The sequence below is a fragment of the Chamaea fasciata genome, unplaced genomic scaffold, assembly GCF_029207755.1.
Source record: "Chamaea fasciata isolate MVZ Bird 193981 ecotype frontalis unplaced genomic scaffold, bChaFas1.0.hap1 SCAF_17, whole genome shotgun sequence".
NCBI lineage: Eukaryota > Metazoa > Chordata > Aves > Passeriformes > Sylviidae > Chamaea > Chamaea fasciata.
Genome location: NW_027094102.1, coordinates 15610998 through 15661628, shown reverse-complemented (window position 1 = coordinate 15661628; position 50631 = coordinate 15610998). Strand labels below are relative to the sequence as shown.

General features: G+C 42.1%; 3 protein-coding genes across 5 annotated transcripts; all 3 read right to left on the bottom strand.

The window, feature by feature from the left end:
- Positions 1-5539: 5539 nt before the first annotated feature.
- On the bottom strand, positions 5540-18955 carry CPNE1 (copine 1). Its single transcript, XM_066198882.1, is given in 8 exon segments — positions 5540-5666; positions 11057-11111; positions 12007-12140; positions 12561-12620; positions 12787-12906; positions 13840-13938; positions 17945-18024; positions 18767-18955. Coding segments are annotated over 7 exon segments (549 nt in total). The 5' UTR covers positions 18011-18024; positions 18767-18955; the 3' UTR covers positions 5540-5651.
- A 1080-nt stretch (positions 18956-20035) lies between these two features.
- On the bottom strand, positions 20036-41891 carry LOC136298253 (copine-1-like). 2 transcript variants are annotated; one of them, XM_066198880.1, is made up of 4 exons: positions 41813-41891; positions 21803-21930; positions 21127-21329; positions 20036-20396 (listed from the first exon to the last, which is right to left on the bottom strand). In XM_066198880.1, the coding sequence occupies exons 2-4, from the start codon at positions 21928-21930 to the stop codon at positions 20167-20169; spliced, it is 561 nt and encodes a 186-aa protein (XP_066054977.1). In that variant the 5' UTR covers positions 41813-41891; the 3' UTR covers positions 20036-20166. The 2 variants fall into 2 exon arrangements, with proteins under 2 accessions (XP_066054977.1, XP_066054978.1); XM_066198881.1 differs by lacking the exon at positions 41813-41891 and adding an exon at positions 34712-34794.
- Positions 37409-49356, bottom strand: RBM12 (RNA binding motif protein 12). 2 transcript variants are annotated; one of them, XM_066198878.1, is made up of 3 exons: positions 49280-49356; positions 46421-46504; positions 37409-41955 (listed from the first exon to the last, which is right to left on the bottom strand). In XM_066198878.1, exon 3 carries the CDS (start codon positions 41931-41933, stop codon positions 39294-39296), a length of 2640 nt encoding a protein of 879 aa, XP_066054975.1. In that variant the 5' UTR covers positions 41934-41955; positions 46421-46504; positions 49280-49356; the 3' UTR covers positions 37409-39293. The 2 variants fall into 2 exon arrangements, with proteins under 2 accessions (XP_066054975.1, XP_066054976.1); XM_066198879.1 differs by having other exon boundaries at positions 46421-46472; positions 49280-49298.
- Positions 49357-50631: the final 1275 nt, after the last annotated feature.

Sequence of the window (50631 nt, the reverse complement as noted above, 5' to 3'; positions counted from 1 at the left end):
GTCTCTTCCTCCCCAAAACAGGAAAGGTCTCTTCTACAATAAATGCGTTTGATACCTGGAGATACCTCAGCTCGCTGCAGAACAGCAAGTCCACCCCTTACAGGGCAGACACAGAGGAGTCACTCCCTTTTGGATGGGAGCTGGCAGAGGTTTAAAAAGGAAAGGCAAAATGGGCTTCAAAATACACACACAAAAAACCCAGCCTTAGGTTTCTCGTATGTGTAACAGAGGAGAGCTCTGTCTACAGGCTGTAAGCAGCTGAAAACACAAGCGACGGATGTTCTCAACCACAAGAAGTTTCTCAGAGGTGACTTGGCAGTTTTCCTCCCTCTCTTCCACACCTGTAACACATTTCAGTTTAGAAATCCACTCGAAGAGAGGTTGCTTAGTTTCCTTCAAGACTAAGTCTTGAAGTGTAAGACTTACAAGTCTTACAAGTGCAAGAAGTGCAAGAAAATGGGGTATTGCAGGCTAGGTGTCAAGAAAGACAATCCAGCTTTCTCTAGAGGAAGCTGGATGCTGTTTATGTAACCTGAGAGAACATATCATGGTCAATATAGGTTTGAATAAAAAACTAGAATAGATTCATCTTGGCTCAGCAGTGGTCCTGACCCTAGAGCTGCTCAAGCACAAGCTACATAACGGTAGTTTGGCGGCAGAGTCCACCCAGAACAATTAGTCTAGGTGAGGATGTGAATTCAACCCCAACTTTTGCCTTCACTCAAGCTTGTAACTTAACCAGTTTCAGGGCCTGGATCACAGATGCAGTCTCCCAAAGGATTCTCACCGTTTTCTGTTTATAGGGTAGAACACACAAATTCTTTTGTAACTTCACAGTAAAGGAACATCTCATCTTGCTGCAGGAAAGGGCTGTGGGATTCAGCAGTCTTAGTGATTAAAGGGGAACAATATTAACACTGATGGGCAACTGGCTGTGCTTTTTTCTTGGATCTCACTGAACCTAGGCTCACTCAGATACTGAAACACCACTATCCACATTGCTGGAAAACAAAAGGAAAATCCAGGAAGGAAATAAAGAGTCCAGACATGCTATCGAAGTCAAAGTAGAATATTTATTTATGCAACTGAAAGTGATGACACTTCTAGGGCAATGACAAGCCCAAGTTTCTTTATCACTACTCGGAAATGAACCATCTTGCTCAAAACATTTGTGCTTTGCTATCATGCACCTGTTCTACAGTCCCAAGATAATGTAATGCACACTTCACACTACTGAGGATAAGGAAGCACCTTCTTGGAGTTCCACAGGTAAGTTACTTCTTCATTTTGTAAGTTGTGTGATATAAAGAATTCACTCAAAGCATCTTCATTTCAGTGTTTCCAACTGCTGGATTTTTAAAGTCACATTAATGTGACTCATTAATCTCATCCCAATCCCATTAATTAATGATTAATCCTCATTTACCCCCCTTAAATAAGCAAAGTGCAATGTTCTTGAACTATAACAATGGCTTCAAGCAGGAGTTCATCACAGAAAGAATTTTTGCTAATAGAAAAATGTGATCAAAAAGAATACAGAAAGGTATGGTCACTGAAACATAAAAAAAAATATATTGGTACTTTATGACGGCACAACAGGAACTATCTCAGGCATCCAACCAACAGTCTTTGGTCACATCCAGAAAAGAAGGGTCCCCATTTCAAAGGCAGCTTGATAGGAGACACCTATCAAGAACATTGTAAGTGTCGTTACAACACACACAGGTGCAACACTTCACTCACCAGGCTCAGCACTAGAGCAGCTCAGTTCAGAAGCCCACCCCAACAGCAAGGAGCAGATGGGCTGTGTCAAGCAACTATGTGTGGTGTGATGTGTCACAATGTGTTGCTGTTGCAAGGTAGAAAACCAACAAGGTCGATCTTTCTGTGACAAAAACTTCCAGCACTTGGAGGTTTTTCTGTATTTACATTTCTTCAATAGAAATAGGGAATATCAAAGACTGCGCAAGCAGGTGAAAGAAGTGGTGTAACTGGTGCAATCTCAAGGCACTGAGCACCCACAGTGTGCGAGGGAGAGCATGGCTGCAGGCAGCTCTCCTTCACCCCAGGGCTACAGGTAGCCAGGGCTAGCCTGAATCTACATCGCCTTGATTTCTGGCAGTTTCAGGGGGACTACCACTGCCATTTATAGTATGACACTAGCTGCTTGGGCACTTCAGCCGAACCATCTGGGAAAGTGCTTCCTGGGGAGCCTGGAGAGAGAATGGGGAGAATAAATCAGAAATACCACGAAGAACAGATTGGGTAGCCTAGTGAAACACTCTCAGAGAATTCAGAACACCTGCCTCGCTCATTCTGTTTCATGAATTGCTTGTTACAGCTTTAGGAGCACTTCCAGTCAGTCTCAGGTGAGCACTGCTGATGAAGACTGCTTGTTCTCACCTCAACTTCAGACTCACACAGCCTCTACATGGCCCTAGTCTGAGTGAAAAACTGCCCTAGCCACTAACAATGTCTCTTATCTTGGGTTTTCATTTGAATTACTCAACCCAGTGGACCATGCAAAGTGCAGGAATGCAAATGCCAACAGTGGAAGTCAAGGAGCTGGTGAGTGACTGGACTGCTTTCAATAGCAAGGAAGACTGATCTCAACTTCAATCACTCACAGGCCTCAACATCAGAGACTGACAATATGATCTCAGTTCTTTGCCTAAATGTTCACATGCCAGGTCAGAGAACATCCCCTTTAACCCTGTATAGAGGTTTAAGGCAGATTTGGGAGGAAACCTCCTAAGGGGTCCTCACTCCCTCCCCAGCACAATAAATTGGACAATACCCGATGACAAGAACTTCGTGCCGCTCTGGAGAGATGACAGATTTAGAAAAGAAGTCCTTCCTGGAGGTGGTTGCTCTGTCTCAGTCCCTCCGGCGCTGGGAAATGTTGCTGTGCAGGATGGATCTTGGTGGGTTCCAGGTGCAAGCCCCCAGTGGTGCTCCCCCAGGTCCTCAGTCCAGAGTTATTTTAACAGTTCCAAGGGAAGGCAAAAAAAAAGGAGAAAAAAAAAACAGAAAAGAAAAAAAGGAAAAAAAAAAAAAAACAGGAGGAGAAGAAAAAAGGCAAAGCTTTCCCCCCTCTGCTAGCTACTCCTTAACTAACTAACTAGCTTCTGAAAAAAAAAAAAAAAAAAAAAAAAAACCACAAAGAAAAAAAAGACCTCTCCATCCCTCGCCATTTGTTGCTGAATCCGACTCTCAAGGCCAGCCAGTGGAGCAAAGTTTCTGAAAACAAACCGCGCACCTCTCCCTTCCCCCTGCTCCCAGACCCAACACTAAAGGCACAGAGGTCCATACCCAACAGAGACCAAACAGATGATTGGGAATATAAACCTCACAACGTCACCCCAGGACACCCTGCAATAGCCAAGAGACAGTATGCAAAACCAGTTATACAATAAGGGCTCCCAAGAACTGCAAGACAGCAAGACACAGCTTTGAAAACAGAAGCCAACATCTCAACTCTCACTGGAAACAAGGAGCACAGGCATGCCCTCTGACCATGCAGCTTGCTGCCTTGTCACGGCCACGGTCATTTTTAGAATTCATACATCCTGGCATTGGGACTCTTCTGAATTTAAAAACAACATACATTTTTGAACTGTTGGAAAGGCACAAACTGGATGATGTCCCATGCAGCTGGCTCTCCTGACACAGATATCAGAATACTGCTGTCTCCATCAAGGAACTCCACTGCTTTAAAACCGGCTTCACCAACACCAACAATGATAATGGACATGGGCAGCTTAGAGGCATTAACAATGGCTTGCTAGTTTGGTCTAGGTCGGTGATCTCCCCATCTGTAATGATCAGCAAGATAAAGTATTGCTGAAAAACATGAGAAAGCATCCATGTAGGTATACATGGCTAATAGCTAGGTATTTTGACACTAGAGCTCACATAACTGAAGGCAGATAGAGCATTCCCTTACGCTAAGAAAGAAATAAGATGTTGCTGTGCCTGAGACAAAACCAGAACATTAAAGAAACTTATGTTCATTTGCATTTTCTCCTATGCCTAATGATTTTCATTGTGCACTTCCAATATTCTCTGTACTAGAAAAAAGAGAAAGGATTAAGTTCATTTTATAAAGAACAGTTACATCAATTGGCAAAAAGTACTAGAGACAAAAAGTACAACTAAATTAACACAGTGCATACAAAATTCACTGATAGGTGCTGTTTTACTGACTGGCGTTCAGAAAGGCTACAGATATTTAATATCCCTGCAGTATAACAGAAAAAAACTTGGTTATTTTGTTATCAATAATTTAAATTAGAAGCATTAGAAGTTTTAGAAATCTCAAAACACAGCAGTGATAAATAACATGAGATGTTCTAGAGATAACAGGAGAGGAAGAATGCAGGAGTTTTTCCAGAAAGAAAGGAGTATCTCAAACCAATGCCTTAGCGTGGTGAAGTGTTTATATTTCTATAGTTTCCCAGAAGCTGAAGTTTAGTACCTGGTTCTGAAACCAGCAACTGCTGTTTTATAGCAACTGTTTACAGACTTAAAAGGAGGCAAACACAATGAAAATGAGAGAAAACTGAATTTCCAATTCCAAAGCAAAATTAACACAAATTGCTGTACCAAATTGCTGATGGGTTCTTTATTTAAATAGTTAGGTTTAAGTCTGAAAGAAGAAGTAGAGATATTTAACATATTATGAGAATTAGGAAGATTTCCCTTAAGTGCTGTGAAGGTTAAAAAATACCCTCAGAAATCCAAGAAATGGATCTCCTTAGCCCAAGTGCCTCGCAGCATGGGAAATGTATTCAATATACACACAAATGTAAGTAGCACCAAAAATACTGACACAGGTGATAAAACAGGTAGCACAGTATATGTCAAAATTCTTTCTGATTGGTCAGTCAAAATGAAATCAGCTAAAATCTATCGGGACATTCAAATCCTTCATCCTTAAACAAAATGAGTGAAGTTTAAAGAAATGAAAAAAAATTTTAACAGTAGCCATGGCCACAGCAGCACACAAACAAACCCATGACCATAGAGAAGCACAGATGCTCTGCAATCAGCACACTGATTGAACAGTTCTCAGACTCCAAGCCATTACAGTGGGACGGATAGTCAAGCCCTCTGGTAGTTTCTTAGAAGCTTTTTCTCAACATTCTGGAGAGCAAAATTGTTTGGCACAAAACTCTATTCCATGTGCATGCCGTACAGGTGACAGAGCTTGGTAAGAGAGATTAGAGCAAGGCAACTGCTGTCGCAGTCCCACTGGTGGAAAAGCCAACACAGCAATGCTGTACAATGCAAAAGTAAGTATAGTGCCAGCAAACTTGCAATGAAACTAATGTGTCTACCCAGTATAGGCTCATATCAGTATGTACCGAAAGAGCATCAACATGCTCCCTGTAGGCTGACAACAGAAGACCAAACTTGGAATTCTAAGGAAGAAAGATAATATCAATTTACTATTCTGTTCTATTCAGTCATAAACATGGAAAACAGAAACATCAGCCCAAAGAAGATCCACAGTAAAGGCCTTGCACTCGCTGCAGCAGTTCCTTGTTGCAGTGAGTGTGCTGCAAACCTTGCCACGTGGTTTATAATAGGAGAGAAGTTTGTTGGCCTGTAGAGTTGCATCTGAGGCAGAATCTGGCAGTAGGAATTCACTATTCCTTGGATCCCTGCAACACAATGAAAGGAAAGCTGCCACAGGAGCCCACAATTCCTCCAGTCATTATTTTATAAACATTACTAAACAGCACAGCCAGAAGACAACTCACACAGCTGTGAACTCCTGAAGGGCAAATAAGCAGCAGCATAACAGGAAATACAAGAAGCACAGAGATGAAAACACTGGACAGCTGCAGAGATTGGATTTGCACATTTCTTCCCCATTCTACAATTCCTCACATCAGTCTTGGTGCCTTTAACACCACAAAGCTCAGGATTCCAGCTTTTGAGCTGTCAAGACTGATTGAGAAGGCTTTAAACTACATTTGAAGGGGGAAGGCAATAAGACCAGGCTTGGCAGACATGAGCCAAGGGCTGGCATGCCAGCATTGGGGGTGAAATCAAAAGCCCAGCTGAAATGCATCTACGCCCTGCTGACTTTGAAGTGTGTATCACCGGAACACACTTGCACACTCACAAAGCCAGGGACTCCTATGCTAATAAAAGCCAAAAGGGAAACAGCAGAAAATTATCTCAAAGGAATTATGAGTGTTCCTCCAGGAAGGCGACACAGCCAACAGCCCAGCTGAGTGCTTTACACCAATGCCCAGCACACAGGCAACAAACAGGAGGACCTGGAAGCCATTGGTGCTGCTAGAAAGCTAAAACTTTGTGCTGTTATTGAAACTTGGTGGGAACCCATGGAAATCCCATCACTGGAGTACAGCTATTGATGGCTAAAGGCTGTGAGGAAGGAACAGATGGGTAAGGAGAGGTGGAGGGGTTGCCCTCTATGCCAAGAGGTGGACTGAGTGTGAAGAGCTGTCTCTAAAGAATAGGCATGTGGGTAAAAATCAGTGACCAAGGCAACAAAGGGAACTTCACGGCTGGAGGTCTACTACAGGCTGGCTGATCAAGGGGAGCCTGTTGATGAAGCCTTTCTGCTCCAGCTACAGGAGCCAACTGTCCTGACATCTCCTGGGAAAATAGCACAATGAGCTGTAAGCAATCCAGGAGACTCCTGGAATGCAAGGAGGATAACTTCTTGACCCAGGTAATCAACAGCCCTGCCAGAGAGGATGGATTACTGGATCTGTTGGTTACCAGTGCAAAGCAGCTCATTGGGAACATCATGATCAGAGGCAACCTGCACTGCAGCAATCATGCATTGATGGAATTGGCAGTCCTGAGAAATATGGGTCAGGTAAGTGTATAGTTAGGCCCCTGAAGGTTAGGAAAGCAGACTTCCAGCTCTTCAGGGAGATAGATAGTGGGATCCCCTAGAACACTGCCCTCAGGAACAAGGGAGAAGAACAGAGCTTGACAGATTTTTAAGGAAGTCTTCCACAGAATACAAGAGCTAGCAATCCCAGGAGCAAGAAATCAGGCAAGGAAGGCAAGAGACCAGTACAGCCGAGTAGGGTACTGCTGGTCAAACTAAAAGGAAAGAAACAAATGCATAGACAGTTGAAGCTAAGGTGGATCACCCAGGAAGATAATTAAGTTTGATTGTATAGAGATGGCCAAGGTGGAGCTGGAACTGAACTTTGCAAGGTAGGCAAAGAGCAAAAGGAAGGGCTTCTACAGGGCCATTAACCACAAAAGAAAATTAAAGGTGTTAGCCCCTGATCAACAATGCTGGAAAACTGGTAACAACAGATGAGGAGGCAGGGTACCCAATAGCTCTTTTGCCTCCATCTTCAATGGCAAACTCTCCACACCTCTTGAATGGATGGACACCAGGATGAGGACTGGAGGAACAAAGTCCCTCCCACTGTAAGTAAAGATCAAGTGTGTGATCACCTGAGGTATCTGAATGTATTTAAGTCTATAGGACCCATAGATACATCCCAGAGCCCTGAGTGAATTGGCTGACGGAGTTGCCAAGCCACTCTCCATGATATTTGAAAACTCACAGCAGTCAGACAAAATCCCAGGTGACTGGAAAAGGGGAAACACTGTCCCCATATTTTAGAAGGGTAGAAAGGAGGACCCTGGGAACTACCAGCCTGTCAGCTTCACCCCTGTGCGTGGGAAGATCGTGGAACAGATCCTCCTGGAAGCACTGCTAAGGACATAGAGGTGATTCAGGACAGCCAGCATGGCTTCACCAAGGGCAAGTCCTCCCTGACCAACCCAGGGGCCTTCTACAATGGACTAGCTCAGTAGACAAAGGAGGGGACACAGATGACATTTATCTGGACTTGACACAGATCCCCAAAACATCCTTCTCTCTAAATTGGAAAGAGATGGATTAGATGAGCGGACTGTTAGATGGACAGAAAAGTGGTTGGACAGTCACGTCCAGAGGGTAGGGCTCAACAGCTCAGAGTCCCAATGGGCATCAGCAACAAGTGGGGTCCCTCAGGGGTTCAGACTGGGACCAGTGTTATCTAATATCTTCATTAGTACATGAAGGGAACAAGCGTACCCTCAGCAGGTTTGCAGATGACACACCTGAAGGACAGGGCCATCCAAAGGCAGCTGGACAAGCTTGAGACATGGCCCATGGCAATCTCATGAGGTTTAACAAGGCCAGGTGCTGCACCTGAGTTGGGTATCAATCCCTGTAATTGATCCAGACTGGGGCCGGAACAGATCAAGAGCAGCCCTGTGTGTGCTGGCATCCAGAAACCAACCGTGTCCTGGGCTGCATCAAAACAAGAGTGGGCAGCAGGTCAAGGGAGGGGATTCTGCCCCTCTACTCCCCTCAGGTGAGGCCCCACCTGCAGTGCTGCATCCAGCTCTGGAGTCCCCAGCACCAGACACAGAGCTGGTGGAGCCAGTCCAGAGGAGGCCACCAAGTCCATCAGAGGGATGGAGCACCTCCCTTAGGAGGAAAGGCTCAGAGAATTGGGTTTGTTCAGCCTGGAAAGGAGGAGGCTTAGGGGCGACATAATTGCAGCCTTCCAGTTCCTAAAGGGGGCTTACAAGAAAGATGGACAGGGACTTTTTACAAGAGCATGCAGTGACAGGACAAAGAGGAATGGATTTAAACTGAGAGTAGGTTTAGACTAGATATTAGGAGGAAATGCTTTGCTGTGAGCATGGTGAGGCACTGGAAGAAGCTTCCCAGAGTAGTTGCGGCTGCCCCCTGCTTGGAAGTGCTCAAGGTCACGCTGGATAGAACTTTGAGCAACCCTGGGCTAGAGAAAGGTCTCCCTGCCCATGGCAGGGGTTTGAAACTAGATGATCTTTAATGTCCTTTCCAATCCAAACCATTCTATGATTCCATGAAGTTGCAGGAAAAATAACCTAGCCAAGATATGCTGAAGACTGTCTACCTTGTCAATTTACCTTGTTTAATTGGTTATGTTCTAATTAGACAAGGTCAGAAGCTCTTGGGAACACCTAACTTTTCATTTTCTTTGTGCAGAAGTTAGAAAACCATCCCCGATTGAAGATTCAACCATTTCTGCAACAGAAATAGCAATCTTAAGTGGGTTTTTTAATACAAAAAGCTTTTCTCGGGTTAACTAAACAAACCTTTTTTTTTTAAGTCCTATTTTTAATGGTACATACTGTTCTATTAATCCATCTAAATTGGCCTATTCCAGGCTTGTATCAATGCAGCTTCCTTTGCCACTGCTGTTTACATTGTCCACCATCAGGTTTTAGCATGGTACCACTCACAACTGCTACATAAGGACCCTAAAAGACTACAGACCCAGCTCCCAGTGAGGCAGACAAGGCTGAACTAAGAAATGCTTGGATTTTAGCACTGAATCTCTAGGCCTAAGACCAGAGAGAAAAACTAAGTGAAAAATGCTTGTTCAAGAACAATTCTGTGTGACAGCATGCTGATAGGGATCTCAGCCCTTAAAGGTTATGATCTAGCATTGGAAGCAGCCCTTAAATACAGCAGTGTGCTGGGGTGACCCTGGCTGGATATGAGATGACCATCACAGCCATTTATCACCCCACTCTTCAGCTGGACATGGGAGAGAAAATACAGTAGGGCTCATGGGTCAAGATAAGGACAGGGAGATTGCTCAGCACACACTGTCATGGTCAAACCGGATCTGATGTGGGGAAATAAGTTGAATTTGTTGCCAATCAAATCAGAATAGGATAAAGAAAAGTAAAAACTAAATCTTAAAAATATCTTCGCCTCACCTCCTCTCTTCTGAGGCTCAAATTCACTCCCAAATTCTCTCTCTCCTCCTCCCTCAGTGGCACAGTGAACAGGGGCTGTGGTCAGTTCACATGTCATCTCTGCTATTCCTCCCTCATCCAAAGGAAAGTCTCTCCTCACTCTTCCCCTGCCCCAGCATAGGGTCACTCCCACAGGAAACAATCCTCAGTAAACTGCTCCCATGTGAGTCCTTCCCACAAGCTGTAGATCTTACTGAACTGCCTGTGTAGGACCCTCCCACAAGATGCAGGAACAGGCTGCTCCAGGGTGGGGCGTCCATGGTATTTGCTCCCCCATGGACTCCATGGGCTGCTGAGGCACAGCTGTCTCACCATGGTCTTCATCAAAGGCTGCAAGGCAATCCCTGCTTGAGTGCTTGGAACACTTCCTTCTCCTTCTTCTTTATCAGCCTTGGCGTCTCCAGTATCAATCCTCTCATATATTCTCACTCCTTCCCTCTGATTTCTGCCACACAGGTTTTTTCTTCCCCTCTTCTCAAATCTGTTATCCCACCATCACTGATGGACTTGGCCTTTGCCAGTGATGAGTCTGTCTTGGAGCTGGCTGGCATTGGCTCCATCAGACAATGGGGAAGCCTCTGGCAGCTTGTCAGAGAAACCATCCCTGTAGCCTCCACTACCAAAACCTTGCCTTACAAACCCAGCATAACCTGAAACGACCTCCACCAAAGAAGATGACTATGAAAGAAAGCAAGCTTTTAAGACAAACTTTAAAAGAGAGTGGTCAAACATATCCACATGTACCCACACTTCTCATGAAGTAACCCTAGTTTCTAACAGCCTCAGCAGATGGTGGGTCTGGAATCTTAACAAGCACAGGCACAGGGCTGAGCTGAATCCACTGCCATCTGTAATCCAGCAGAAGTAACCAAGTTGAAGCAACAAAAATTTTAGTACAGACTGTCGATCAAATCCAGACCCCTTCACTGAAGCTTATGGAGCTTGCACAGAAATCTGCATCAACACACATCTGCTTTTGTCAGCATCAAGGTGAGAGTAAAGCTATATTGGCCTCATGTCTAGGTGCTCCATTTGATTTTCACCAGTTGTGAAATAAACACAGCACTTCAAACATCTCTCCCCCTCAGTGACATTATTAATAAAGAGGTGTCCTCACTTCGGAAATAAGGGTTCCTGGAGTTGAAGTTCAAAGCAAACTCATGAGATACTTTGGTAAATGGGACATTACAAAGTTAGGGAATGCAGACATGGACAGAGCAAGGACCCAGCATTGTGAAGCCCCTACCTGCCAGCTAGGAGGAACCTGAGCTCCAAACCCAAATGCAGGAAACAGCTTGTCCCTGGAAAGAAAGGGCAACATCAAAAAATAAGAAAGAGCAATGTCGCTAGACAGACATGAAAATTACACTCACACAGTCAGGTTGTCAGAGTATAAAAAGAGAGCTTTATTATTTCTACTTCGATATATATAGTTTTTGGAGTTTGATCAGGGATTGGGCAATGAGGTTGACACTTCTTTGACACTTCTTTGACCCCACTGGTCAAACTAGAAGTCCATCAATTGTCCTTCTTCTAGAAAGGAATGCAAAAACAACCACTTTGTTTGTTACAATTAGTGAGAACTCCAGTACAAAAATGTAAACATCAGAAGGCTGAAAAGATCAAAGCAACAGAGCAATTCTGTAATAAGTCACTCTTCAGTTTTATTCATCAAAAGTAGCTGGAGATCAAGGCAGAATTCCTGCCACAATGAATCAGTAAATCATCTAGCTGCCCATGGCTTGGCACCAGGTATCCAATGGTTTCAGGCTTGGTCTTGAGAGTTAGATAATTTCTTTCAGTGCAGCACTCCACAGGACTCTCAGGAAATTTCAAAGTAGCAGGAGAAAAGCCAGACCAATCCCAGCCTGACTACAGAACAAAGCAGACAAGCATGTTCCCATTCCCACTGAACTAAATAGGACATTCATGTTTGCAATGCATCATCTGCAACAAGGATCAGTGCCCAGCTGAAGCACCAAGGGAATCAGAAGGGACCAGCCAAGCAAATATGCCAAATTATGAAGGGCTGCCATTGCCCCACCTAGCACTGACAGAAGCAAGAGGAAACAGCAGTAGCTCCTAAAGGGATCTCCCAATGAAAGGCAGCCTCTCGATCATTAGAAAGTGCAGGTCTAGAACAAGCTATGACACATTTTTGACATGATGACTAGATCAGTCAAGATCATTACATACATGTCATAATCCTGGACTACACTTCCCCCGCTCCAGATGGCCATCAAGTACTCATTCATCTCCTCTAGGCTGATGTAGTAAAGAGAATTTGGTGACTTGGGATCTCCATTGGAGGCAGTGAAGTCTACAGCCACCTGATCAGGCAACATGATGGCAGCATCATGACAGCATCAGCACAACAAATTAGAAGAATTAGCTATATCGAGAAACAGGGTTAGCTCAGGCCCACACAGTTCCTCTCCTCCCAGGCACACAGCAGTTGTACACAGGGACACGCACACAAGCCTGCACCCCCTTTCCCTTGGTACTTCCACGCTATAGCAAGCCTTTCCACTGACAGACTGAACCTGTTTCTCAAAAGAAGCCCTAGCTCCATTAAAGTGCTACTGGACCACAAAAAGCAAAAATACAGTATCCTTAAGTGTTTTGCAGACTTTATCACTGCAAATTCACACTGCATTTGCAGTCACTCATGCTGCCAGTAAAAGTACTGAACACAACCTCACTGCTTTTGTCCTGTCATCTACCAATACAAGCAGTGGGGAACAACTCACCGTAAAGTTAATCTGGCAGCCTCCCATCACATAGTCCAGAAATTAATATTCTTTCTCAATCTAGAGGAACAGACACATGGTTACACGTACTAATGTCACTACAGTAAGAAAACAAAAAAGAAACAAAAAAGAAACAAAAAAAAAAAAAAAAAAAAAAAAAAAAAAAAAAAAAAAAAAAAAAAAAAAAGAAAAAAACCCACAACAACAGCAACAAAAATCTTCCTACCTTGCAGGACTTTATCCTAATAATGCCAGAGTTTTTGTAGTTGTTTTTCTTTTGTTTTTTTTTTCTCAGGATGAATGCATTCATATTCCACCAAGAGAAACCAAGTTCCAGAATATGTGCCTTTAAAGGAGAGCAAATTATTGAAACAGACAGTGTCACACATTCCACAATTTCAGAGTTACCAAAATACCCAGCAGAATTAAGAAATTTAAATTTTAAAGGTCTGCAACTAGTTTGGCCACTATCTGACAAGCTAAACAGGGTGCTTTTGCCATCAGCACTGGGCAAAGGAGGCAAAAATCTCAGGGTAGGGAAGCCAAAAAAGCCTAGGCCATTGGTTCCCAGTGTCAGTGTTTCCCTGCTTGGATTCAATTCACAAGGGCTAGAAAAAAGGCAAGAACCTTCCACCCACTTTCAGATTATGACCAATCAAGCTGGCTAGCAACTGGAATAGTCCTGGGATACATCCTATGTGCCAATACATCTACCTCAATTCAGGTGGGACATCTCTAGGAGAATGAGACGTCAAGTTTTCACTACAGACAACAAACAAAAAACAGCACCACCAGCATGTGACTCAACTTACTCTAGACTGGATGACCAAGACAAGTGCCCCTTGGAAGGACTGCTGCTCTCTGTTAGCTGACAAGGTGCTCAGGAGGGTGACCAGCTCCAGCACAAACATTATCTGAGACAGGCTGTGCTTCTGGACTCATCTGTTACAGCACCAACAAACACTTCTATTTTCACTTGACTCAGCAGAGGCCAAAGCAAGCTGAACTGCTGGGGAAAGTAGCTCAGCAGACAACAGGGCCAGCAGATAACAGGCTCAAGGGTATTTTTAGAAATATTTTTGGAATGGTAACAGAACGCAAAGAAAACAAAGAAATCCAATTCCCACAACAGTTTTTATTCTTTCTGAATGTTGACTTATTACCGAAACACAAAAATACACATTTGGAGGCAACAACTAAAAGTGCATGTCTCAAGTCAGTATTAGAGGGTTTGAAAGCCTGAATTCTAACTAAGTTAGCAGGGGCTGAGGAAGCTTACCAGAGAGCTGGCATCAGCTGTCTGCATCTTTGCCAGGGTCGTTTCCAAAGCGCCTTTCAAGTCACGTGGGCCATCACTGTCATGATCTGCACGCTCCCCCTGGAAGGAGAAGGGAGTTGGCAATAGGCAGATGCCCTGCATTAGGGGGACTGGCCATGGCTCACTGTCCCATCTTTCTGACAGCTCTGCATCGATGCTGGTGAATTCCCCCATGCCATCAGGACTGGAGATGTTGGCCACATCATAAACTGAAACCCAGGAGCAAAGACACATAGCCAGAGTGAGTCTCAGGAGAGGAACATGTTCACTTCCTCTCCGCTTTAAGTATGCAAGGTTAAAATTAAAAAAAAAAACAAACCAGCTTTCCCTGGTTTAAACGTAAGAGATTAAATAAATAAATAAAAAAATTAAAAGAAACATTAAAACCCCCCACAGCCCAGATGTGTAAATATGAGGTCATTCAGGACAAAACAGGCAACTAGGGTAATGGAAACAAAGAATTAAAACTTTGTTATCTAAACTATGCTCTTTTTTTTCTGTCCAACAATAGCATCAATTTACAAGGAAATTCTAATTTCAATGGAACAGTAAGTCTCTCTCTTTCTGCATCTTATACAAACCAAATTATAAATACTTTATTAGTAAACAGTCAGTTTTATATCAGCATGAAGGCTTCAGAACTAGATAACGTGCAAAAGATGCGAAAGAGCAATGTATTTACAAATAAAAATATACTAATAACTATGGCTTACTGCAACATGGTGTCATAGCTCTCAACAAAATCACCAGTGAAGAGCATTTCTAACAAGTTCAGTGCATATGACTGCAGAACACAAGTAATTCCAGAAGCAGCCAACTAAGGGGCAGTTGTAAGCAGCCCCCTTCTCTTCCTCTGAAGCTCACATGCCACACAGATTCAGGAACTCTCTTTCCGAGATCTACCTTTAGTAATCAAGAAATTGATGTAACTCCAGAATAAACCAGTGACAGTTTTTTCCTAAGGACAATGGGACAAGATGAACTCATGGGTAACACCCAAATAAGGATGTCAAATTCAATGGCTAGATATCTGAATTTGACACAAGGTTCTTTAAAGGGCTATTCAGATCTACTGGGGACCTTGCACTGGTACCAGTGGAAAACACGTACAAACAGCCAGGTCAGTTCATAGCCTAATTACGGCCTAATGTAGTCACCTAAATGGGAAGCATCATGGCATCCTTCAGTGTCTTAATGGCAAAAACACCCACAGAGACTGCTTCCCCTTCTCCTCCTCCATCCTTCCCACCCCACTTCCGCTCTTCTCTTCTAGACACTCCACCATGAAGCAACTCCCACCCCTCCTGCCTGAACTTTTCTCAGCTTCTCCCAACAATTCTGATGTTTTACATCACCCAAAAGCAACTGGATCATGCCAGGGAGGCCTTCTCTTGTGCAGAAGGCAGGGTGCAGATTCCCAGTGAAGGGTCTCCTTTACGCCAACACACCTGGAGAGCTGCAGAGAATCCAGCAGCTGCCATCTCCATACACCTCCTCTTCCCTCCTTCCTGCTCCCACTCCCCTCCATCGCCATGCCAAGGATAAGTTTTGTTATTGGTTCACAACATGGTGTGGCTTAAAACAAACCTCTTTTCACAAGGGTTTTTTCTAAGACTGGCCAAGATTCACTGCAGGCAGTCCACAGAGTGGTGTTGCTGCAGGTAAAACCCTCCAATACTGCAGGACACTGTATAGAGTTACTTATTAATTATTTCTTCACAAATGAACGGTCCAACTCATTACAAGCTGTGGAATACAGTCAACTAGGAAAAGGCCCCTTTCATCTATGGGAGGAACTTTAAAAATCCACAGAAAAATATTTTGTCTTTGTGTATATATCATGAAACCTGTGAATACCAACAGCCACTAATTCCTATTTTGCAACTTCTATTTGCTATATTTGCCATTTCCATTTAAGTAACTATGCGGGTGAGCCTCTGCTTTCACTTATTTTTCACAAAACTGTCACAAAGATTAGCTATGTCATAAATATGAGTTGTTCTTAATATGGAAGAAGGAGAACATCACTCTGCATCACAATGAAGAAAGAATTACCATATTGCTAGGTAGCATTTGATCAAAAGATTTATGTTCACACATATTTAGCATGTAATCCTCATATACAGCTGGCAAAGTTTGTTTAGAGGATACACCAAAATGGCTGTTTCTGCTGTGCTGAAAGTTCAAGTTCTCCCTTCACTGACTACTAGTATTTAATGCATAATTGCTCCTGGGTAAATTTTTGGAAGCCTCAAACAAGAGGTTTCAAGGAACAAATTCCAAATGAAAAATAAAACAGTAGCGCAATATTATATACTTCAATGTCACTAGTGAAACTCTTGCCTGTCAGTCTTGACTCCCCTGATTAACTTCCCCAGCCTGTTAAAGACAAGAACAGTTTAGCCCTTTTTCACAGCTGCATTGGGAAACTTCACAGATTACGTGCCCGTGCATCAAGAATTTTGGCTTAAATTAACTAACAGCAAAAAGCTATCCTTTTTAAGAAGCAGGTCACTCTGAAGTGGATTCCAAACACAGAAAGCTTCTAGAAAACAAACAAAACAAAGTAACAACACAAATATATTGGGCTATAGCAAATATAGCCCCACAAAACAGCATGTATAAACCATGTCACTTTAGTTCTAACAAATGTCAATATGCACCGCTTTGACACCTCCTCTACATGCTTGCTGCACACTTTTTAACCAAGATGACTTATTTCTGACCTAAGACTGTTGATTCCCCACCAATAAGAGCTCACAAACACCACTTAAAACACTGCCACCTATCAACAAGCCCAGCACAGCTGTTGGAGGTTAGGATTTTTCCTTTATTTCCCTCTCACGGAATTTTTATCCCATTTGTTGCCTAAGAGGTGAGAATGACAGTACTTAAGAGAGACAAAAGATGTGGCCAAAATGTGGAGGAGGAGGCAAGGAGTGTAGTTGGCTGCAGTCTCTTAGCTGGGGAGTGAGCTTGGTAGCTGGGGGTTATTTTCTCTTTCGAAGTGCAGAGATACCAAGACTTAGCTGGGGATCAGGGCCTGGGCTCAGCCGTCTCTTGCACTCTCCCTCTTGGGATCAGAGGTCAGATGGTTGTGGTTTTGGTGCTGGACTGCTGCTGCCCAGAGGATTCACCACTGTGGAATTCTGTCCTTCACTGCTTCTCCTTACTGTGGGTCAGCCTCTGTTCATACGAGCAGCCGTTGAATTGTGACATTTTCAACACCTGACCCACTGGAAGAGACCCTCATCAACTGCTTGGGTGCCTCAGGGGAAATCCAGAACCCCCCTTCATCTCTGGAGGGAGCACCTCGCTGTGGCTTGTGGGAGCCTGGCTGCCACTGCCCAGCCCAGCTGTTTTCTGCTGCTGATTCAGGGTTTTTGCTACTCCACACCCTGGGTCAGCCAGGACCCCCCACTGCTCCTGCCACAGCTTCGGGTTTTTTGCCACGCTTTGTCTGCCACTCGAGGTCTGCTTGCCTCTGCTGTTTTGAGGTTCCTGTTACAGTCCAACTTGTCACCCAGAGTGGCAGACACCCACTGGGACTAGCTGCTTCCCCTGACAAGGAAGCCCCTTTTTCTCTCTCTCCCAACAACAGAGTCACCATTACTGTGTGGAGAGAGCGGCCGAGCTCGCGGCACAGCGCCCCCTGCAGCCGCGGGGGAATCATCGCACCCGCCCTGCCCGGCCGGGAGCCACCAGCGCCCCTGCCGGCCGTGCCCGGAACTGCACCAAAGGGGAAGGTGCCTGCGGCCGGGAGACGGCTGGCACTGGGTCTCTGGGTCTGTTTGTTGTTGCTGCCGGGGCTGTTGGTTGTTTGTCTTGTTACACACACGCATGTAACTGCTATTCCTTTTCCCATATCTTTGCCTGAAAGCCCCATAATTTCAGAGTTACAGTAATTTGGAGGGAAGGGGGTCATATTTTCCCATCCCAGGAAGGTTCTCACCTTCCTTGTCAGACACTTGTCTTTTAAACCAAGACAACACCTGAACACCTATTTCCCAGTTAATAATCTCAGTAACTCCTAGGAACTGCCATACTGCACAAAGAACAACATTACCATGCATGCTTTTCGATAAATCTTCCATATCAAGCTTTCGGCACGAGATTTCTTCAGAGAGAGCATGAAGCAGTAAAATTCTGCAAATGTAAAGCATTTAGGTGTTAGAAAACTAGAGAGAAATTATTCTCACACAGAACTATCTATGGATTTAAATGCCTTTAAATTATTAACGCATTGCATAGAAGAAAAATTAACGTATTTGCTATCAGATTTTCTTTTGTAGATACATATTAAAAGATGCAGTTCTACACCTCCTCAAGCCAGACCACAGAGAATTAATTACCATATACAAGACCACAGGGCAATGAAATCCTGACTCAAAACTAAATTTCTAATTTAAACAGATAGAAAAAGAGTTGAGAAAAGCTTCCAGTCTCATGGATGGATAAATGTGACAGATAACTCAAAGTCAGTATCCAAGGCACTCAAGTTTGTCCAACATGTGCAAGTTTCTCAGTTAACTTAGAAACAGTGCTAGAATTAGCACTGAACAATTAAAAAAATCCAAAACAACCACCCATCCAACCAAACAAGACACCACCACCAAAGCCAAACTTGAAACCATGACCAGAATAGTGAAAAAAAACCAGTTACAATTTTTCTTATGACTATTGGAAATTGTATCTCTTCTGAATTTCTTGACTTCTCAGTTTGACAACTCATGTTTTAAAACAGACATAATCATTTATCTGCCACACTACAATTCTAGAAAGGCAATCCAATAACTTAAATATGACTAGACAACCTGATAACTCACAGTTAGCATCAACAGAGAATAGATGACTTGGAACAACAAAGAGAATTTCTTAAAGACTGTACCTTGATATGTCAATTAAAATCTCCACCACAAAGTTTGCAAGGGAACACTGAACTTCCTCCAGCATCGATTTAAGTTGTTCTTGATGACCTTATGATGTTCTTAATGTCACATGAAGAATACAGCATGCAACTCACTAGGCATGATGACATGAGGGCTCTTCATGGCAAATTAAGAGTCACCTCAGACAGTTCAACCCTGGCATGTATCAATGGCCAAGCAACAACTCTGTAAGAAAGAAAAGCTTGATGATCTTGGTAAAGTTAAATTTTACAGCCAGGCTCAACACCACTGAAAAGGAAGAGACTCTCTTCTAACTTGCTGCCCATGGTCAGACTCCCCACACAGGTAGCTCCATCCAGCCACCAGGCAGCAAATAAAAAATTTGCTGCAGCCATAGTAAGCAGAATGTCTTTTTATAGGATACTTTCTCTGAAAAACTGGTGCAAAGCGTGACCAGGAGTGGAACTCTCACTTTTAGTAAGAGTAAACTGTCTGATTAACTCAAGGAAAACGATATGTGGAAATTCTACCTCTGATCTGTACACAAGCTGCCATGTTCCAGCATCACTCTGCTTGTAAAACTCCAGAAATGGATTTGATTTACCTAAGAAATCCTGCACACAAAAACCCAGAAGTAATGAGCTTCCTCTATATTTTACCAAAATGAGTAAAGGATTAACTAATTAGTAGACAACACTTCAAACAAAGAACCAAGGCAAACAAACTATACGTTAATTTTCTTTCCTCGCTTTTATTTTCCTTTTTAAAACTGCTGCACTCTGTAAGTCATCAGCATTTATCAGCTCCAATTCCAAGACCTCCATCTCAGACCACTTTTGTCCCTATAAATCACATCATTTTGCTAACTGAGAGTTAGGTCACTAAATCCCTGTATTGGTCTTTGGCTTAAAATAACATTGAGCAGAGGACCTAAATTTCCACCTTTTCTTCTTTAACAAAAAATACAGAACTATCAGTTCACTAGAGACAATTATGTACCTGATTTATATTCATATACAGAATGTTCCAAAGCCAAAATAATACCTCAAAACCTAAACCTGGGAGTTGAGTTTCTAGTTTTACATTGTGGACTTCAACAGGCAATTGTATCTCCAATTTACCCCACTATAAATAACAGAAAAAACAGCGAGCCTTTGCTCACACATGGATTATGGGCTTAGCTGAATGTCTGCAAACACAGAGATTCCTGGCCAAAAGGCACAAAATGGAACTACTAGAGAAGAATGTAATTTATTTTTTTTTTTAAATCAATGCCTTTTCTTCAAATTCTAGGCTTCAATTTCCAAGTACACAACCCTGGTATCCTTAATCTCCTCTGCTGAAATCTGTGTCATGGAAATTTAGGGGGGAAAATGTTAACAAGAAATCACAGTTTTGCTTATATTTTGTCCATAAAATAAACTGTAGTTTCATTTAAATATCTCTCTCCTGTATACATGCAGGATTTGAAGACAGACTGACAGGAAACCAGAAAAGCCACTTTATCCCAAACAACATATTGAGAGGGTTTTTTCAAACAAAAACCTTTTCTACTGTAATAGCGCCCTCTCCTGCTGGCCTTCCCTGCTTCAATTCCAGCGGCTGGGTGAACACTAAGCCGGAGACAACCTAAGGTTAGAAGACAGATAATAAAAATATCATGTTAGACAAAGAGGAAAGAATTAATCTTCAGGTGCACAGTTTTCAAACTCTCCTAAAAGTTCTAAAAATATTTAAATGTGTTTTTAACGGTGACAACCAACAGCCTGTGATCCTGAACAGTCAGAAAATCATCTTCTCTCACTATCCAGGAAACAGTGCCCACAAACACGTCTCCAAACTTAACTTTAGCTGCCTATTTTTGCTGCCTCTTAGACACAAGAGGCATTGTCATCACAAGCAGTCAAAAAGCTACTAAAACTTAAAATACGATTTATCGAGTCTTTCTTTAATAATATTAATCCCACTTTTCTTCTCCTACCTAGCTACACAAACCCCTTCTCAGGAAATGAACATAGAATCTCAAACAGCCTTATTTACCCCGATTTACCACCTGATGGTTACCTTGTAAAAAGGAAAACTCCATGAGAGCCCTCCAAGCACCATGCTTCCTTACTCCCAGACTGCCTTTAGTGCTACAAGTGCCTCCTAAGTTAAGTGTGTATTTCTAACCTTTGCTTTGTGATCGACAAAATGATTTTTCTAACCACATTCAATGGTAACACAGACAAACATGTTTAACAGTGTTTCAAATTTGAATATGTTGAAGCTTCTGAGAAAGCAGATTTTCACTTAATTTTTTATAATAAAGCCAACTCTCGCTGCTATTTTGTACATCACTTTACATGTCTATACATACCTTGTCCCACTGTGCACTCAATCCCTCCCAGGTAGTCATCATTGTTCAAATCAAAGGACTTGTTATCAGTATCATACACGCTGAATTTCAGCTTCTGCACTTTCTCAAAGTAGTAGTCCACAACCAGTTTCTTGCAGAATTCAGGGTCTTGGCAGTTCTTGATCTTTTTTGTGCAATCTAGCTGCACAAACACAGGAGCAAAGCTGTTGACAATGAGTAAGAAGCCCATATTCTCCTATACAGCTTTTTACCTGCACCAGGTGAACACAGACACCAGCAAGGCTACACACCCTGGACCATGCCTCATGCTCAGTGACAAACCAGGCTGACCAATGGCTCACAAAGAAAGGAAACGGCATTGAAAAACACTATTGTATGGGGAAATTCTGAAAACCAGGGGGAAAAGATGTATTCTGAAGTGTGTGCCTTAGGGCAAGCCATACCATTACGGGTCCCGAGCCTCCTAATGCAACTCTGCGCAAACAAGTCAGCAATTAAACAAACCACCGAAGGTTTGAGCGTGGGCAATGGGACTGCTCACCCACCCTAAATCTGAATTAAGTATGTCATGCACTTGCCAGGAAAACCTATGGGATGGGAAGGGGGAGAATCGGCATGTCTACACCCACCGGCAGCGCACGGCCACCGGCAGCGCACGGCCACCGGCCGCTCTTACCTCAGCCCACCGGCCACTGCCCGCGCCTGCAGCAGGACGCAGAGGGGGTCCGACCTGGAGCCGAGGTCCCTGTCGAGGAGGCTCCGGCAGGACACGGACAGCTTCACCCGGGACACGCACGAGGCCATCTGCGGGCAGAGCACAGCGTCAGACGGCCCGGCCCGGACCCCGCGCGCCCCCGGCGCGGCGGAGCGGAGGCACGCGCGGACAAGGCGGGGCCGCGACTCCCGGCGCTCCGCGGCCCCTCCCGCCCCGAGCGAGGCGGGTACGGAGAGGCACGGTACCTCCGCGCAGCTGGGCGCCCGCCTCGCCCCGCCGCCGTCTCTCGGCCCTTGAATTCGCCTATTTTTACCGGGCTTCTCCCGCACCCCCCGCAGGAGCCCTTCCCTCTGCCTTGGTGCGCGCTGCTGCCTGCCTTAGGTTTCTACAGAGGGCCGGGCCTGATGTCCCCTCCCTGGGACGGCCGCTCACGGCCCCGCACAGAGACAGTGGGACCTCCGTCCCGCCGGCACTGCAGCCACCGCCCTGCGCCGAAGAGTCTCCCCACGCGGTGAAAACACTGCCAAAGCCCCCCCACCGCTCACCCACGGGAGCCACAGAGCCCCCGTGCTTTGCCGTGCTGGCTTCCAAAACACCGTAACATCGTCCCGCAAACGGGATAACTAAATTTTATTACACGTTAAACTGCAGACGCTTCTGTTTGAGGAACAGCTATAATTCTCAAAATTGAATTAGAAGATAAGCCTCCAAGCATCAAAATATTACAGAGACTGGACAGTTTGAGGACTAGAGCTTTAAATGAGAATATTTCAGAGAAGATTCTTCTGAGTCTGGAAAATAAAGAAATACTTGCTTTGGCTTTTTAGTACCCAAGTATCCCATGGCTTCCTCATTCTTGCAGGATGAATATATTTAACTCAAAGAGATGGGTTATTTTATGAGTTATCATCTCAAAGAGATGATTTTATTGTACAACATTTAATCCCTTGGACATCCCAGTTGGCAATCTACCCTGGACAAATATTAACAAAGTCGCTTAATATGCCAGTGCATGGCACTCAGGTGGTCCAGTGATGGTGGCAGGACAAAACCAGCACTCAGTAAAAATTAGCAAAGCTTTAGGCAAAGACAATCATAGTGCGGCTTTCAACTAAGGTAATCATAATCACTTGGTTTAACACCAGCATATTTTTTAAAAAAAACTTGTTTGAAGTAGTCTGGTGGTCAGCTGTTCAAACTACTGGCAGGAGCCACCCATTTTCCACTCAGTCACCTTCAACTCCAAGTAAGATTCACAAAAAACCCACTGACTTTAATAAATACATTTCTCCTAAAATCACAAGTCACAGGTATCAAGTTTTTTCTTTACCTACATATACCATTCCACCAGACCAGCTTTCATCTCACACAGACTCATATCTGTGCAAACAGACAACAGCAAAAATTTGTTTGACATTCACTAGTTGACAACAAGATTAGGACATCCCATCCAGTCTGGGCTCCTTTGCCAACATTTTGCCTCTGTTTTTCTCTGCTGCAACAAAGAATTCTGTACTAACAGGAAGCACCTTTCCTCCCCACCAGAGCTCAAAGCATCAAGGAATAAAGTTAACCTCAAAGAAACAGCTCCCCATAAGCTTTAGCATCCCCTGTCAGCAGTGGTTCCTTTTTGGGAGGAAACCACTACTGCAGATCTTAAGCTGCATGCAGAACAATAACCCATACGTATTTATTCCATTTTACAAAGACACCAAAAAGGAATAATTAGAGATAGCAACTGTTAAACCACACAATAAAGCCAGGAGGTGAAGGGAAGCAAGTCCTCAAACCTAATCACCTCTTATCTGCTACCTCAATCTCTTCTACAGATCAGCAGCAATGAAATTATGAAAATGCTCCTCTGTTTCAAAGATTTGACTTCCAGTACCCTAACACCCAGAAGGCTGTCTCATCTGATTGTTTTAAATTTAGTAATGGCATAGGATTTCCCTTGAAATACAGCCCAGATGTTCTGCTGGACCACCGAGGACATTACAAACTACAAGGGATCCTTTCCCACTGTATCCTCTTGCTCCATCAGGAGATCACAGATCACTCACTGATGCACATAACCACCAAGACACAACAGAGCACAAGCAGGCCAGCTGTTTGGAGTGGCTGAGCAGGAACTGTCCTAACTGGCTGTACGCCTTTCCTCATCAACTCAGGGGACAACAAGAAAGCAGGTTTAACAACTACAGACTGAATCCTTATGAAAAGAAGAGGGAGAGCTCCTTAACAGATTCAGATTTTAAAAAAAAATTAATCTGTAAACACCAGGTTGAATCTCAGCCAGCAATTATTTATAGATTACTGCCTATGGATGTCCTCAAAGACCCCACACAACCTCCTTTTCACTTCATGGTTACCCAAACACACTGTATGGTGTTCTCCAGTGTAAGTCCATTCCTTGAATAGCAGCAGAAGAAAATCCTGGTCATAGACATCCCAGCAGGAAGAGCAATGAGTAAGTTGGTCTGCTAAGACACAGCATCCATTTCAGCCAAGCCTGAAGACCTGCTTAGCCCCCAGGTGGGCAACTTTTCCCAGTTACCCTGCTCAGGCAGTTATTTGAGCAGCACAAATCTCTGGAAATCTGTCTGCATTTGAAAAGCTTAGAAAGATCAAAAGTTTAACATATTTTCATCCCCAAACATACACATTAAAAAAAAAAAAAAAAAAAACCCTGAATGGGAAGAAAAAATAGTGAAGTTCCTCGCCAATTAGGAAAACTAGCTCCAACTTGATTTTTTAACAGGATTTCATTATGATAATATTGGCTCAAGTTTTTTCTTTTCCTCCATAAAGTAAGATGTCTGGAATATGCTTTCATTTCTTGTAGTAAACTGCAGTGATTGCATCTCTCTTTCTATAAAAAAGTGAATAGTTTATATGAAATATATCAGCTGACTTTCATCTCTTCCCTCTAAAGAGTCCCAGTTCCTTTCCTCTGAGAGAAGTGACAATTCCAAAAGTTTTCAAAATGCCAGCAATTAGAGCTTGGACTTGGAACTATGCCACACCTAACACAACCTCCCACCCTGTTCCTTTTTCGGCAGGAGTTTATGATGCTTTTCTCTGATTTGTACTTCCACACAATGCTGCAACGTCATCTTGGTATTTTATTACTCCAAGCTGCCCAGCTGGCACATGCCAGCTCAATGCAAGGGGCAGGCACTACAGCATCACCCAGTGCTGACACTGTTGGAGCAGTAACACTTCACCACTTACCAGTGCTGTGCAATAGACACATGATCAGAGAACAATCTTCTAGTGGTTACTAAGCTCAAACAGTGCACAAAGGCTCTGATCTCAGGCTAAACATACAGTTTGCTGCAATTACACTGAAAATAACTTGTTTTTTTTATTTTTATTAACAGCCTTCCTTTTTATCCTCAGCATGCATTCAAGAACACCAACTGTATTCAGCTTGCAGACTGGAATCAACACTTCAAAACCACATTTCATGTTGTTTCACTGAGTTTTCATACAGCATACTTAAGTGTATCCATGCATACACACAAAATAAACTTAGTTTTTAGACTTGTGACAGTATTTATAATGACAGAATAATTATTTACATTTGTTGCAACATAAATTTTTCCAGCAGTTTCAGAAATTTTAAAATGCACTGTTTTCCTTCCCCCCCCCCCCAACCACTGTTGATAATTAATATTGATGTCTACTACTTGAACCTTCTGGTTTACAGAAGACAGTAGATAATTCCAAAGCAAAACCAGCAGCTAAAGCAAACTACTTTCCACAATATTATCACATTTCATTTATGAAGAATTTATTATACATTGATCCTGATCAGCTTGCAATAATGACAGTTTAACAATCTCCAACTGCCACTAGTACATTAAAGTACAGCATGATCTGGAAGTCTCAAAACTAATCTAGCCACAGAAATTCAGATTACCAAGTGAAAATGAACTCCAAAAGCAGTAATAAATTCAAACTCTTCAAAATACAGAAAACAGAGCTACTGGCTACATCCCATTATAGTGGTTTCAAACAAAAGGGCAACATAAGCAAGCCACCAGGTAAGTACTGTTGCTTGAAATAGCTTGTAAAATACAGATGAGGTTGTGATACACCCCCATGATCAATGATTATATGGGCAATAGCCACAAACATCAGATCCACTGCACCCACAATGTGAGGATCTTACTGGTGAGAGGCATCACCTGTGAAGTTTCATCTTGAGCCAAATTCTGTACATTCCCTCAAGAGAAGAGTTTCCAACATACAGCTGCAGATCCATCAGGTACCTCTAGTTTTTGCTTTTATTTAGAATTGCACATAACACCACATTTTGAAGAAAAAAAAAATACATCACCCATGTTATCCCTACCAACACTAGAGCAAAATAGTATCCATAGAAATCTGCAAGATCCCAAGCACACACTGCAGAGAAGTCTTTCACTGCCCAACCAGATGTCATTCCCACTTGTTCAAGTAAAACACAGAATGGCTTCATACTAGGTACATTTTAAGAAGTGCTCAGACAATCAAACTGAGGTCCACTTTAAAAAGTCAAAATCATTTTTACTATGCATACCAGCTTTTCCTTGTAAAGACGATCATAACTCCAAGAGCTGTACAGTACTTATGAAAAGATAAATCTCAAATTTTCAATAGAGCTCTTCTACACTGAAATGAAGCACAGCTGTAAAGAAGTTGGAACTAAATAATCAAACCAAGATGCAAAATAAGAAGCTGCTTTCTAGGAAAATCATATAGGACATCTATGCTACACACCCAGAAGAATAAGCAACTACCTGCTACTTTCTGGAGTTTCATATAAGCATTTTAGAACTTCCAACCTTTTTCACATTTCTGCAGAAAAAGCAACGTCCTTCCACACAGAAAAGACACTTCCCAACATAAAGAAAATCAACACATTGACAAGTCTATAATATTAAATTTATTATTCCTCTAGTGATTTACCTTAACCAAAGCTTAAAGCAAGTCAATTGTAAAAGAAGAAAGCACTGTACACTTATGGTTGAAGAAAACTCCAAACCAAGAGTGACTGAAGGCTTTAACAGTCCCAGTTCAAACCTTCGGAAGGTGTTGCATTTCCCCAAAATGGGTGCCTGAAGCATAAATAAACTCCTCTTTACTTACCCCTCTTGTATGAGCGCCACTATTTAGTCAACTAAGGATCAAGTGCTGGACACTCTAAGGTGGGAATTGTTGAATTATATGATTTGTTTTCTACACTTCCATGCCTCAGTAAGCCTGCAGGCCAGAGGCTCCTCTTCAGGCTGGGAGGATGAGGTGAAGACAGTGAGCACTGGGCAAGAGGGGCATTGTGACCACCCCAGCATGACAGCTCACAGAACCCACAGTCACCCAGAGGACAAGAAAAAGCTAATAACTTCATGGCATCAAACACCATCAGCAGTATTTTTAGCAGTGCTAGGAGGTGGAACTTTCTTTAGAGAAAATGGTAGCACTATCACTGAATACAGCCTTGTGGGTCAGCCTGGTTTTGCTGCTCTGAAAAAATGAAATATAAGCAAGGATTCAGTCCAAGAAAACTTGCAGGTTTTTTGTATTTAATCACACTAATAAATTCTCATTAAATACTGTACAAAATATCCAACTAGCTTTATTTCAGTGTACACCAAATTTTACAGATTAATTTAACACTTTGTTTAACTCAAACTTGAGGTTTCAATGCATATGCTCCAGGACAGCTGATTTCCAAAGAATTTACTCTGCACTGGACTGGCCATAACTCCTGCCTTATATTCTGCTTACAAACCCAGCACAAATGTCAGCAGTCATGCCAGTAGGATGTTCCTACCACAATTTTCATAATCTTGGCCTTTTGCTATCCAACAACTCAAGAAATTAACTCAACACATGTAACAGAGCATCTCTGTCAATTAATTTTGCACTTATCAAAACCTGCCTCCTCTCCCTTGTTTGTTACTTAGTTTAATTCCACACCTTCCACTTATCACCCAATTTTCTTCAAAGCTCCTCCTTTTTCTGCTGTGATCCCAAAATAGGCAGACCAGCAGAAACAATGCTTTCTCTTATTATTAGTTCAATTTTGAGGGGGCAGCCCATTACATTTTGGGTTTTGATATTATGAAACTGATCCTAGTGCTGAGGTCAGGATCACTTTCTGAATGTGTTATCAGAATAGAAGTTATAATCTGATCCTTCTTTCCTGAACACCATAAGGCTCTGAAAGAAATCATATAGCTAGGTTTGTAACACCAGAGGCACTAAAATGCATCTTTAAACTGAGATTAAGGGAGTCTAATGAGAAGGACCACAGTCCCCAAATTATTAGTCAATAAAGGCCTTTTCCAACACTTCAGCTCTTCCCTGAGCCACAGAGCCTCCTCCCACAGCCCTAGATGTTCTGCAGAAAATATAAATGGCTGCAATTTTTTCTACAAAATCATTATTTCTGGCGGTTTGCAGTGGGGATATAAGTGTGTTAAGATCACTATTGCTAAAAGGCAGGAAATAAATCACTATTCTCCACACTGTGTTCCAAGCTGTCACCATACATACAAGGGGTTAATGAACTGTTATTACAAATTTCACATATAACCTGAAACAAAAGGCATCTCCTAACTGTTATAAAAGAAAGAGAATGGGCGAATACTATGAAGAACAACTTTCTAAACAAACAGCTGTTAATTTGATTCAGTCCTGGAAAAGAGTGCCCAATAGTTCATCAGCCTTAATTTGAGGGATGAGAGCTCCCAGAGAGGACAGACACATTTCCTCCAGGGTGAAGCAGAGGCTGTGCTGATGCTGAAACTCTGAGCCATGACCAAGAGTAAGACCCCCCAGCCCAGCCCCTGAGCTCAGAACCGGACTGCAGGCCTCATCAAACACTTTATTGACCACTGTGCACCTATGGGCCTGCTGAACACACAGGAAGGTACAAGCTGTCTCTATTCACTGAGTTGTCTCCACATGAAACCTGAAGCTCCAGTATACTCACAAAAAGGGTGGGGGGGTGGGAGGGGTGGTGTGTCCAAAGTCAGCTGATGAGTACAAGCTCTGACAACCCAACCTCCCAAGAAGCTCCTGCAAACTGACTGAGGAGGCAAAGCTCCCATTTATAACAACAAAAATAACAAGCTTAGAACAATTTAAAAAAAAACAAAAACAAATAACCTGAAACAAAGCACAACAATCACAAATGGGATGGTAGTTTTGGTAATTTCCAGTAAAAAAAGGCAAACAAGAACTTCAATCAGTTTGTCTTCTCTACTGCAGCTCCCTACTATCGAAGAGCCAAGTACCAACTCTGGGAAAAAAGCATCTACAAATTCACCATTCCACCTGTACAGTGTTCACTGTTACCTTGTACACCACCAATATACCCCTTAATCATGACCAATAAACTCAAAGAAATGCTCATTCATGCCTTCACTATAGATATATTCTGCACTTTACTGAGAAATAAAGAACTGATAGGTCAAAATTGAAACTATTTCAAATATTAGTTTGGAATATATTAAATTACAAGAAGTTTCACATTAACATCTGGACTTAAGCAAAACCTATTACTAAACCAAACTCGCCATGCAAAGAAAATATTTCAGAGTTCTTCACAGCATTTAATAGCAGAATATCAAAACCTACTTCTCTGAAAAACTAACTTAACACAGGCTGGGGCTTTGGAGTCAGTCACTAGACTTATGCTACAATAGTAACTGCAATCCTAAAAGTGTTCACTGACTTCTCCCACCAAGGGAGATTTTTTTTCCCCATTCCTTTCATATTTATTCAGCTGCTTTTTCTTTCCCCTCACTGTGACTCTCAAGTATTTATTACTGAAACCTGAAGAACTTAACTGAAAAACATACATAACATCTCAACCACCCAGACCTTTGTAACAACCCCAAACATGTATTTTACACTGCAAATCATCTCTGCCTTTCTCCAGTAAGGTCTTGTTCCTTCCCTTCAACGCCAGCTATTTGTACTTCAGGCCCAAACATTCTGTCCCATTCCCCAGGTAAATCCAGCGATCACTCAGTCTTCCGTTTTTCCATCCAAACTCCTTAAGCCGAGATCAAACACTACACCATATTCCTCTTCAAAGACTACATCATATTCCTCTTCTTTGGTTCTTCAACTACACTGCAGTTTCACCAGCAAGAACCTCCACATACCACATCTTACTTACATGCACCCATGATTTTTGAAGCGACTCCTCAGCATTCATTCCGCTTTCCCCTTTACAACCTCTATCCTTCCCAAACTCTAGAAATCTAAACTATAGTACTACTATCCTGTAGTTATACTATATTGATATCATTTTACCCACTCCTCCAAAACTGACTTAAGGGTAGAAACTCAGGAAGTCCAACTATCTAGACTAGTCTGTACTGTGTGAATAGAATGAGTTCAAAGTAAGACTTTAAATACAAATATGCCAGGAATACCTTTTACCAATCTTTACTATTTTATCAAATTCACATTAAGAACTTTGGGTGGCTACACTGTACCAACAGCCACTTAATCAATGAAAAGCTTGTCAAACCTTCTTCTTTTTATTGCACTTGTTGAATCATCACCAGAAAAGACGGAAGTACTACAGAGGACTTCTCTACACTGTTCTCAGTCACCCTGAAGTTATTATGGCACAGTAGCAACTCTTGACTAAAAAATTAGTAAGGACATAAAGCAGAAGTGACCTTTCAATTTCTCATACTTAAGAACCATGTTACCCCTTCACATTATATAAGTCAGGTTTTCTTCTTTATGGACTTTAATATTGAATCTAGCTCACAAAATATGATCCAGAAAAAAACCCCAAACCTTAATATTAGTTCTGCAGTACTCCCAGGAAATTGATTTCTTTGACTTATTCAAGTTCAGCCTAAATGCCAACACTTTTTCAGTTCTTTCTGCTTTTGAGTGTATGCTTCCTTTAAAAAGAGAGATTCACTGTGATACTACTGTTCTGTCACTAATTATTACCACCTATAGTATGAACATCTTAACTTCTCCATCCTAATCTGCTGCAAAATAATGGCACTTCAAAACAAGAAAACCTAAAAAATCCCACCACCACAAAAGCCTAACATTACGGAAGTAAAATAGAGGGAAGGATATGTCAAGGAATTTTAAAAGTTGTTTTGTCTCCCACCCATCCAGCCTAACAATAGAACAATTTCATGGCCACAAACACCAAACAGACCTCATGTTCCCTTTCTGTTTGGTTCCAGACCCAACTTCTCTTGCCAGTGCACCTTCATAAAAGCACAAACCTATTATAGCAATGGCTTCAAGCCACTCCATTTGTGTCAGAGACAAGTGGGCCGAAATGATCACACCATCTTCCTGCATTAAGGGCAAAGAGATTACACAAATGCAGGCAGACAGCTATTTCCTCAAGTGCTCTTCTATGTCTGCACTCCATAGTATATGCACTGTAATAGTCTCCAGTCTATATCCTGAAGAAGTCTGCTGTAATTAGGTTTAAATTTGCTAAAAAGGTATTACACACCCTTGAGCAAACACGTCTCTGCAAGCTAAGCACCTGAAAACCCCTACAACTCCCACCAGGGACCCTCTTTCTTTTCTCAAAGTGAAATGAATAGTTTCAATAAACTTTTTAAGAAACATGACTGAACTGAGGACAGAATTCTCCAAGCAAAAAGTTCTCTGATGAAAAACCTAGAGTAAATTTAACAGCTACAAAAGAATGAAATAAATTACATTCACTCTAAGCAGAGAGATTTGGAGTTACCACCATTAGGTGGAACCTGCTAACAAACTGCAGAGCACTACCTGTCTTAACCAGGCAGCAGACAGGACAAACATCAGACTGATTCGGCATCAGTCATTTGTCCATCACAGATTCAGAGCTTTTATGTGAACCTAACACAGTAGCAGGGGGATTTGGAAAGCACAAAAAGATTAAAACACCATCTGTGAGCTGCCCAAAAAAATTTAAAAAACAGGTTCTTCCTACCTAAACTACTTCCTCAAACCTAAACAAGACAGAGGTTATACTACATCGCCACACCATGGCTGGCACAGAACACAGTTACTGGGACTCCTCTCACCTTTCATAGTAACAAAATTAAGTGATCCTATAGTTGTATTCGTTCCAGTCACTGCACTGAAACAGCTGGTATTTCATAGATACACATTACCTGTAGATTAATTAGGATTCATAGTACATTCACTTACTATTTAGTTAAAAACTAAGCATTTTAGGTTTCAGAAAACTTACTGTTGTTTCTGCTTGAAGTTGTTTTTACAGACCTAACTAATGACAAAATTTAGTAGAAAAAGTAACACAAGCTATCACACAGAAGAAAAAGACTACATCATCTTCTGCTCCTGGAGACATTAGAGTAGCCAAAAACTGCCTACTCATTCAAGGTAGCAGCATGATACACTGCTTGTGCTGCAAGGAAGAAATGCCATTTGGGTTATTGTTTAACAAAACTACAGTGTCAGTTATCCAAAGGTAGGGCTATGTGTCCAGGTGACAACAAAAGGCCTTCAAAAAAGTCAGGACATTTGTGCAGTAGGTCATGGTGTTGTGCATGTAATTTTCCACACACACTTAAAAGGCTTTTTTAAGAGATGCATCCAGTTCAAATGTACACACTGACTTAAGTGATAACTACAGCTGTCTTTAAAAAAACTTTAAAAACACTTACCATTAAAAACTATTCTGATTTACAATCTAAGAAAGCGTAACACTACACAGAGCTCAGGTTTAACTGTTTAACAGCAACTCTTAAATCAATTACCTACCTCATACATTCTATCATAACAGCTGAATTTACATTTCAGATAAGTTTAAGAACATAAGTATTTAGTCACTGGTTTATTGTGCCCCTTTTCACACAAACTCAGTGCTGAAGTTTCTGAACCCACGTACATTCTTCATTAGATTAGGGCAGCACTTGGTTGTTTTCACTGTAACTAAAGCATGACAGTTTAGCCTCAACCTTTCAATTTCCCCCCTAATGCTCTATTCTCCAATGATAGAAAGTGGGGATGAAAACACTCTGCCACTGGCATACCAGTCACTGGGAGACAAATAAACTATAAACTATACCACCACCACTCTGCACACCTACCTCCCAAAAGCACTCAAGACCATATTTGAAAAGAGCTCTAAGTGCTATTAAAAACACTCTTATGTATTTATAGAAGATTGGACCTGCAACACAGAAAACTGGCTCTGCAGCAATGCTGGAATGTAGTGGGGGAACCCTAGGCAGATGAATTTGTGGTATTTAATAACTCTGCCTCCCCTCCTTAAGGAACACGGTTTCCCACATATTCACTCAGTGAACTGCCAGTGTCTAATGTTACTTTAATTAGCCTCTTCACTTTTCTAGCTGGTTGCACTAGTGTTCCTCAAACACACATGGTTTATTCTGCCCTTGTATTAGAAACATTTGCCCAATAATAAAAAAGCACTGGCAACCATCATTTTCACTTCAGAGTTCAGCTTCCTGTTCAAACAAACATGGGCTTTCCACAATCCATATCCATCCTCCCGTCAAAAAAAGTAGCAATGCTTTGGTTATACTGCTGAAAACAAAAGAAGTGTCATAAAAAGCTCATTGAGAAGCACATTCTGGCAAATGCTGCTACAGCAAGGTCATTAAACAAATGAGTGCTACACAGAAGCTTCAGATTTTACTGACAGAGATCCTACAAATTTCATCATAAAAGGCACTCAACCAAAATGATCTAAACAGAATTCTTGAAATAGTTTAGGTTCTGAATATATCACTGTTTTCCTCCCCAAATCTGCCTAAGTGATCAGACAGCATTTCTAAGCTTTCTGCTGTCACACAGAGCAGTGTTACAATCGCATAATCGCATTCAATGGAAAACAGCTGACATTAAACAATTTGCTCCAAACTCTGAAATTGCTAGCTCAAAGTTCCACCTTCCTTCAAATGGTCACAAATCAGAGCCATACAATCCAACCAATTTCTTGTTTAACAATACCATAAACTACAACACAAAGAGTTCAAAGTCACCAGCCTTCTTGAAGTAGTGACCAGCTCAAAAGGCCAGGCTATGCCAGAGACAGTTTTAGGCAGGATTAATTCCTATTTTCCCTGTGCAAGCCTTACAAGTCCTTACTTTTTGGTTTTAACCTTTACAGGGAAATTAGCACTCTTGTGTACTGTGCACCATCAGGGCAATCTCTACTCAAGGCCCCTAAGTCTTTCCTTGCTATGATCAGCCAGGTCTAATGCACTGGTGATTCACAGCGGAAGAACTCAAAAATTGAGGAAAATGGCAAAGTTGGTGTGACAATGGAGAAAGTTGGTGGAGCAAATAGAGTTACAAACTGATTTTGCAGAACTCAAGACTCATACTAAACGAAAACACATTCCCTGTTTCTGAAAGCTTACCTAAATGTACTTGGGAAGCAACAACTAGTAAGACCATTTGAACTTCAGGCTGTAGACACAAGAACATGCAAGAAAGATAGCCACAAAGGAGTAATATTTGCCTCTGCAGAAGTAGTAAAGGAACTCAGGTAGAACTCATCTAGCTAATTCTCTCTGAAGCTGCCATGCTGTGAATACACAAATCAACCCAGAATGATAACAAAGGAATCTGCACAGAAGTGAATACCAGCAAGTGAAAGGAGTCACAGCCAAACCATCTGACACCCATGTTCAGGCTGGAGCTACCAAAAAAGAACTTTAGGAACTGCCTTTTTTCCATTTGGTGTTTTTAGCCAGGAGTGAAAAGCATCCAGGTCAGGGAAGTGGGAAACACTCCCTGCACAAACACCACTCAAACATTCCACATAGTAACGAAGGTTCAAGAAAATTACTAACAATGTCACCTGTATAGAAAACTAGTCATAGTTAGACCTACCTGATCATGAGATAGGGAAAGCGAGGTGGATTTCAGTACACAACCACAAATCAATGTGCGTACAACCAACAGGTTTTCATTCCATGGAAAATCCAGACTGTGGAAAAAACAAATCTTTTGAACTGCAATCACATTCTCACTGCCAAAAACAGACAGGAAGAGAACACTTTGAGGTTACTCTTCCTGGAGAAGCATTAAACAGCTTCCCTTCCTCTCCCTTTGTACACAAACTCTAGCTCAGTTTTCTCAAAGCCATGAAAAAAAATACAGCCACAGAGCAGCAAGGAGCATCAGCAAACCTGGAAAAGAGCGAAGATGAGCAAATGTATTTGGCAACTCTGCCTCCAGGCCAAAGCAGAGTTTATGAAAAACCTTACAGAACAACAGAATTTAGCATCTCATTTTCTTTTCAAAGACATGCATATCTAAAGCAGCAAACTGACATAAAACTAATTTGTATATTTCCCTAAACTCCAACTAAATGTTTCCTAATATGTCCAGTTTCAAAACCACTTCTTTCCAACCAATTAGCAAATATAGCAACTAGTTGTTCACATGCACTAGAGTCCATATTGAACAGGAATTGCAATCCTTTGTTTCAGGGTCTAAACCATGTTTCTGAATAATGAACCTAAACCAACTGCTCTCAAACAGTGGTTCATTGGCCAACCAGAGGTTTTAAATGGTCCATAATACATTGTAGTTTCAAGTTTTGCAGATCAGAAGGCCAACACAGTTCAGTGTTGCTGAACAAATCACCGAGGGCCAACAGCACTTGCTACAAGAAGCAGCAACTTTGGAACCACAACAGCAGAAGACTGATGAGAAACAAAATAAGGAAGTTACAATCATTATTTACATTTAATGCATCGCTGCTGTGTCTAGAAACTGGAAACACACTCTCTTGTAGAGTCTACAGTCTTCAGCGCTCCAAAATACTCTCAGCAAAACAAACTGCTGATTTCACTGAGTATAGGCAATGACTTTAGGGACAGCATGAGCAATGCGGAACTGAGCAGCACATATGTTTTTTAAAAGGCAGATCTTCAATGTCATCTGGTACACAACTCAAGTCTTCATTTTTGCACCGCTCTTTCTCTCCACTCTACGCAAATTTAGAACATAGACACTCAAGGAAAATACAGCACGCTATGAAAGGAATGCTACTTAAAATAAAGCATCCTTCAGGTTTCTTTAAACCTACAAAGCCTCAAACCTCTCACAAATCTACATTTAGACCATAGCAACAATTCATCAGTAAAGAACTGGTTTTAATGCTGATATTACAGAATGCCAACAAAATCTGACTGACATTTATGAGTAACTGCTTGAAATTTGGTAATACTAAGTCACACTTTTCACCCAACTAAAAGTTCTTTCATGTAAGTCACAATTTCATCACTAATTGCATTCATTTCTATTTAGAATGGGAAAAACCTCCACACTTTAAACAAATCATGTTGTGAATGTAACATTTTACCACTTTTTTCCAGCAGTAGTACTCAGACACACATAAGTAACTGCTAAAACCACCAATTTAGGCAGTTATATAAACACAAGTACCTTCTTGACATTATTTGGAGAAATTGGGCTATCAGTGTCACTGACTGTATTGTTCCAATGAGGCTAAGAAGGATGCAACTTCCTGACACTCAAGGCGTCAAGGTCAAAACAACTGGGGATTTGAGCAGCATCCATCAGCTGATTCTGTATACTGCTAACTCTTGCTAGCAATCAGCTTGGGATGTTATATCCAAATGAGTTTCGTTCCTTCCACATTGGAGATGGGACCTCAGAGGTCCTACCCCTCATTTTTAAGGCTGTTCATGAACATAGACAAATGCTAAGTAAGCAATTTTATGAACCCTAGACATACAGTCTAAGGGTATCGCTCATAATTCAGCATAACATGCAGTTTAAGGCTACTTCCAACATGAAACCACATTGCTACAGTAAAGTTTGCACTGACCCTTGATAATGAACTTTTCTCTGTGTATGTTTTAAAGGATCAATTGTAACTATTTGAGTTGATGTACTGTTTCTCATACATACAGAAAACCTAAGCATGCTATGACTTCCTATTTTTTTTCCAAGAGCCTACTCTTAAAGAAGAGGGGAAATTTACTAATTAATTTATGCTAAAAGATAAGGAGAATCAGCTGCTTGGCAAAATGAAGAGCCCCTACCCCACCCCAAATCCTCCATTCAAACATTCCATCCGAGTCAACATTCCCAACACCCATGGCTTTCTGGTTTGTGCTTTTTTTTTCAGATAAGCATTGAAACAACTTTAGACCATACAGAAAAATCAAGAATCAGAAAAAAGCTTTCCAAAACAAACCTGCACTTTTAGCAAGTCCAAAGGAACAAGCACACAAGCATGTTTCATAGTATATGCTGTGTCTAACCCAAACACTAGAAGCCTTGGATCCATTACCAAGAGGATCACGATGTGAAATCAAAAGACAGTAACATAGAACTGGGTATCTAATTCCAGACACCTGTAGTTTAATTACATTTCACAACAAGGCGAGCATTGTTGTGATGCATTTGAACTTGAAAAAGCAGTTATCACCAGTTTTGGTGAGTCAACACACACTAATATCTTAAATCAATTCTGTGAACAATGAAGCCAAGTTTTCCTTTTCAGTAATTTTATTCTAATGTGAAACACGAAGAAACAAGCACCCAAAAAACTCCAATATAGTATGAAACTTTAATAAAAGTTGCTTAAAAACAAAGAGCAAAATTTTAAAGTAAACTGACTTGACTCCTAATCACACATCTTTCTGACATCAGGAAGAGTACTTTCAGACTGTCAGGAAAAAAAAAGAAACAAAGATCTGCTGTTGAAACATTACTCCCAAAGACTGTTGAAATGCATAACATGAAGCTTCAGAGACAGACAGTTTTATTAACAGGAGGCTTAATTTTAAACAGTATATACAAATCACATGACTTTTCCAAAGTTGGGACCACCTAGTAATCTGTCAAAACAAAATTATGCTAATGAATTACAGAAGCATCTGTGTAATGCAACCGCCTCTTTATTGAAGTACACCTTTATACAATCCTTCCATGGATTCCTGTACTGTGAAATCCTCCCAGGACGCAGCGCTGCACAGGTTTGCAAATCTCTCCTACACACCACATGAATAAAACTGTTGCCACTTGCACCTCTCAATTTTGCCTGCCCATACACTTCAGTGTTCCATGGTATGCAACACCAAAAGGCACTGTTCTTCTTTGTCAAAAAAAAAAAAACCAAAAACAGTTTGAAGTTTACTATGTTTAAGTACAATGATTTGCAGGGAATAGCAGGATTTTTTTCAGGCAATGCCCAAGTCATAAAATTTATCATAAGCCAAGCAAGGATGAACCAAAAAAATTCTACTTTTCACTTGCATAATTACTTCCTTTCCATTTCTCTGTTTTTCCATGGAAGGTTTCACTGCACAACAAAGAAAATGGCAACTCTTTACAGACTTTGAATACAACAGCACAACTTTATTGCAAAAATATATAATAAACTCAGTATTTTCAAGTTTTGGAGAAAAATAAATTTTATCTCTGAATTCACCCATAGCAGTAATTCACAACAGAGTTGCTGAAGATACAAGTTTCTTTCATTATAACCTAATTCAAAACTTTATCTGGACTCCAATCTTCTACTAATAATCACCACTTTGGTTCTCTTAGCAGAGACTCTACATGAGGAGTTCAAGAGACACGAGAAACACCAATATCCAACTAGTGTCAAAGATCCTTTCCCAACTGATTTGTGTAATCCTAACAAATCAAGCTACTTAAACAATGATTATTTTCAACTGAAAACATTTTGAATGTACTATAAAACTCTTATGATTTATGTTTGAGGTTAGCTATACTCGTGGCAAAAGTCTTATTCTGCACAGTTATAATTGCAATATATAAATAACTAAAGGTTATACCACAAAGAACAGCTTGAATTTTACAGAACGATTCTGCTCATACTCATAGGAATTAGTTTGGTAGACACATCAGCAAAGGGCATAATTCAACTGTTCATACAGTGAGAATTTTGGAAAAAATAAAGATACATACACAAAACAATTGATCTGTGTACACTGAGAATTCATTCAGTTGCAGAATAAAATCAGGACTTTAAACAAAGCTTTGACCTGTGAACAAAGCGAATTCAGCCAGCGTTTAACCAAACCTAAAAATAGCTATCTATTTTACAATGGCTTACAAGAACACCACTGAAGAGCTTCACTGACTGCATCTATTTCCCTTATCCAAAACTATGTCAAACCAATCTCAGTTTCTCAATAAGCACTGTGTCCAGAAGAGTTTACCAAACTTTTATGACGAATAAGAATCTGTCCAGCTTCTCCACATACTTGTACGAGGAAAATCCACCACACCTCTCTCCTTGAAGTTTCTCATGTAATGGCTAACCCAGTGCTCTGTCTTATCAAAACCAATCTGTTTTACAATTTAAACAATCCACAGGTTCTATCCTGGAAATACTATAAAAACCAATCCAGATGCATTTGTCACAGCACTATGAATATCTATTCTACAACTACTTGATGAAAAGCTACCCTAATACAAGTTTTACTTTTCTGGAACCTATAGGCCTGTCATTTAAATCAACAACAGCTGCCATAGCTTCATCACGAGACTCAAATGCAACCATTGCTTCTCCAGTGGGCATACCTTTTTCGTTGTATTTTAAGCACACTGAACCAGGGATCACTTGGTAACCATAAAAGAAATCCAAAATTTCATCCACCGAAACAGTAAAGGGCATATTCTGCACTTTAATGACAGTTGGCCCTGGCTTCCCAGACCCTGTTCCAAAACCCGGGGGTCCACCAATATGTATGTTTCCTGGTCCAGGTCCAAACCCCGGAGGTCCACTTAAATGTCCAAGACCACTAGCAATTGCTGGAGGACCAGCACCAAAGGCAGGGGGCCCACTTAAATTGCCAGGACCATTACCAAATGTCTGAGGACCCCCTGCAAAACCTGCTGGTCCACTCAAATTAGCAGGACCACCGGCAAAACCTGGTACCTCAATACCTGCACCAGGTAAACCACTAGCTGCAACTGTGGGTATTCCTGGTCTAGAATCAGGAAAGCCACCTATTCCAGGTGGTGGTAAAGGGGGACCAAATGTGCCAGACCCACTGAAGTTACCAGGGAAATTAAACGGAGGACCATTATTTGCTTCTTTAGCATTTCCACCCAAGAAGGCATGCTCATCCCCACCAGGGCCCTGTGGTCCTGGCACAGACGCATTTCCCTGGATTGGTATTTTCAGGATCTTTTTCCCTTGAGATGGTGGGTTTCTCTCAATATCTCTCATTTCTTCTACAGTTATCAAACGCAAATTAACATCTCTTCCATTCAGTTTTTTACGGTGCAAGCGCTCTGCCTTACGAGCATCATCTTCAGCTTTAAACTGAACCAGTGCTTGTCCTAAACCTTGCCCGTTATTATCAACAAGAATTTGTACAGAGTTTTCTTCTACTGCCAGTCCCTCTAGAAATTGAAGTATTTCAATTTTTGTTATATTGTATGGAATATTAGATATATGTGCACAAAGTTTTGGCAAGCCTGATTCTCCCTCGGCATTCATCAGGATTTCTCTCTGGTCATAGCTGAAGTTCTGCAATCTTTTACGAATCATATCTATCTTTTCTAACATTGCCTTTTTAGTAATTGGATGTACCTGAATGAAGCGATTCCCTATGTACTGCTTATGATGACATAAAGCTGCTTTATAATCAGCTTCATTCCTAAACTCAACAAACCCCTCTCCAATTGCCTTCCCATTAGGTCCATAAGCTATATAAATGCTGTCCTCAACTATATCCAGCTTTTTAAAAAAATCTATCACATGTTTGTTCTCCGATTCAAAGGGAAGACCTTTCAAATAAACACAGAAACCATGCTCATGGGGAGATCTCGACCGCGACCTTTTCTGTCCAGGGGGAGATTTGGACCTAGGATGAGCCTGGGGAGGAGGATGTGCCTGCCCAGAGGGACCCATGGTTTGCTTGAAAGTTATGTGGCCTCCAGCAGCTACCCACTGTCTCTCTGTTGCAGGACTAACTTCAACATAGCGCTGAATCATCAGCATTCTGTTTCGCTTCAGTGCTTCAAATGTATCTTGAGGAGAAAAAAACTTAACTAGTCCATTTCCATTATTTCGACCTACATGATCCTTCAGCATATGGACTGCATCCACACGGAGCCCAAGGAAAAAGTCTTTCACATCAGATTCTGTTGCAGTAAAGGGCATTCCATGAACGCTGACATACAAATCATCTGGATTGATTGGAATTGGCTTGACACTACCTTGAGAATTCATCTGGATAGGATTTACAGGATTCATGGGACCAATAAACAATGGATTCAAGCCGCTGTTCATATTCACTGCTGCTCCAGACCCATTCATTCCAGTGGGTAAGGGTGCTACAGGTGGAGGATTCATAGGAGGCATTCCTGATATGGGAGGCAGGGGCGTCATTGGAGGTACAGGGGGCACAGGGGGTATTGGAGGAACTGGAGGAACAGGAGGCAGTGTGGGTACAGGAGGTGGAACAGGTATAGGGGGAATAGAAGGCATTGGTGGCAAAGATGGCATAGCCGGGATAGGAGGGATTGGTGGAGGAGGTACCGTGTTCAGTGGGGATGCTGTGCTAGGTATAGTTGAGCTAAATGTTGGACTACCAAAGCTACTCCCAAGATTTGGAGGTGCAGTCCCAATACTGGCAGTAGAAAATGTGGATATGTTTTTATTGCTTTCATGCACCGTAGTAGAAGCAGTTACTACACTAGGAGAAGGATTATTAAAGTTAGGTACAGTAGTAGGTAAGTTAACCCTTCCACTCATTCCAGAACTAGGTGGTGGTCCCGACCTGCTAGCATTTGCTGGTGGCATATCTAGATTGGCAGTTTCAAAACGCCTACGACTGAGTTCTATCATGTTCTGCATTTCAGTTTTACTGCTCAGCAACAACGTTACTTTTGACCCTTTAATTGTACCACCTGTGCGCATCATACCAAGCCTTGCATCTTCATCAGTGGCAAAAACGATGAAAGCCTCACCCAGTTCACCCCCTACAATATGTACGCCCCCATCAGGAATGGTCAATCCAGAGAAGAAGTGGCGAATGTCCATGGTCCCCGCCACAATCGGGAGACCTTGCAAGCGGATGACCACAGCCATGCTGCGCTGAAACAACACACACCTGCAGATGAGAAAAGGCAACGGCTATGTCAGACTACTGTTCGTGACACCATGCAATTACCTACACACACCATCTACTATATTTGTTTATATACACCTAATAACATCTTGAAAAGATTAAGTGTGTTTATACTCCAAGTTCCTTATTCATGTTTGTTTACTTCATATAGACTGAAGTATTAAACATTTACCAATGGAATCAGTATACATTTTGCACCAAAAATTCCGAAATAGCTGTTATATGCTATAAGACGCAAAAATGTCAGTTAAAAAAAAAAAACAAAGGAAGATCAAAAATCAGAACTATTACATCAGTAGCTCAATGTTTAATGGAATATAAGCAAAAGAAGTATTTTAGCCACACAAAACAAAATTAATTTCACTGATATGGTATCCACTGTATCTGACAATATGACTTGACAAATTCTGCACAGCTATGGGAAACAAACAGTTCCCTTTAATTTGGGGAAAGATTTTACCTCCTGCCAGGTGAAGACAACTAGAAACATAACTGTGGGTTGGTTAAGAACAAAAACCCATTATGGACAACTAGCAATGGTGAGACTCACAAGAATTCCTAACAGGGAGCATCGGTACTATACTGAGCTGATGTTTTTCTCCTAGCAAAGGCAAGAGGTCCAGGTGACCTGAAGCTTGCTATTATAACTAGACCCAGACATTTTGTGACAACGGAGGCCTAAATTAAATTAGCTTTTATGCATATCTAGCTAGATATATGACCTTTACAATTTTCAAAAACAAGGTATTTTTTAATAGTTGCAGATATTCTGTCTAGCATGACCCCTTATGTCTCAGACATAAGTAAATGAATTTTATCTCCACAGCTGGCATTAACAGATGCTTAAGGTAATTCTGAACAGCTAGATCTGAACAGTTACCTTGTGACCTCAGAAGTCTGAGGTCTTAGCAGAAGTTGAAGATAAAGAGGAAACTAGATACTTGTCACTTATGCAAACCTTCAGCAAAGGCTGAAAGCATCATATTAAATAATATTAGCACAATTCAACAGTTCAAAAGCCAGTCTCTCATCCTAAACCATCACCAATAGCACCATGCTTCACCTGAGCCACTTCATCTCTGAAACTTCTTGACTTCCTAAGTACAAGCCAGTTCAGCATCTGTATGGAAGATCTCCAAGGCTTCCATAAGTCAAATACCAATAGTGTTAACTCAGCATTTGAAATCAAGGATGAACCAAATCACAGAACTGTTTAGGCTGGAAAAGACCTTAAAGATCAAGTCTAAGCAGATGCCCCAAAGCAACGCCACAAAGCTATCCATCAAACACTCCTGCCCATTACCAAAGCTCTGACCAACTACAATCATTAACCATCTCCCCAGCAACTCAGCTATACCCCAGCATACAGTCAAATTTTTAAGTTGGCTCCATTTGCTTGTCCAGGTCATCCAAATACTTTAGAGAAGACAAGTCTTGAAGGACTAGGTAAAGCCACAATTTAACCAGTAAGGCTGAATTCAGTACTTAATGTAAACAAGAGTAACAATTCTTCTGTGGGGTGAAGAAGCAACAATTCTTTTGTTTGCATGATGGAACCTTAGATTACTAAAATGAGTCTTTAAGTAATTTGTTCTGTTGACCAACACACCAGAGCTAAACCCTTCAACACACTAATGAACTCTAGCAACAACCTGGGGTATGACAGGGCATTGCCCCACAACTAACACCAGACACCAGAAAGGTGTGGAGGACCTTTCTCCCTCAAAAGAACAGCAAACAAGCCCATTCACACCAAGTCAGCTCTGCTGCTCTAGTCGCTGTGCATGAATATTGGATTCCTTACTGCACCATCCTGAAAAAGAGACTAGAACTTGCAGTTCATAACATAAGAAAATTTAGAAAAAAGAAAAATCACCACTAAAAAAAAACCCTATTCCACCAAGGAAAGACAGCAACAGAAAGGCTTATACTACATACTAAGCTTTGGGGATGATTTTTTTTGAAAGCAACTTTCTCATCTCCATGGTGAGGTAACAGAAGCAACATCCTCGCCTTTAGCACTTGTAGTGGAATTACACTTAATCTGAAAATAAAATTCATTGCCTAATCGTTTTCCAACAACTAAATAACTTGCCCATAGGAAAAAAAATCACAAGTCAAAATAAGGACTACCTATTCTATCTAAAACATCTAAAAATGTATCTAAGACTTTTTGCACTGTTTTAAAAAGCAGAGTTTTAGAAGATCCTATTGGTTTGAAATTTGCCTAGCATTTATGACAAGTTCTGAAATTTAAGTTAAAATGAAAATTCTTCCTCCTTTAAAGAAGATACATTCAAAAGTATTGTAAACCCAAGGTTTATGTTGCGCTACAGGATTGCTTTTGAATTAGATGATTCTGAAGCAAGCATGCAGTATCAAAGTATCCCTGGCTTTGTACCTATGTTTTTAAACTGGAATACTACTAAAAGCAAACCTTGCCAGGTTTATGTTTCTTCTACTCCTACTATACATAAAAATTAGTTTCAGAAGATTTTATGTATCAGAAGTTAAAGATATTTGAAGTTTCTTGTGTTAAATGGGAGACTACTTTTAGCTATTTCCTTAATGCAAAAGGAGATGACAATCTGATATAGCCATTGGTTGAATAAAGGCAACTTGGGAAGGTGTGTGTACTAAGGTCTGCTGGTTTGAAACACCTTACATTCTTTAACAGAACTGACACCTGCTAGATAACTGCATTTATAAATGATTTTATGAATCCAGCCCAGAAGACAATTCAACAAATAAAGTCACAGAAGAATTCAAGCATTTGAACATTTACATAACTTCAGGGATAATGCAAATCTTTCAGTTTTGCATTAAATTCAAAACTCCATAATAAATGCTAAGGGAACACTTGAAGTCTTGTTACTCTAATCAGGTCCACTAAATCACTATTGACAAAACAAAAAAATCCAAAGAGCTGCTTGGGCATACAGTCACTAGAAAAACTATCTACAATGACTTCAGTGTAGTTAACTCCATGCAGAATATTCAGCAAATGATTGCTCAATATTAAGCAAGAGCTGACTGTAACATGGTCTGAATAAAAAGAATGTTAAGGACTTGATTAATCAAATATTTTTGACAAAGGAACACGTAATACAGATGCTTCATTTTTTCAGAATTTTGATGCTTAGACAAAGTAGTAGTTAGTGACAGTTCTGTGATTGACAAAAAAATCTCAAGGACCAAAAGGGCCAAATTTTAAATTTCTAAACACTCACATACCATATTTTTTCCAAAATGCACTTAAGAGACAATAACCCACTTGCTCAAATTTTCCAAGGAATGAAAATGCAAAGCCTGCCCAAATATTTCACTGTCCACTTGCAAAGACCAGCACATGCAGAGGCAATGTTAACTTCAGACACAAAACAGGCCGCACGCCAGTTCAAAAGGCACTGAAGGCTTTTTGTTGGGCTGTCAGGCATGTTCTCAAGCTGCCTGCTTTTCTCCTGCAACAAAAACGTACTTCAAGGCAAAAGTGGGTTTTCTTGCCATTTTGTGTGCTTTGTGTATCTGTGGAAAGACAACATCCTAGGGGTGTACTGTGGACAATCCATCCCCATTAGTAAGCCACGATCAAAGCTGGAGATTTACAGGCTGCTGACGACCAACCTCACTCAACTCATTTGATGAATTTTAACACGTCTTGACAGTACTATCTTTAAAAATGCTGATGTTACACAGGGAAAAAAAGGTGTAAAAGATGACAATACTATTTATTTCATCAATGTGCTAGTTGGTAAAATAAGAATAATTTGGGTCATATATACAGATTCATAAGAAGACCAGACTAGCCTTTTAAGATGTATAGATTTTGCAATAGAAAAATTCAGAAGATTCATCCTAGCCCCTGAGAAGTATTAAAGTACAATACCCACATGATACACGCACACACATACTTGGCAATTCTTGGGTGAAGACTAAGAACTGCCGAAACACTGGTACTGTAGGAGGAATTTTAAGTATGAGACTCTCACAAAAGTTAAAACTGCAAACTACAGTTTTGTCTTTTACTTTTTTAAGGCTAAAATCAACCTGTTATAGTCATCTTTGAGCCAATTTGAAACTATCTGTTCCCTTTAAGTGTTGCAAAACCCGGTTAGAACCAAATGATGTACATTTCTACACTCCAACAGTTACAAACACACAGACCTGTGGCTTGCAGCAAAGTAACTGCATTTTCCAACAGTGCAAAGTAAGTGGGAGAGTGTTCCAGACTACCACATGCTGATGAAACAACAAAACATTAGTTTGGCAGAAAATTCTGTTTACAAGAAAAACACTGCCAAAACCACCATCACCAGTGGTGAGTAGACAAGCTACAGATTATTTGACCCAAGTCTTTTGACACAAATTCAGATTCCAAAAGCTTCATGTGTTTCTTAGGATATACTCAATATGCATATAAAGAAGTCTTCAATTCAAAAGCTCTTACCTGCAAAGACAGATGTTTTTTTCCTTAACAAGTAGCAGAAGCCAAGCCAATCCTGTGGGCAACCAATTAAAACCAACTTTTAGACTGCAATAAAGAATAAATGGAGGCAAAAATCAATGCAGGCAACACAACAGCAGTAACAGTCCACAAAGAACTGTATACAAAGAATTTCAAACCTGCAACCACCAAAAGGCACTGCAACATACAAGAATCCTATGGGTGCATTTTCTATACATTATCTCTATATGACTTACTGGCAAATGCATTGTAGAGCTTTTGTATGGTTTCAAGACATAAATATGCCTTCCACAAAGAATATGGAAAGAGTCAGAAAGTATTGAAAGAGTCTTTCGAATTTTTCCATCACCAACAGGTGAACAAATCTCTCTTTCAAAGGCAAAGAACAAGAGTTAAATACTTGAAAGCCCTGAATTTTACCAAACCCTTGCTCCACCAATAATCATATTCCCTCCTCCAACTATGCATCTACTTACTCGAACAAAGAAACGTAGAGTAAGCCATGCCTAAGAAAACCACCCTGGAACGGCAGCTGCAGAATGCCAAAGTCACACTAGCTGGCGAAGCTAAGTGACATTTCACAGCCATGTCTAGGCAGTCAATTCCACAGAGCACACAGCAAGAACTCCTATAAGACACTCTACTTTAATTTGTAATCTGCCATTTCATTACTCAAATCCTGATCAAATGCCCATTTTTTTTCATCCCTGTATAAAATTATCTTCCTAGGTTTACAACTCAACAAAAAAGCCAAGCATTTTAAGTGCCAACACATGTATTTTATATTTAAAGATGGGATGGAAAACCTTTGCTCTTTTTAATTACTTGACAGACCATCTCACACTAAAACTGTGATTCTTTGGAAAGCCATTGAGGAATGAATCTCACTAAGAACAGATAACTGCCTCCTCCTCCTCACACAATCCCAACAAGCTGGTTTCAGTTACAAGCATCATTACCAAAGTGAACTTAGAGCAAGAGGTACTAACAAACCCTCCACAAACTCCCTAACAGAGGGAATTAAAACAAACGTAGCTATTCGCACATCTTTCAGGACATTAATGGCAGACTTACAAGTGAGAAAGATACAACTACACTATACAGACTTATATTAAAATGGCAAATGCATTTAGAAAAATAAGACTTTTGCTTATTAGACTTTTAAGAGAAACATGCAATCCTATATTAGAAGGACTCAACTACATACTTTCATGTATAGCAGTATCAAGCAGCAGTTTACAAAGAAAGAAATTTAATCACCTGAAAAACCATTTCATGCAAAATCACACCTGCTTCAAGCAGCAGATAAATCTTTCGTGCACAAGGAATTTCCCATTTAGAAGAAAAACCCAAATCATTAGATGGATTTCCAGTACAGCAACCACGGTGTTGCATTCGTTCCTCTTCACAACACTGAAAACAAGCTGAAGATTTGCAGTGGACTAAGGCAACACAAACAAAACCAGGCAGCATACAGAATAGGTGCAAAACGCCACTCTACTATGTTTAACTTCTCCACCAAATACCATCTACTTTTCATTTAAAGTCTCAAATCTCTCAATTTTAAACAAAACCATCCATGCCTTCTGCAGGCAAAAATAACCTTTCCAATCAACGGAATACGAAAGAGCACATTAACCAGACAAGCACCGGCTAGAGCACAGGTGTTCCCACATAACGCTGGCACCACACCTCTGGGAGTTCTCCGGAGAAACTCCACAACACCCTGTCAGCTGTACAGAAAGACCCAGCATCCTCTGGACACACAACGAATGATTAAACCAGAGGAATCCACCAAGGAAACAACCGGCCGATTTGCCTGCCTACCCCCAGCAGATCAAGGTGGGGAAGCAAACCACTACGAATAACAGGTAAGTGTTAAGAGTGAGTAAAACCAGAGCCATAAGGTTTTTCCGAAAGAAAATTAACACTGTGTATTTTCGGGACCCATTTGAACGCTAATTCGGTTTTTTTCTGAGAAGGGTGGCTTTAAGTTGTTTTTTTCTTTTACAGATTTTGGGGGAGGGGGTGGTATTTTGTTTGTTTGGCTGTTGCTGTTTGGTCTTTGAGGTTTTTTATTTGTTTGGGTTTTGGTTTGGGTTTTTGTTTGTTTTGGTTTGTTTGTTTTTTTTGTAGCGGAGGTGATTTTTACTAGCAAAAGAGAGCGTTACTTTACCCAACAGCAACCTCGCTGGTGTCTATAGGGTACCCCCGAAGAGCGGTGGCAGCGCCGCAGAGGGGACCTTCCTCTCCGCAAACCGCGGAGTGTTTGGCTCGCTTTGTCCCCCGGGGCCGGGCAAGGCGCAGCCACCCCGCCCGAACACCCGCGGGATCCAGACCCGCCGGGGCCCCGCGCCGACAACGGGACCACGCAGCTCCCCGCCGCACCCAGCCCACCGGGCGCCGCTAAGACCCGTCAAATCCCCGCCTCCGGCCCCGGCACAGCCCCCGCCATGCGGTCCTTGCCCCGTGTGGGGCCCAGGCGCCGCCGCAAGGTCACTCGGCCACCCCGCCGGACGGGCCCGCGGCGCCTGCGCTCGGCCCCCACACACTCACCTGCCCGCGCAGCTCCGCGGGCCGCCGGGCGGGCCAGGGACGGGAGAGCGGCCGGGGCCGGCTCCACCCGCGGGCCTCAGCGCGCCGGGCCGCAGCGAGGCGGGTGCGGTCCCACTCGGCGCCCCGGGGCCGCGGGCGGGAGGCACCGCCCGGCCCGGCCCGGCCCTTTGTGCGCGGGGAAGCGCCCGCCCGGCCTCCCTCCCCGTGTCTCCCCGCCGCGCCGCGGGCCCGCGCCGCGGAGCTGGGCAAGCGGCCCGGCCCGCCCGGGCGCCGCCGCGCTCTTACCGAGGGATCTGTACGGGAAAAAGGGTTAGAACGGATCCGCCCCGCCCGGGCCCGCGGCGCGCCGAGCCCCGCGCACCGACCGCAGCCGCACAAAATGGCCGCCGCGATGCGGCGCCGCCGGGGGGGCGGGGCCCAGGCGGGGCGGCACGAGGAAGGCGGGGTCGCGCGCCGGCGGACGACGCGTGCGCAGGCCTGGGCGGAGCCCCGCCCTCGGGCCATCCCGCAGCCAGGGCCGGGTCCGGGGCCTGGGCGTGTTCGCCGCTGGCGACGCCCCTGAGGGCTGTTGCTGAGGAAACGGGGACTCAGGGAGAGCGTTGAATTTCTGACGAAGAAAAGAACCCTGAGAGCAACTGTTTCTAACCTCTTGACGTACGACCAAGTCGCAGAATTAAAACGAAAGACTCCTGGGGGCCGATGCCCCGTGCTGTGTTTGCCCTTGGCTTGACTGAGTACAGCACCGATAACCAGGCAGTGCCCTGAGCTCAGGGATCCCCGGACCCTTCTGGGTTCCCTGACACTGTGCTTCACTGGACACAGCCACAGCAGCACCAGCCGTTTCCAGCGGTTAAAAAAAAAAAAAAACCCACTCAAATCTGTTTAGTCCTCTGCAAGAAACGGATAAAAATAAATAATTGCCTCCCTTTGCAAACACTCTTGCAGTAAATGTTGAAGTTCAACATCTCGGTTAACTTTCGCCCTGGTTTCTGTTAAGGGGTGAAAACCAACAAATTGGCATGGTTGTGCTCTCTTGAGATAGAGGGATCCAGCATGGGGCTGCTCAGCAGCACAATAATCCTTACTCCATCATTTGTTCTCCTGTATGTCCCCCCTTTCTACTCCAAAATTCTACTTTACTACTCTCATCGCCTCCCAGGCAACAGACCACGCTTGCTTATCTTCTCCCTATTAACTCCAGTTTTTCAGGTTTTGTATTCTATTTGGTATTTATGATACTAGATGGCCTGAAAATACCAGTTCTGCCAAGCTAATATCTCCTCATCTTGTAAGTGTAGGCAGTATCCAGTAATTCACCTTTCTACAGCACTAGTGACAATAGATAGGGTTGGCTGTCACCGTGCACCCTGACATAGCCCAGAAAAGCAAGCAATTGAAGTCACCAGTGGCATCAACAGCCAGGCTTGCCAGCTTCCCTGGAGAGCTGGTTGCCTAAGACATGTGAGGGGTAGCAGGAGTATCTGCAGCTCAGGGCTTCACTCTGCAACACCACAGCACTTCCCAAGCTGCACCGGCCAACATGCAGTGGGGAGACAGTGCAGGATTACAAAAGGATAGTGCTGGAATACCCCAGGTCAGAGGAGAAATAAGACTTTTCAGCTTCTGTGCAATGTGAT

Coding starts and splice junctions, on each gene's coding strand:
- LOC136298253 (XM_066198880.1), bottom strand. CDS start 21,930: ATGGCCTCGTGCGTGTCCCGGGTGAAGCTGTCCGTGTCCTGCCGGAGC. Junction 21,330..21,802: donor GCAGTGGCCGGTGGGCTGAG/GTAAGAGCGGCC, acceptor CATTGTCAACAG/CTTTGCTCCTGTGTTTGTGC. Junction 20,397..21,126: donor TGAGTGCACAGTGGGACAAG/GTATGTATAGAC, acceptor TTCTAACCTTAG/GTTGTCTCCGGCTTAGTGTT.
- RBM12 (XM_066198878.1), bottom strand. CDS start 41,933: ATGGCTGTGGTCATCCGCTTGCAAGGTCTCCCGATTGTGGCGGGGACC.